Below are 71581 nucleotides of genomic sequence, written 5' to 3'. Positions count from 1 at the left end.
TTAGTGTCTGCCTCCCCCTCTAGACTGTAAGCTCTCTGTGGGCAGGGAGTTTATCAACCCGGTGATATTGTACAAGTGCTTAGTAAAGTGCTCTGCACAGAGTGTGTGCTCAGTACATATGATTGATAAATTACAGGTACGGGAGAGCAACAGAGTTTAGAGAGATGTATATAACTGCTGGAAGGTGGGATGAGTACCCAAGTGCTCAGTCCAAACAGAAGTCATGAAGGAGCAAGAGGAGGTAAATAAGGTGGGCAGAAGAGAGATTAATCTAGCTTTGCAGATACCAGGAACTGAAGCTGCCATATTCTTTTATGTGGATTCACCAGATGTTACCAAAGCATAAATATGTCATATAATCAATCAGTGGTATTTGAGCACTTACTGTGTGCAGAGCGCTGTACTAAGCTCTTGGGAAGCACAGTATAATAAGGCACAAATGTCTTGGATCAAGGATTAATGCCACAAGAATAAACAATTGAAGAGCCTCAAGTTAATAAGAAATACATTGGAAAAATGATCAGAAATCTTTAATAATAATGTTTGCTAAATATTTATTTTGCACTAAGCACTGGGGTAGAAACAAGATAATCAGTTCGAACGGTCTCTGCCCTACATTGGGTTCATAGTCTAAGTAGGAGGCAAAACAGATACAGATGACTATAAAAGCATATGGACTCGTTGAGCTAGTATTTCTAATGTCTGACTGGGACCTAGGCTTGGCCAGCCTTTTTTTCTTCCATGTGCCAGCCTGCTCTCTGAATGCCTGTCAACTCAACTCACAGGGAAATTTTTCCTATTGTCCTAAATTCAGCATTTCTAAGACAGCATTACAGAAGGATGTCTCCCAGTTTCCTTGGTATCATCCTAACAGGGTAAACCGTGCCTCTACTATAGTTCCAACAGAACCACCAAGCCTGTGGGGCAGAATTGACAGGACCAGAGCCAAACCCAGTCCGATTAAAGAGGGCTCAGACAGAGGACTCCCCTCCATTTTACAGTCTGCGCCCAACAGCAAACTGCACAGAGAGGAGATGGAAAATTCCTAAATAGCCATTTAAAATATTCTCCTTCGTGTGGATGAACAATTAACTCTGCATTTTTCTAACTTCCAAGTGCTTTTTTTTTTCTTTTTTTTTTCTGGGGCTATCACTGCTGGAACCAAGATTACAGTTCTTGCATTCCTCACAGAGATGGAAAGTGGCCAGAGTCTTTAACATAGGAAGTCTTTAACATGTTTAACCCTTTAACATAGGAAGTATCATGGCCTAGTGGAAGGAATCAGAAGGACCTGGGTTCTATTCCCAGCTCCACCACTTGTCTGCTATGGGACCTTGGACAAGTCACTTTACTTCTCTGTGCCTCAGTTACCTGTAAATCATCTGTAATATGGAGATTAAGATAGTGAGCCCCATGTGGGACAGGGACTTTGTCCAACCTGATTATCTTGTGTCTACCCTAGTGCTTACAACAGTGCCTGGAACAAAGTAAGCACTTAACAAATACCATTAAAAAAAAAAAGAGCATGGACCGAGGAGTCCCAGCTATGCCACTTGCCACTTGGGCAAGTTACAACTTATCTGGGCCTCAGTTTCCTCAGCTCTAAAATGGGAATCCAATACCTGTTCTTCCTCCTACTTAGACTATGAGCCCCATATGTCCCACCTGATTCACTATCTTCCCCAGCACTTAGAACAGTTCTTAATAAATGCCATAATTAATTAATGTCTGTCCTCTGCCAGCAAATGTTAAAAAGAATCAGGGTTCTGTGCAACCGTTTCCTCAGCCCAGGTTAAACCCTGAAAATCCAGCCTGTGCAGATCACTGGCCCGAACAACTAAAGATTTTACTGCAAATTTACATCTCAGTTGATTCCAGAAAAACCCTAATCCAAGTTGCCTGTTTCTGAGTTTCCCAAAGGAATAAAAAGTCACCAGAAAGTATGGATGTTGGCAAAAATAGTGAGATTTAGTACCTTTACTGACTTGACATCTCTGATTTTTAAGAACAAAGTAGTTTGAAGTTATGTGTTCTTTCCTCAGCCCAGTCATTTGTGACCTAAATAGGATTCATATTGGAAAAATGTAGGCAGAGTTATTCTTTGTCCAGTATAGGTTCAGCAAACCCTTTCAAACCATGGGTTTAAAACAACAAAAACAGAACATATTCCCCTTTGATTTGAGGTGGGGACTGGCGAGGAAAGAAAAGGTAAAGAGCCTTTTTGGTTCAGTTCTCTCCCTGAAAAAATAAAATCAAACTGTAGATAAGGATGAAAAGCTGTAAATATTGAACATGTAAATCCAAATGTGGGAGAAAATTAATGATGAAAAATGATTTAATCTTCCCATCTGCTCCATACTGATAGATGATGTTAGGTAACCACCATGCTTATGGAGTCCCATACTTAGTCCTGATGGGGACCCTGATGGTGTGATATATTTTTTATATTAATATCTGTCTCCCCTTCTAGACTCTTAGCTCATTATCAGCAGGGAAAGTGTCTACCAACTCTGATATACTCTCCCAAGTACTTAGCACAATGCTCTGCACACAGTAAGTGCTCAATAAATATGATTGATTGATTGATTAACTATGATTGATTGCTCTATACACCTTAAGTGCTTAATAAATGCAATTGATTGTAAGGTCTTTATGGGCTGGAAATTTGTCTGCTAATTCTGTTGTATTGTACTCTCCCAAGTGCTTTGTACAGTGCTCTGCACATAGTAAGCACTCAAAAATGCAATTAATAATAATTATGGTATTAGTTAAGCATTTACTATGTGCCAGACACTGAACTAAGCACTGGGGTGGAAACAAGCAAATTGGATTGGACAGAGTCTCCTTCCCATATGAGGCTCCCAGTCTCAATCCCCATTTTACAGATGAGATCACTGAGGCACAGAGCAGTAAAGTGACTTGCCCAAGGCCACGCAGCAAACAAGTGTCAGAGCCTGGATTAGAACCCATGACCTTCTGACTCCCAGGTCTGTGCTCTGTTGGACTGTGACACCACTTGCCTTCCCTGATGTCTCCACGAAAAATATATTTAAAAATCTCTTTTATGTTTGTATCTGTGACATTAAGTGTTTTCTGGGTGCTAATCCTTTATTAAGCCCTGGGATAAATACAAGATAATCAATTAAGACACTCTCCCTGGCCCACAAAGGGAGTGGGAGAAGACAATCATGTGGAACACATAAGAATAAATTACTAAAAGTAATGTTACAAGCAGTAATAAGAACCAATTAAAAGATTAAACAATACCAGTTAAAAACATTAAAGCGGTAGTTTATTATTATCCTTAAAAGAGTACTCAGGATCCGCTCCACCCCAGCAGTGGCCCTTGGATCCAAACCCCTGCACCCTTCATTCATTCATTCACTCAGTCATATTTATTGAGCACTTACCTTGTGCAAAGCACTGTACTAAGCACTCCGGAGAGGACAATATAACAATAAACAGATGCATTCCCTCCCCACTACGAGCTTAGTTCCCAACGCTGTAGATATCAGGACGGCTGGCTTCACTCCCCCTGTGTCCGGCAGGGAGAGGAAGGCTGCCCTGACTATCAGGTGGGGACTGTGGAACTCCTCAATCAATCAATCAAGAATAATAATAATAATAATAATAATGTTGGTATTTGTTAAGCGCTTACTATGTGCAGAGCACTGTTCTAAGCGCTGGGGTAGATACAGGGTAATCAGGTTGTCCCATGTGGGGCTCACAGTCTTCATCCCCATTTTACAGATGAGATAACTGAGGCCCAGAGAAGTTAAATAACTTGCCCACAGTCACTCAACTGACCAGTGGCAGAGTCGGGATTTGAACCCAGGACCTCTGACTCCCCAGCCAGGGCTCTTTCCACTGAGCCACACTAGTATCAATAGTAGTTATTGAGCACATCAGTGCTCTGCACATAGTAAGTGCTCAATAAATACTATTGAATGAATACTGTGTGCAGAGCACTGCACTAAACCGCTTGGGAGAGACAATAAAAAAGAGTTGGTAGACCCACTCCCTGCATATAATAAGCTTACAGTCTTGAGGGAAGGCAGACATTAATATAAATAAATATAGTCCCCTGATATTGTGGAGAATTGTTTGTTCTAGTAGGTATTGGACTAATCTATAATTTACTTTTTTTTTGCCATCAGGATAGATCTAGAAGGAGAAAATACATACCCATCGATATGTTTTAGCGTTCCGGGTTTTAAAAGGATTGACTATTCTCATTCACTTCTAAGAGGCTTTAGAAGAAAATGTCTGGGAAAGTATTATTAGTTAAATAATGATCTGCCCTTGTAGTTCATAAACTGGAATGTAATAGATCAAATGATTCTGTAGTATCATTGAATGTGTTCTTTTACCATTGCAAGATAATGCTAATAAAATATTTCCATTTTAATGCATGGTGAAACATACTAACTGTGAGGCTTCTGTCAGAAACAGGCATTTCATGGGATTCTTTTCATACTCCTTTTAAAAATTACATTTTGAATGAGTACCCATCTGCCAATATCTCTCCAACCCTCCTCTTTCTTCTTTTCCCTCTCCCCCTCTCCCACAGCACACGCAGAATTCTGTGTAGTGTGGTTGTTTTGAAATATGAATTATTGAACTGTCAGGGCACAGATGCTTCATTGCAACTGTGTGAGGGCTTTCTATGTATTTTGGACAATTATTCCAAAACAATCACAGATTTAGTAAATAACACGGGCTAATAATGAATAAATAAATTATGTCGCTGTAATTTAGAAAAGCAAAGTCCTTTCCCAGTGCATCTTCCAAATAGAAGGGACTTACTCGGCTGAGCCTTTGGCCTCCCGATAGATGTTTTGTTTAGTTATTCACCCAAGGACAGTGTCTATTCCTTCTGAAAAGACGATCTCTTGGGTTAGAGGATCTCCAACTTTGACTTAAAGAACGAAACAGCCCTGGCATAGACCTCGAAGAGTGTTCTTACTCTTGCCCATCCAAACTCTCTTACTGTGATTTAATCCTTTAGAATCTTATGTCCCTTCAATATAGAAAATACTTTAAATAAAATAGGCATTTTATTTATTTATGTGTGACCAGATGACAATACTTTAAGCCTGTCTAGAATTTTCACCTTTTTTAGGAAATGTACCTTTGAAATATCCAGACTTGCTCTTCTCCCCCACTATTTACCTAATAATAATAACTGTGGTATTTGTTAAATGCTTACTATGTGCCAGGCACTGTACTAAGCGTTGGGGTGGATACAAGCTAATCAGGTTGAACACAGTGTGTGTCTCACATGGGCCTCACGGTCTCAATCTCCATTTTACAGATGAGGTAACTGAGGCACAGAGAAGTGAAGTGACTTGCCTATGGTCACACAGCAGACAGGTGGTGGAGTCAGGATTAGAACCCATGACCTTCTCACTCCCAGACCCATATTCTATCCACTGGGCCATGCTGTTTCATATATGCCTCTCATGCAGAAGCAACAAGAACAGGCCCCAAAAGGAAACACCTCCTGAATGTACTAAGTGCCCTTCAAACAGGTCTCTCATTATCAGTCACTCTGCCCTTTGTTTTCAGGTATTCATAAAGCAAAAGACCTTTTGTTGTTACTGGAAATCCTCCATTTCACTTCATTTTGAGTATGACTCTCCTTGGAAAAAGGGTTACTGTCACATAAGAGAGGCTCTCATCTTATTCGTGGACTTTAAACGGTGTTTGAAGAAGCTTCTTGGATACATGAAATTCCTAAGACACCCCAGTAGGAGCAAAGTCCCTTTGTCAAAATGATTCCTTAGTCTGCCCACCCTCTGCATTTTTACAGCCTGTAAAACTGATTGACCTAACATTATTGCCAACAGTCTCCAGCTGAATAGGCAGCTCCCACTTAAAACTTCGCATGGGTCTGTCTGCCTTATTTTGGAATTCCCGGTTGGGGAATGGTGGTTTAAAATTAATATAATTGAAATGAATTATTAAGCCCTCTTCCTACTTAAATGGAAGTTGGCTGAACATTTTATCACATTAAGTATGATAGAATTTGAAGTGGTTTTTGGTTTAGCAGGTTTTAAAAATTTGACAGTGAAGGAAAGTGAAAATGAGGTACTTTTTCATTTTCAATTGTTTATACTTAAGAGATAAATGTCTACTCTCCCACCTGATACTGTCATTTCAATTATGACACTGCAACTCAGTGCTGCTCTTTTAAATCATTTGGTACTCCATCCCCACCCACTCATCTATTTCTAGGCTTAATTTAAAAATGTGTTTGTTTAAAATAACCTTTTCCTCCCTTTTTTAATTCCAGAATATAGGGAGAAAATAGACAAGGCTTAGTTTTTCTCAAATTTGTCATGGGCAAGTCCTGACATCTTTCTCTGCTTTTTATTTGGGTTAATAACACAGTAGCCATGCTCAACCAAGGCTAGTCAATTTTTGAAACAAATACCATAATAATAATAATAATAATTGAAAAGTTAATTTATAAAAATCCCTCTTGGGCTCTAATCTGCTCAGGGCTAGCCTAATCTTATGTGCCAACCCAACATTAATGTGGACACAAAGATCATGCTTTCCAAAGCAGCAAGCCACAAATTCCATCACTAAACTCCCTCCAGGGACCCTTTTTTTTATGTTATCTGTTAAGCACTTACTATGTGCCAGGCACTGTACTAAGTGCTGATTAGGTAGGGTACAATCCCTGTCCCACATGGGGCTCACAGTCTTACTGCCCATTTTACAGATGAGGTAACTGAGGCACAGACAAGTTAAGGGACTTGCAGATAAATGGCAGATCTAGGATTAGAACCCAAGTCCATTTGACTCCTAGGCCCATTCTCTATCCGTTAGGCCATTTTGCTTCTCAATAGTTGGCATATACTCATGACTGCTTGTTTTGTTTTGTTCTGTTTTGCTTTGCTGTCTGTCTCCCCGATTTAGACTGTGAGCCCGTTACTGGGCAGGGATTGTCTCTGTTGCCAAATTGTACACTCCAAGCGCTTAGTACAGTGCTCTGCACATAGTAAGTGCTCAGTAAATACTAATGAATGAATTTTTAGTGCCATTAAGTATAACCTTTAATTGGGTTTGCCTAATAGGAGCATGCTTGCTCAGAGAGATCATATACCTTCAGTCTGACTCACTATGCTTATCTTAAAAAGGATTTTCCCTGAACATAGCTAGCCTGAAACCCATTCAGTGGAATCCACTTATATCTGGATGAGTAGAAACAAGTGCATTCAATAATCCAGATGCCCATGTACTGGGGATTTAGTAATGAGATGCTGTCCCATCACCCTTCTCCTTTCTCCATTAGTTCCCAAGTGTCTTCACCAAATAAATGCTCAGAATTGCAAGTGATTCCAAACTGGAAATATTCAGTCACCCATGTACTTCTTTTAAGAGACAGGACTTCATATTTCTAGGTTTGTGCTTTACAGGGGCAAACACTGAAATTAGGAGGATAAATGGATGGCACGGGGATTTATTTATTGTCTACTGAGAACCCATGTGATCACCAAACAGATTCTGGCCTTGTCCACCAGGACAAAGAGAGTCTTAATAGCAGAAGCACAATAGTAAGATATAAAAGATCGAGTATGAAGTCTTGCATACATTTCCTGGATTCTGTTTTGTGGCAAATTCATGAACTTTCAGGCTTTTTTGACATAGAAACTTTGAGGTAGAAAAGACCTAATTCTGCTGTATGTATCTGATTTATGTGACTTTGATTACTTTTCTTATGAAGCAATTATAGAACCTTGTAGATGCTAGTCTCACTGTAGAGATGTTGCTTTACACCTGGAGATAGAAGGAACCAGAACATAAATAGGCTAGGGGGATCCAGGCGGACTAGGGCTGTGATCCCTAAAAACATAAAAATATAAAGAGAATATAAGAGAAGCAGTGTGGCTCAGTGGAAGGAGTAGGCGCTTGGGAGTCAGAGTTCATGGGTTCTAATCCCGGCTCCGCCACTTATCAGCTGTGTGACTTTGGGCAAGTCACTTAATTTCTCTGTGCCTCAGTTACCTCATCTGGAAAATGGGGATTAAGACTGTGAGCCCTAATAATAATAATAATAATGTTGGTATTTGTTAAGCGCTTACTATGTGCCGAGCACTGTTCTAAGTGCTGGGGTAGACATAGGGGAATCAGGTTGTCCCACGTGGGGCTCACAGTCTTAATCCCCATTTTACAGATGAGGGAACTGAGACGCAGAGAAGTGAAGTAACTCGCCCACAGTCACACAGCTGACAAGTGGCAGAGCTGGGATTCGAACTCATGAGCCCTGACTCCAAAGCCCGTGCTCTTTCCACTGAGCCACGCTGCTTGTCCCTACGTGGGACAACCTGTTCTACCCAGTGGTTAGAATAATAATAATAATGTTGGTATTTGTTAAGCGCTTACTATGTGCAGAGCACTGTTCTAAGCGCTGGCGTAGATACAGGGTAATCAGGTTGTCCCACATGAGGCTCACAGTTAATCCCCATTTTACAGATGAGGTAACTGAGGCACCGGGAAGTGAAGTGACTTGCCCACCATCACACAGCTGACAAGTGGCAGAGAAATTCAAATCCATGACCTCTGACTCCAAAGCCCAGGGTCTTTCCACTAAGCCACGCTGCTTCTCTAGAACAGTACTTGGCACATAGTAAACCCTTAAAAAATACCAAAATTAAATTAATATAAAAATGTCATTCTTGGAAAGACCCAAGACATCTCAGAAAGACATCTTGGCCTGCGTTCTCGTTCTGCCAGAGGCAACAGAATACTTGAAAGAACCAGCATGGAAAAATGTTGCCTAGTGGAAAGATCACAGGTCTGGGTGTCAGAGGACCTGGGTTCTAATTTGGCTCCGCCTCTTGTCTGCTGTGTGAGAGTGGACAAATCACTTAACTTCTCTATGCCTCAGTTCCCTCGTCTATAAAATGGGTTTGAGAGTGTGAGCCCCATGTGGGACATGGAATGTGTCCAACCTGATTTAGCTTGTATCTAATCCAGGGCTTAGTACAGTACCTGGCACACGGTAAGCACTTAACAAAAAACCTTTTTTAAAAAATGGGATAACTGCCCTCCTGGATATTGATGTTTACACTGTGTGTTTATATATATAAATGTCAATGTTTATGTGTTAACATTTAAGTATGTTTACTCAGGCACTTAGTACAGTGCCAAGTGCTTAGTACAGTGCTCTGCACATAGTAAGCGCTCAATAAATACTATTGAATGAATAAATGTAGTTTTAACTTGTACAATTATAGGAAGCTTTGGGCTCATTTAAATCTGATAGGGTAGTAACAACCAACTAACAGAAAGCTTCCTATAATTGTGTAACAGGATAATTAAAATTAACAAAAATTGTGGGTTTTATTAAGCGCAGTGTACCAGACACTATACCAAGCACTGGGATAGAAACTAGCAAATTGGTTTGTCCCACATAGGGCTCACAGTTTTAATCCCCATTTTGCAGATGGGGCACAGAGAAGTTAAATGACTTGCCCAAGGTCACACAGCAGACAAGTGGCAGAGCTGAAATTAGAACCCAGGACCTTCTGACTCCCAGGCCCATGCTCTATCCATTAGACCATGCTGCTAAACCTCCATTTAATAACAATACCAAATCCATTCTTCTACCCAAGATTTTTAAAAATCCTAATTTTTGCAATCTCTCATCTCATGAATTTGCTGCCACTTTCAATCATCTCCCTGACCTTCACGTGACCTATCTCCCATACTTGCATTACAATTTTTGTACAAAACTGGAAAAATACTAAGCATCACTGTAAGCTACCTTGTTTGAAATAATTTTAGAATATGGTTTTCCTTCTAATACCTTATTTTTGATAAGATAATCATATTCAATACAGTATCTGCTTTAAGGTCACTGTCCACTGAGAAGACCCCTTTGAGTCATTCTTAGATTCTCTTCAATACTCTTCCTTTTATCTGATCCAAAGTTTCAACAGAATACTGTTTTTGTTGTTGAACATATTTCCCATTAAGAGTGCACCAATTTCAGAGTGCCTCACAAGGTCATCTAGGCTTCTTCAAAATTATTATTTTTTTTTCAGATCCTGCCAAACTTGACAAATAGGTGCATGCGTATTTTGTTGTTGTTTTTCATAAAATCTGCAACTTTCATAAATAAAAGTGAGTTACCTCCTTAGCTCTAACTTCACTGTGCTGAAGAGTTGACCTCTGGACATTCTGATGTTACTGACATTCTGAAATTTCAGCCCACGTCAAGCCTTGCTTTACAGAGAATGAATTCAATCTGCCTTTAGCAGACAGATGGTACTTTTACATGATAGCATCTAGTCTATATTCATTGAAGTATCTGATAAGATAGATCCTTCTTCTGTTGTCTTAAAAGTATTCAAAAATATGCAAGCTAAATTGCGGGATTACTCAAGAAGATCTGATGAATCATGTTTGATCTTAACAGTTTTATTAATCAACACTAATCATTTCAAAAGACAAGCTCAATTAGCCAAATTATATTTGTTCAAATAACTTAAATCAAATAAGTCATAGAAATTAGAAATACCTCGCAGCAGAAACACTCTCAAGCATTCTTCTTCCCCTCCCCCCCCCGCATATTTCCACTGATGCAAGATAGTTTACATTGCTATTTGTAAGTATGTTTCAGGATGTCTTGCTGGGTCTCAGGACACACTGAGCCTCCTATCACTGCCATTTTTCTGGGGGCAACTCAATTTTCTTCTCAAATCAATGACTCTGTTATTCATTCATTCATTCAATCGTATTTATTGAGCGCTTACTATGTACAGAGCACTGTGCTAAGCACCTGGAATGTACAATTTGGCAACAGATAGAGACAATCCTTGCCCAATAATGGGCTCACAGTCTATCTCACTACTGTAGTCTGTAAAGACACTTACAGCCCTATTATTCCACAGATATCTGATCAATCAATCCTATTTATTGAGCAGTCACTAAGACCAGAGCACTGTACTAAGGGCTACGGAGAGTAATCGATCACATTTATTAAGCACTTACTGTGTGCAGAGCACTATACTAACTGCTTGGGAGAATACAATATAACAATATAATAGACACATTCCCTCCTACAATGAGTCTAGAGTGGGAGACAGACATCAATATAAATTAAGAATATGTACGTAAGTGCTGTGGGGCTGGGTGTGGGGGAGGTGAATAAAGGGAGCAAGACAAGGCGATGCAGAAGGGAGTGAGAGAGGAGGAAAGGAGGGCTTAGTCAGGGAAGGCCTCTTGGAGGAGATGCACCTTCAGTAAGGCTTTGAAGATGGGGAAGAGTCATTGTCAGTAGGATTTGAGGAGAGAGGGAGTGCCAGGCCAGAGGCAGGATGTGGGCGAGAGGTCGGTTGCAAGATAGACAAGATCGAGGCACAGTGAGTTAGGTTGGCATTTAGAGAAGAGTACAATACAACAGTGAGCTTATAATCTAGAGGAAAAGGCAGACATTAAATAATTTATACTATATAATGTACAAAAGAACTGTAGGGTTGAAAGTGGGGCAAATAGATGCCCAAAGGTCACAGATTAAAGTATATCAAGGACACAAAGGAGAATGACCCAGAGAGAAGAGGGCTTAATGCAGGAAGGGCTTTGGGAGAAGATGAGAGCTTAATAATACTTTGAGGGTGGGGAATATATGGAAGGGGGTTCGTTCCAGGCTAAAGGGAGGATGTGAGAAAGGGGTTGGCAGCAAGATAGGGGTCAGGGCACGATGAGTAAACTGGTGCTAGAGAAGTATAATGTGCAGACTGGGCTGTAGTAGAAGATAGGTAAGATGAGGTAGGAAGGGATGAGCTGATTGAGTGCTTTAAAGCCAATGATCAGGAGGTGCATCTGTTTGAGGCACACACCTGCTCTCAATCCCAATTTTTCTTTCTTTTTCAGCACTGTGCCGGGTTGAGTAAGGGCCAGGTGTCAGCAAGCTGAGTAGAAGAGAACGGCAAGATGTCGGGCCGAAGTGGGAAGAAGAAAATGTCCAAGCTGTCCCGCTCTGCCCGGGCAGGAGTCATCTTTCCAGTGGGGAGAATGATGCGCTACCTGAAGAAAGGAACGTTCAAGTACCGGATAAGTGTTGGAGCCCCGGTCTATATGGCAGCTGTCATCGAATATTTAGCAGGTAAGGCAAAAATGGAAGGGAAAATAAAAATGTGGTGCCTTGAGTTGATTTGATTTCTTCATCTTTGAACTGCCATAGGCTCAAATCAGTTTGTATCACTCCTAATAGAAAGAGAGAGGACCTGGTTCTAATCCTGGCTCTGCTTGTCTACTGTGTGATGTTGGGCAAGTCATTTCACTTTTCTGTGACTTGATTCCTTCATCTGTAAAACAGGGATTTAATCCTTCTCTCTCTGACTTAGACTATGAGCTTCATGTGGCATAGGGACTGTGTCTAACCTGATCATATTGTATCTACCTTGGTACTTAGAGCAGTGCTTAGCCCATAAGGATTTAAATACTATAATCAAAACCCCTCTGGCTAATTAAGGGATAGTGTCAATAGACCTAAAAGATATAATTTCTGCCACTTTTTTCATAACTAAAGACATTTTTGTGGCTTGAATAAAGGGTAGAGAAGAGGATTAAGATGCATCTAGAATAAAGAGAAGCATAGGCCTGGGAGTCAGAGAATGTGGGTTCTAATCCCAGCCCCACCACATGTGTGCTCAACCTTGGGCAAGTCACTTAACTTCTCTGTGCCTCAATTATCTCATAAAATGAGCCCCATGTGGGGCAGGGAGTATGTCCAATCTGATTACCTCGTATCTCCCCCAGCACTTAGAACAGTGCTTGGCACATAATGTTTAACAAATACCATTATTATTAAAGTGTACATTCTCATCATTAAGTATTTGTGTTCCAACTTGGGTTTAAAAGGAGTTTGAGATTACCTACATCAGTACCAATCTATAGTGAAAGCTGGTGCTTTCCTCTGATGCTCAGGATTTAATTCTCCTCCACCACCACCACCAACAAAAAAAATAGATTAGCATTGTATATTTGGCCCTTTCTTTTTTCTTCCTTTTGGTCAAGGTAGATAATTGGTGTAGGGAAACTGAAAACTCAAGGATGCATTTTTGTCATCTGGATAACTCATTAAAGATCCTACCTCCTGCAGGTTGTTTTTCTTTATTCAACGGCAAATCAAAAGGCCCTGGCCCTATTAAAGAGTTAATTATTTTGTTCAGAAGGCTGGAGAGAGAAGAGTGCTTGAGGGTGCTTAACTGAGTTAATTATCAAATGCCGTCTCGTCGTTTCCGACCCAAGTCTACTTCATGGTCATGTCTTCACCAGAACTTCCCATCTTCATCTGTAGTTGTTTGGGTATACAATTCATAGATTTTTCTTAGTTAAAAAATAAGTGGTTTTAACAGTGCCTTTTTCCGCACAGTAAAAAATTTGAGTCTCTGCAGCTGTCTTTGATCAACATTTTGATCACTTGATCGTCCACCTTCGCCACTTTCCCAGCACAGGTGAATCAACTTTGATGCTTCTGCTTAGACCTTTCCATTATGGGTAACCCTGACGAGAGAATCTCTCTCACTTGCCTAGCTCTAAGCTTCATCAATGTATGCAAACTCTCCTACCACGATAAAGCTGTTGATTTGTAGGAGAGAACTGGGTTAATTAGGCTTAAAAGCAGACTAGAAAGGGAGTAAGCACTTAAATACCAGAAAAAAAGTAAAAGCAAAAAATAAATGTCCAGAGTATACCAGCTAGCCTAACTTCGATTGGGCCCGGATCCTCTGCAGGAAGGGAAACTTCTTTTTTGTGGTTTTGTTTTCTAGTAGCAAGAAGGCTGCATGTTCAGGAAAAAAAGTGAAGGTGTTCCCTTTCTCACCGGGGGTTAAACTTTAGGCTCTATTCAGGTTACTTAACTGGGGCAAAATTTTTTTTTCCCCTTGCTATTGAGCATTTACTGAGTGCATAATAGCACTGCATTAAACACTTGGGAGAATGCAATACAACAAACATATTCCTTGCCCGCAGTGAACTTAATCTAGAGGGGAAGGCAGATATTAATATTAATATAAATATAAGTTGTGGGGCTGGAAGGGGGGAATGCATGAAGGGAGGATGTCTGGGTGAAGCATAAGGGAGTGGGAGAAGAGGTAAGGAAGGTTTAGTCAGGGAAGGCTTCTTGGAGGTGATGTCTTGAATAAGAGTTTGAAGCGATGGAAAGTCATTGTTTGTCAAATATGATGAGGGAGGGCATTCCAGGCCAGAGACAGGCTTCCAGGCCAGAGACAGGATGTAGAACTGCACTAGGCATTTGGGATATAGAAAAGTGATATTTTTCCTGCCTGTAACAAGCTTACTCTCTAATTCCTAGACTGTAAAATCACTGTGGCAGGGAATGTGTCTGTTCATTGTTATATTCTTCCAAACCCTTGATATAGTGCTCTGCACACAGTGCAGAAATACAATTGAGTGGTAAGGGGGAAACAGACAAAAGTATTTAACGCTGTCAAAATAAATGAATTGAGCAGACATATAAGCTCACCGTGGTCAGGGAACGTGTCAAACCCTTGGGACTGCATGGGGAAGGAATCGCCAACCCACCACACCTCCGTTCACCCCCAAAGTAATAATAATATTGGTATTTAAGCGCTTAATAAGTGCCAAGCACTGTTCTAAGCACTGAGGGAGATACAAGCTCATCAGCTTGTCCCACTTAGGGCTCACAGTCTTCATCCCTATTTTACAGATGAGGTAAGTGAGGCACAGAGAAGTTAAGTGACTTGTCCAAGGTCACATCTATTTATTGTGATAATGTTGTCTTGTTTTTGTTTTGTTCTGCCATCTGTCTCCCCCGATTAGACTGTGCGCCCGTCATTGGGCAGGGATTGTCTCTATCTGTTGCTGAATTGTACATACCAAGCGCGTAGTACAGTGCTGGACACATAGTATTCATTCAATAGTATTTATTGAGCACTTACTATGTGCAGAGCACTGTACTAAGCGCTCAAATACGATTGAATGAATGAACAAGCGGCGGATTTGGGATTCGAACCCATGACCTCTCACTCCCAAGCCTGGGCTCTTTCCACTTAGCCATGATGCTTAGCAGGACAACGACTCGGCAAGGAGTTAACAATGTTTAAACAAGCAGCCATCAACAACTAAGGATTAGCGCTTGCCCATTTAACTCCAGAAAGATGTTTAATGATGCACTAATTGCAGTTCACAACTTGTGGATTCCCCCAGCTGGGAGCTGTTGAGTCGCCACCTACTAGAGGCACCTGCCCCAGGCCACTGGTTCTACAGATCAGCGGCTGCAGGTCTGGACTTTCTCTTTTTATGCCCTATGTCTACCATAATAATTATAGTATTTGTTAAGCGCTTACTATGTGCCAGGCACAGTACTAAGCTCTGGGGTGGATGTAAGCAAGTCAGATTGGACACAGTGCCTTATCCCACGTGGAACTCGGACTCAAACCCATTTTACAGATGAGGTAAGTGAGGCACAGTTAAGTGACTTGCCCAAAGTCACACAGGAGGCAGAGTGGAATTAGAACCCATAACCTTCTCACTCCTAGGCCCGTGCTGTATCCACTGCATTATGCTTGTACTCCATGTACTTCCAGTCCCCTCCCCACCCCATTCTCCATCCATCCCTGTCATCCTGTCCCAGTTTTCCCCCTCCCCAAGGCCTCAGCCTCTTGTGACCTGTGGAACCCCCACTCCCTCATGGGGAAGTTTCCCTTCATTATTGACCTGATCCAGTCACTGCTTCTCCTCGCCATCGCTAAAACCTGGCTTTCCCCAGTGACACAGTCACCCTTGCTGCTCTCTCCAGAATGGGGGCCTCTTCTTCTCCCACTCCCCCAGACTCACTGGGAAACGGGGAGGAGATGGCCCCATCCCATCTTCCCCCATCCCCCTCTTTCACTTCCTTTGCTCATATCATCTGCCTTTACTTCCCACTCCAAATACTAGTCACGGTCATCTACCACTCCCCAGGCCCCACCTCCAACTTTCTCAACTACTTTGATCCCTTTCTCACATACCTTCTCTCATTCCCAATTCCTCCACTGCTCCTTGGGGACTTCAGTATTCGTGTGGATGGCCCCAGGGATCCTGCCATTGTCCGCTTCCTCTCAACTCCTTTACTCCAATGAACTGGGGCTCCAATCCATCTCATACACCCACCAATTTGGGCACACACTTGGATTTTATCATCTTCAGTAACTGTTCAATTTCTACCCTCACCAGTTCTGAAATTCCTCTATCTGACCACAGTCTCTTCATCTGCTTTCTTTCCCCTACACCCACCCCCTGCAAATCTTGCCTTTTTCTCCAGAGACCTTCCATTCTTTTGATGCCCCCCTCCAGTATTCTACAGCCATATTCTACCCCATTTAGTCTCCATAACTAAACTAACTTCTGATGCACAAATTGACCCATTCATCACCATCTTCTCCACTGAGCTACCCTGTCCCTTCGCCAGTCTCGTACCACTAACCAGCAACCCTGAGTCACCTCCCCAGTAGGCTTCCTCCGCATCTATGCTCGAGCTGCAGATCGTTGCTGGAGGAAATCCAGAAATCTCTGACCTTGTCCACCTTTAAATTCATCCTATCTGCTTCGATTCAGTCCTCTAAGCTGCCCAAGAACAATACTTCTCCTTCCTAATTCACTCCCGTACCCCCACCAGTTGTTCCAAGCCCTTAACTCCCTTCTCAACCTCCTGTCCCCCCCATCTCCACCATCAATTTCCCCTAGACCTGACTACCTACTTCGTCAACAAAATTGAAACCATCACGTGTTACCTCCCTAGAATCTCTCCTGCTCCTCTTCAGTCCACCCTCGTTGACTCTCTCTATGTTCCCTGCAGTAACTCAAGATGAGATCTCTCACTTCCTCTGTAAATCTTCCACCTCCACCTGTGCTTCTGCCCTCATCCCTTTTACACTGTTTTAAAACACTTGCCCTGTCTCTTCTCCCTCCTTGACTGCTATCTTCAACTGTTCTCTTTTTAACGGCTTCTTCCTCACACTTTCAAACATGCCTACGTATCCCCTAACCTAAAAAAAAAAACCCACACACCCTCCCTTGACCCCAGGGTTCCCTCCAGTTTATCGCCTCATCTCCCTCCTAGCATTTCTCTGCAAACTTCTTGAGACAGCTGTTTACTCCCACTGTCTCCACTTCCTATTTTGCAATTCTCTCCTAGTTCCCCTCCAATCTTCACTCCACAGAGACAGCCCTCTAAAGTAACCTATGACCACCTTCTGGGCAAATCTGAAGCGTTTGGGAAGGTGTGATGTAGAGATAGTAGATGTGAGCCTTGTCCACAAGGAGCTTACAGTCTGCAAGGGGAGATAGACAAAAAAAAAATATAGTTTGGGGAAGTAGTAGTTATAAGGATAATTTACAGAGGTGTTGTGGGGCAGGAGTGAGTGGCAAACAAATTAACATTAACAAATATAATAATTCTACTAAAGACAACTCAGTACTTTGATATGAGAGGATTTCTTAGAGCCTTATGTGATACCAGGGTAGACAAATCATGTTTTGTAAGAATAATAGCTTGACTTTGTATTCATGCTTAGTTTTCCAAAGAACACTCATATCCATTATCTCATTTTATCCTCCCACTAACTCTTTAAGGTAGGGAGGAGCGCATCTTTATAGATGAAGAAGCTGAAGCACAGAGAGGTGAAGTAATTTGCTTGCGGCTAAACAGCAGACCGGTGGCAAGTCCAGGACTAGAACCCAAGTCTCTGGATTCTTGGGCCTGTGCTTTTTTTCCCATTACTCCATCCTGCATCTCAGAACTTGCAGTGTGGTGACCCGGCCCTCATCCTCCATCCCACACTACCTCAGCAAGGGAAAGGTGGTATATGTCAATTATTTGTTCCCACAGATGCCCCGGCAAGGTGAAAGAACTGTCTACTAACTCTCTTTATATTGCACTCTCCCTGAATATGGTGGTGAGGCAGCAGTGGGGGAAAGGGTCCATGTTGAGGAGATGGTTAACTACTGCATGCCTTTCTTCTCCATCACAGAGTGGAAATGGCCTCAGTTCTAGCATCTCCTAAAATTAAATGGGGCTGAGACATGACCCTGGGGCCTACTTGGAGAGAATTGTTTTCCCTCTTCCCTGTTCTTTATTATCCAGTAATTAGACTGTGAGCCCCATTTAGGACAGGGACTGTATCTGACTTAACTTGCACCTACTCCAGCGCTTAGAACAGTGTTTGACACATAATAAGCACTTAAATATCATAAAATAACCTGCCAGGAATACTTGACCGGCGAGGATGGAAAAAAAAGTTTTGAACCGGGACAAAGTGGGGAGAATTAACTCTTATGGGCTACCTAGTGAGTTTATATTGGATTTAGGTGCAGTGAGACACTGCAGCCAAATGCCAGCAACTGCATGTGTGGTAATCTCTATAATTCTTCCAAACTAAAGGGAATGTGATCTACTGTAGTGGTAATGGACAGTGCCAGTGGGCAAGAAGGTAAATAAAAGAATGAGAACTATTAAAAATATAAATTCTATAAAGAAAAGACACAACAAATACCATTCAAATCTTTTAGACTGAATCACAGCAGGGCTGAGTGAAGAGCACGGGCCTGAGAGAGAACCTGGGTTCTAATCCTGTCTCTACCAATTGCTTGCTGAATGACCTTGGACAAGTCACTAAACTTCTTTGTGCCTCAGTTTCTTTGACTGTAAATGGGATTAAACTGTGTTCTCCCTCCTAAGAATGTAAACCCCAAATCAGACAGGGACTCTGTCCAACCCTATTAACTTGTATCTAACCCACTGCTTAGAACAATGCTTGACACAAAATAAGAGCTCAACAAATATCATAATTCTACGCAAGACTAAAGCAATAGCTCACACAAGTTCTGTAGTTAAAGCCTCACATTATTCTACTGACAATGAAACAATAATCATTCATCTTCTTAAAGTCTCCTAATAAAAGAAGCACACCAAAAGCCTGGCCAGGTCTATCAGCTTTGCTCAGGTGACATTGGCAATCTTTCTCATCTTGAGTGTTTTAGGATTTTATTCCAATAGGGGTTCCCTGTCTTAGTTCTGCACCCTGAAAGATGCTCAGATCATCCATGTAGCCATTCTTGCATAACAAAAATTCAAGTTTCTTATGTCATTTGCCAAATATATGTAAGCTCAATATGGGCAAGGAACTTGTCTACCACCTCTGTTATTTTGTACCTTCCCAAGCACTTAGTACAGTGTACTGTGTATAATATGACCTCAAATTTGATAAAATTTTATATTGTCATTCCCCAATTATTGCTACATTCCCGGAGATTAGTCATATCAGAAGAATTGCTACCTGGAGGAGGTGGGATTTCAGAAGAACTTCGAAGATGGGAAAAGGTTGGGTCTGGGGAATTTGAAGTGGGAAGAAGCTCCAGTCCTCAAGAAGAAGAGCAGGAGCAAAGGGTTGGCATCGTTTTTCTATGACCTTGCAGATGTCTGTGCTTTCATAGATGTGTTCTGTTCTTAGGTTTAGAGCTTAAAATTTGACCTCCTCTATTCAATCGCTTCTGTAGCACCAGAGTGAGCACAACATTATTTTGTCTAAAGTTATATAAAGTAGTCCTTTGTTCTATTCTCAGTTGAGATGTTGGGGGTGCTGAGAGGTTGGGGGTGGAGGGGGTTCTTCCTCTTCTGTTAAAGAAAGTCTTCGAGCTAATCCAATAAGGATTTTTGGTGATTATCTATTTAAAACTAATAATAGTAATTGTGGCATTTAAGCACATTAGGTGTCAGGCACTATACTAAGCGCTGGGGCAGTTACAAGCCAATTGGGTTGGACATAATTCCTGTCCCATGTGGGGCTCACAGTCTCAATCCCCATTTTACATATGAGGTTACTGAGGCACAGAGAAGTGAAGCAACTTGCCCAAGGTCACACAGCAGAAAAGTGGCAGAACAGGGATTAGAACCCATGATCTTCTGACTCCCAGGTGGGGGTTCCATTAACTACACCATGCTGCTTAATCAGAAGGTCATGAGTTCTAATCCCGGCTCTACCACCTCTCTGCTGTGTGACATTGGGCAAATCGCTTCACTTCTCTGTGCCACAGTGATGTCATCTGTTTGTACATTCTGAGCGCTTAGTACAGTGCTCTGCACATAGTAAGTGCTCAATAAATACTAATGAATGAATGAAAATGGGGATTAAAGCTGTAAGCCCCCCAAAGGACAACCTGATTACTTTGTATCCACCCCAGCACATAGAACAGTGCTTAGCACATGGTACGTACGTAAATGCTGTTATTATGTTTACTGTTATTACTAAGCGCTTAATACCACAATTATTCTCCTGAAACAAAGGGTTACAGGAAAATGTCTGAGAGAAATGGGCCCATGACAGTGTGAAAGGGCCTAGTGACAGGTTTCTGTCCATTTCTCCCTTGATTAGACCGTAAGCCCGTCAAAGGGCAGGGACTGTCTCTATCTGTTACCGATTTGTATATTCCAAGCGCTCAGTACAGCGCTCTGCACATGGTAAGCGCTCAATAAATACTACTGAATGAACTTCTCCCTCCACTGATGTTCTTGGAACAGTGGGGGAAGCAGGAGAAGTCAGCTCAGGGTTTGTCTCCGTCCCAGAGTTTTTGGCAGGTCATGAAGAATAAGGTAGTGGCTTTTCCCAGAGGGACAGCTCCCCTCCAGGCTCTCCTCCTCTCAGCCTCCCCCTCCTCCCAACACCTTCTCTTCCCAGTCCCCTCCTTCACCCCTAAATCTCAGGAAGCCGCAATCCCCATTCCAACTTCTGTTACTGTGGCTGAGGTTGTAAGGCAGCTTGTCAGAGATGTTTCTGCCAGGGAATCTGCCTTCAAGAGGCATAAACCAGCCCCGCGGAATGCGGGCTGATAATGTGGGAAAACTAACAATTTTAGAAGCCCGTGAATAGTTTCCCATCGTTCCCAACCTTGCCAGTATTGTATTGTCAGTGCAGTGTATGACAAGAAGTATGTGAACACTCAGGTCTTTCATAATGTGTGCTTTCACATGTAGAGAAGCAGCGTGGCTCAGTGGAAGGAGCCTGGGCTTGGGAGTCAGAGGTCATGGGTTTGAATCCCAGCTCTGCCACTTGTCAGCTGTGTGACTGTGGGCAAGTCACTTCACTTCTCTGTGCCTGTTACCTCATCTGTAAAATGGGGATGAAGACTGTGAGCCTCACGTGCCATTGTTCTTGTCTGTCCCTCTCCCCCGATTAGACTGTAAGCCCATCAAACGGCAGGGACTGTCTCTATCTGTTGCCGACCTGTTCATCCCAAGCGCTTAGTACAGTGCTCTGCACATAGTAAGCGCTCAATAAATACTATTGAATGAATGAATGAACGTGGGACAACCTGATTACCCTGTATCTACCCCAGTGCGTAGAACAGTGCTCAGCATATAGTAAACGCTTAACAAATACATTATTATTATGTTTGGAGAACACCTTTGGGATTAGAGAACATTCTTCTGATGATGTGTGTCAATCTTGGTGCGATGTGATGCTGTTGGAAGAAAAGGTTGGGCATGGTAGAAAAGCAGGGTGACCTAGTGGAAAGAGCATGGGCCTGGGAGTCAGGGTACCTGGGCTCTAATCCCACCTCCTTCACTTATCTGCTGTGTGACCTTGGACAAGTCACTTTGCTTCTCTGTGCTTCAGTTACCTCATCTGTGAAATGGGGATTAAGATTTTAAGCCCCATATGTGACAGGGACTGTGTCCAACCTGATTGTCTTATATCTACCCCAGTGCTTAGTGGAGTGCCTGGCACATAGTAAGCACTTAACAGACACCATTATTTTAAAAAAGGGCAAGCGTTCCATATTGTGAGTTTTCCTTAATGTGGGGTTTAAGAATGTAGCTCCCATTTTAATCAGAGAATTGAGGGTAAGTACAGTGTCATTTCAACAATGTACATATCAGTAAATTATTACTTGTCTCCAGATCCTCTGGATCTTTGGCTTAAACAGATTTGAATGAAAATCTGATTATGGCCTCAGGCCCCCAAAAGAAAGCTTGACAGGAAAGGAATACTGGCACTGGTGGTTCTTCGGCACAGTCATTCAGTCGTATTTATTGAGTGCATATTGTGTGCAGAGCAGTGTACTATGATACAGTGCATTGTATTGTATTGAGAGTACAATATAATAATAAACAGACACATTCCTGTCCACAAGGAGTTTGCAGTCTAGAGGGGGACTGTAAGGGCACCTATCAGCCCTTGTAGCTTAGCGGAAAGAGCACGGGCTTGGGAGTCTGGCTCTGCCACTTGTCTATGTGACCTTGGGCCAGCCACTTAACATCTCTATGCCTCAGTTACTTCATCTGTAAAATGGGGATGAAGACTGTGAGCCCCACATGGGACAACCTGATTACCTTGTATCTATCCCAGCACTTAGAACAGTGCTGGGCACATAGTAAGTGCTTAACAAATACCAACATTATTATTATTATCTGCCATTTAGCAGCCCTTAGATACCAAGTTGCTTCCTCCTCCTTATCACTTATTGTAATGTCTGCCTTTCCCACCAGATTGTAAGCCCCTCGAGGACAGGATTCATGTCTCGCAGCTCTGTTGTCCCAAGTGATTAAGTTCAGTGCTCTGCACAAACTGTGTGCTCAATAATATTGATTGATTGCAAGCTTGGCCTTTTCACTGATGCTTCTTGTTTTGTGCCATTGTATTTACAGCTGAAATTCTAGAACTGGCTGGGAATGCAGCAAGGGACAACAAAAAGGCAAGAATTGCTCCCAGACACATCCTCCTGGCAGTCGCTAATGATGAGGAACTGAACCAGGTATGCCCAGAGCGTTCAAACTTATGGGGAACGGGGCAGTTTTATTGGACTGATCCACGCTGCTTGTTCTATTCTCTGATCCTCCATGGTCTCTTTGGATAAAAGGAAACTCTGCTAATGTCATAGGAATGGGCTAACGTATCCTAGCTCCACAACGATTCAGGTATAAAAATAAAATATCATTTTTTCAAGGACCGATGGCACGCACACCTTGTTTTCCCATCTCTGAAACCTTGTTATTCATCTGGAGTCTAACAGGTGTTATCAGGTGAGAGTGAAAACCCATTATTAAGGGCACTTAGAAAGCCAATCTTAAGACTAATTTGGGCAAGAGAATTTTTAAGACAAATCCAAGCAGACTCTACCAAATCTATGGCAGTGTATTCTAGTGTATTGTATGCTTAGTACATTGCTCTGCACACAGGAGAGTGCTTAATAAATTTACCTGGGACAATTCAGATCTTTTCCACATGAATCTGTACCCTTTAAGCACTTAATATAATATTATCCACCCCACCCTCAACCCCAGAGCACTTATGTACATATCTGAAATTTATTTACTCAAATTAATGTCTGCCTCCCCCTCTAGACTGAAAGCTCCTTGTGGGCAGGGAACATGCCTACTAACTCTGTGGTGTTGTACTCTCCCAAGTGCTTACCACTGTGCCCCTCATAGTGTAGATGCTCAATAAATATGATTGATTTAACCCAGAGCTAAATTTGGCTGTTCCTAGTCGGGCACTTCCAGCCTTTGAGGTCATATCGAATTGAAAGAAGTAAAATTACATAATCTTTTAGTCACTGCACCTCCTTTGGTGCCGTTTAAACTCTGGGTTCACTATAACTAAAGTTCTCTGAAATCCACATGGGTATTCATTTCATTGCAATGCACTGCCACTAATCAGTTTTGGGAATCTACTTTTATGGTTTTTCGCTGTGGATTTAGGGACAAAGTTCTCAACCTTCTGTCACATCTGTCGTTCTACAGCCCGAGTCGTCATTTTTAGTTTCATTCTTTTCAACCTCATTGTTTAGCCTTGGATTAAGGCTTTCAAAATATCTTGAAGCCTGCATGAAAACTTTCTGTAAAAGTCGAAGAGGAAAAAAATGCATGTAAAGCGCACATTGTTGATGTGTGCAATTAAAGCTCCTGGGTAAAGCAAAGAAATCGCTTGGGAGCATTGTTTTTGGCTATGAATTCACATTCTTTTGAGAAAACTGGGGTTGGAGAAGTCTCAATCGATCAAGCATATTTATTGAGCATTTACTGTGTGCAGAGCACTGTACTAAGTGGAAGAGTTCAAAGTGGGTAGACACATCTCCTGCCACAGGGAGCTTGCAGTCTAGTGGGGAGACAGACATTAATATAAATAAATGTTACAGATAGGTACATAAATGCTGTGGTGCAGAGGGTGAAGTGAATTAAGCGTGCAAATCCAAGTGCAAGGATGATGGAGGGAGTGGAGAAGGAGGAGATGAAGACTCAACTGGGGAAGGAGGAGATGTGATCTTCATATGGCTTTGTAGGCGGGGAGAGCGACGGTCAGTCGGATATGAAGAGGGAGGGGATTTTAGGCCAAAGGAAGGGCATGGGCTTGGGGTCAGCGACGAAATAAATAAAATCGAGGTCCAGCGAGTAGGTTGACATTAGAGGACCGAAGTGTAGGAGGAGAGCGGCGAGGTAAGATTGCAAGGGGGAAGTCTCAGTCTCTCTCGCTTTGTCCCATCAGCTGCTAAAAGGAGTGACCATAGCAAGCGGAGGCGTCCTGCCCAGAATTCACCCCGAACTGCTGGCTAAAAAACGAGGTGCCAAAGGCAAGTCTGAAACTATCCTTTCCCCTCCCCCAGAGAAAAGAGGGAGGAAATCTATGTCAAGCAAAAAGGGTGGAAAGAAAGGAAAGGCTGCCAAACCCCGGACATCCAAAAAGGTAAGTGGACTCCGAACTTTGTCAGTGGAGGCAACTAGTAGAATTCATGGAAAATATTAGGAGGAACAAAAGGTGAAAACCTTGCCAACTTTTCTGAAAGATGGATGAACAGCCAGGAATGGGAAGAAAGTGACAAAGATTAGTAAGTAGGGAAACGCAGCGTGGCTCAGTGGAAAGAGCACGGGCTTCGGAGTCAGAGGTCATGGGTTTGAATCCCGGCTCAGCCGCTAATCAGCTGCGTGACTTTGGGCAAGTCACTTAACTTCTCGGTGCCTCAGTTCCCTCATCTGTAAAATGGGGATGAAGACTGTGAGCCCCACGTGGGACAACCTGATTCCCCTGTGTCTACCCCAGCGCTTAGAACAGTGCTCGGCACATAGTAAGCGCTTAACAAATACCAACATTATTAAACGCGTGATGAGTCACAATCCATCACAGAGAAACTGTTGAACCCCAAACATTGACCGTCATCAAGGTTTCCATATTCCCCTCCAAACATTAAAGTACAGTAGAAGTGCCAGGATTTATCGAGCACCCACGTGGTGCAGTGTCTTTTAATAGGTCCTCAGGATAACCAAGTGACACATTCTGTGCCTTAAAGGAGCTTACTCTTTAATGACTATATCCTAGACCCAAACTCTCCCTTGCCCTCTCTTTTCCAAAGGTTTAAGTTTCCCACAGAAAACCATAATAGAACAGATGGTATGGCACTTAAAATACCTCCTTAGGCACTAGGGGCAAAGAGAAATCCTGGCAGGGGAACGGCCGAGTTCTCCCTGCCCTGACGCTGATTTTGTGAGATTATCTCCATTCCCAGGAGACAACCTGAAACTGAGCTTTGAACAGTGGCAGGTCAGTTAGCCCCTAGGAGCTAGATCATATTGTAATAACTAATAATGATGATGTTTAAGTGCTTACTATGCGCCAGGCACTGTTCTAAGTGCTGGGGTGGTTACAAGCAGATCGGGTTGAACAAAGTCCCTGTCCCACATGGGGTTCACAGTCTTAATCCCCATTTTAGATGAGGGAACTGAGGCACAGAGAAATTAAGTGACTTGCCCAGGGTTGCACAGCAGGCAAGTGGTGGAGCCGAGATTAGAACCCAGGTCCTTCCGACTCCCAGGCCCGGATTCTATCCACTAGGCCACGTGGCTTTTTTCCGTCAAACCTAAGCAGATCCCAGGTGTCACACACCTTCTCCACCCAGCTTTAAGACTTAGTCCCAGGGCTCATAGCACAACGGGGAGGGTTCCTCCTTGCCTGAGAATGGTGACTTGGTCCATGCCCACTTGTAATAATAATTATAATAGTATAATTATATTATAATTATGCTGTTTGTTAAGCGCTTTCTATGTGCCAAGCACTCTAGTAAGCACTAGGGTGCATACAAGCAAATCAGGTTGGACGGTTCCTGTCCAACGTGGGGCTCCCAATCTCAATCGCCATTTTCAGATGAGGTAACTGAGGCCCAGAGAAGTGAAGTGACTTGTCCAAGGTCACACGGCAGACAATTGGCGGAGCTGGGATTAGAACCCATGACTTTCTGACTCCCAGGTCCATGCTCTATCCTTGTACTTCCCCTTGTACCAAAGCAATGCTGGAACTTGAAATCCCAGCAGCCCCTGAGACAACTGTGTGTGCTCAGCAGGGCTCCTTTCCCTCACTTCCTGGAAGCAAAACCTGAGCTTCTTGCCATCCCAACTGGACCTGTACACGAGAGTCCCTAGACTTGTCCCGTGCGGGGCTCTAAAATGAAGGTGTAAGGGGGATAGAAGACCTTGGAAAGCCAGATTTCAGAAACTTTCTGATGAAACTCCTTGACGTGGTTCTGCTCAGTGATAGGAATCATTCATTCATTCAATAGTATTTCTTGAGCGCTTACTCTATGCAGAGCACTGTACTAAGCGCTTGGAATGGACAAATCGGTAACAGATACAGTCCCTGACCTTTGATGGGCTTACAGTCTAATCGGAGGAGAGAGACAGACAAGAACGATGGCAATAAATAGAATCAAGAGGAATCATCTGTTTGCTCCTCTCCAAAAAGTAACATCCTAGCATAAGTCTCCCTTACATACCCAACTATTCTTCATTTTATTTAATAATAATTGTGGCGTTTGTTACGTGTTTACTATGAGTCAGCACTGATCTAAGTACTAGGGTGGATACAAGTTAATTTGTAATGGATCTAATCAATCAACCAGGGTTACTCTTTGCAGAGCACTTGTCTAAGCGCTTGGGAGAGTACACTACAGCCCTACCTTTCCAGACACACTACCCTCCTCATCCCGTGTGGCCAGCTGTACTACTATTGCTTGTTTAAATTAAAGTAAAACTCAGGAGCATACACCAAATTGTAAAGTATAATAATAATGATGTTGATTAAGCACTTACTATGTGCCAAGTACTGTTCTAAACACTGAGGTAGATAATGTTGGTATTTGTTAAGCACTTACTATGTGCAGAGCACCGTTCTAAGCGCTGGGGGAGATACAGGGTCATCAGGTCGTCCCCCGTGAGGCTCACAGTTAATCCCCATTTTACAGATGAGGTCACTGAGGAACAGAGAAGTTAAGTGACTAGCCCACAGTCACACAGCTGACAAGTGGCAGAGCTGGAATTCGAACCCATGACCTCTGACTCCCAAGCCTGGGCTCTTTCCACTGAGCCACACTGCTCCCTGATTAGATACAAGCTAATCAGGCTGGACACAGTCCCTGTCCCACATGGGGCTCTCAGTCTTAATCCCCGTTTTATAGATGAGGTAATTGAGGCACAGACATGTTAAGTAACTTGCCCGAGGTCACACAGCAACATGGCATAGTGGATAGCACACTATGGGCACCAAGGCATGGGTTCTAATCCCGGGTCTCTTACTTGTCTGGAGTGTGACCTTAGGCAACTCACTTCACTTCTCTGGGCCTCAGTGAACTCATCTGTAAAATGGGGATTAAGACTGTGAGCTCCATGCGGGACAGAGACTGTGTCCACCCCGATTTGCCTGTATCTACCCCAGCGCTTAGTACAGTGCCTTACACAGAGTGAGTGCTATACAAATACTACAATTTTTACGTCGTGGAGCCAGGATCGGAACCCAGATCCTTCCAATTCCCAGGCCTCTGCTCTGTCCATTAGGCCATGCTGCTTGGAGTGTAGAGTAGGGATCCAGGGCTTAGAACATAGTAAGCACTTAAATACCATCATTATTATCCACATATTCTGCACTTAGGCAGGCTTCACTGTAGTTGTAGTGGTATTTATGATGCACCCACTAGGTGCGATGCACTGTATTAAGCTGTTTGGGAAGAATAAACAAGTTCGATTAAAATAAAATAAGTTCGATTAGACTGTAAGCCCGTCAAACGGCAGGGACCGTCTCTATCTGTTGCCGACTTGTTCATCCCAAGCGCTTAGTACAGTGCTCGGCACATAGTAAGCGCTCAATAAATACTATTGAATGAATAAAACAAATAAATGACACAGCCCCTACCCACAAGGAGATTACACCTAAAGGGGATAGACAGATAAGAAGATATTTACAAGTAGAATAATGAAAGTGATTGGATTTACAACTGAGTAGCATATTTACAGGGCATGGGCCTGAGAGTCAGAGGACCTGGGTTCTAACCCCAGTTCTGTCACTTGTCTGCCGAGTGACCTTGGGCAAGTCACTTAACTTCTCTAGGCCTCAGTTCCCTCATCTGCAAAATGGGGATTCAATACCGTTCTCCCTTCTACTTAAACTGGGAGACCTGATGTGGGACCTGATTATTTTGCGTCTACCCCTGCGTTTAGTCCAGTGTTTGACAGATAGTAAGTGCTCTATCAAACGCCACAGCCGTCATTATTAATAAAGGTGTGAAAGAGGGGCAGAAATAAGTACTGAAGTGCTGAAGTAAGTCTGTAGGACTCAGCTAGTTCCACAGGGCATCCTGGCTGGGCATCCCTCACTTCCTTTCCAGTGTCCCCAACTGCATTCTTACCGAGAGAAGACAAGGGAGACAACCCCCAGTCCAGAGCCCATTCTTCCAGACGGGGCCATAACACCTTCCCTCTTAATAATCATGCGGAGAGAGGACGGGTCCAGACCCGTTCTAGAAATGGGGTCAACAGATGGCACATACCCCTGTCTCTCCCCCAGCCAGACCTGGGAGCAGCAGAGGGCAAGTGAGTCAATTGTATTTATTGAGCGTTACTGTGTGCTAAGCGCTTGGGAGAGTGCAATGCAACAATAAACAGACACATTCCCCGCTCACATTATGGTTAGAGGGCAGAGAGTGCAGCAAGAGGAGTGCAACAGGAAAGCCGGAGCCCAAGCTGGGGGCTAGTGGTCTTCTGTGATGATACCTCAGCCCAATCGGGCAGACACACAATTATTCTTCCCTCTAGACTGGAAGCTCACTGTGGGCAGGGAATGTGTCTGTTTATTGTTGCATTCTCCCAAGCGACTGGTACAATGACCCCCCTCCCCACAGTAAGCGCTCAGTAAATACGATTAAATGAATGAACATGGATCAAAGCATTAAATTATTTTCCTATAGATGGGCAAGGCTGGAAATAGTTTCCTTGCTTGCCCCTCTCTAGTCCCACAAATTGGTAGGAATTGTCAGCTGTTGATGATGGTAAAAATTTTTATTACTTGTGAAGCACTCTGTCTTCTAAAAGAAAAGCTTTCCGAGTTTCCTTTTGCGGATCATTTCTAGCTTGTCTCTTTCCTTTGTGTCAACAGTCCAAGCCAAAGGATAATGATAAAGAAGGAACCTCAAATTCTACATCTGAAGATGGGCCCGGGGATGGATTCACCATCTTATCTTCCAAGAGCTTAGTTCTGGGGCAGAAGGTAACAAAGTCGTCATAGTATGCTGCAGTAAAATCCAATTATATCAACCTGTCTTTCTAGACCTGTAATCTCTTAACTTTTTTTTTCAAAGAGCTTCACATTATAATCTCTAAAATCTAGAAGTAATTGGATGTTCATTCCAATAAGTAGAAACCATTAAGACGTAAGAAGTGAATAAATGTAGTGAGTTTTCAATTTACCACCCATTTCCTCATCCTACCCTCTCCCTGCCCCCGAGTATCAGGGAAAATCAAGTCCAAGGAACTACAAAATAATAATTATTCATGTCAGACATAGTCCCTATCCCACATGGGACTCACGGTCCAAGTAGGAGGAACAATGGCTATTTGGTCCTCATTTTACAGATGAGGAAACTGAGCCACAGAGACAGTAAGAGACTTGACCAAGGTCACACAGTAGGCAAGGGGCAGAGCCAGGATTAGAACCTAGCTCCTCTGGCTCCCAGGCCTGTGCTTTTTCCACTGGGCCATACTTCTTTCCATTAAGAAGTCAAAATTGGATTCTGGTGCTCAACATCCACCCTTGGCATTTTTGCTTTTAAATTTCCATTGTGAAAAGGGTTGAAGTAATTCATGATGTGTTCATTTGGATTGAATCTTTTTTCTTATTTTCCACCGTGCAGCTGTCCTTAACCCAGAGTGACATCAGCCATATTGGCTCCATGAGAGTAGAAGGTATCGTCCACCCGACCACAGCAGAAATCGACCTCAAAGAAGACATAGGTAAGACTCTGGAAGGAGAAACCGGGGGTGGGGGTGAGGGGAAGGATCGTCCTGGGACCATTTGGGGAATGAGGGAAATTTCGATCTCCTTCCATGGAGCTCTTTGAAGATAGCAAAGGCAGAAATCTGTCTAGGATGCTGAAGGGCAGTGCTGCTCAGGAGAGGGAGAAGGAGGGAGAAGAGCCACACCAGACTTACCACTCCAGGTTCTTGGAATGCTGTGGCCAGTGAACTATTTACAGACTCTTCCCCCAAATATACAGGAACAGGGCTAAGACCCCCGTTCACTGCCAGTTGGCACTGCCAGCGTGGAGAGAGGGTGCAGAGTTGGTGGGGGGCAAACACATTGTTGTCCAAATAGACTAAGTGTGGAGACTTTTTTGTTTTTGATTTTTCCTGGTGGGGACCTACATTTGGCTCTTCTGGGATAATATAGGACTAAAAAAGGAGAGTAAATAATTTAGACGATTTTCTGGCCATGCTTGTGGGAGATGTAGAAGCAGCATGGCCTAGGAGTTAAAAGGATCTGAGCTCTAATCCTGGCTCCACTGCTTGTCTGCTGTGTGACTTTGGGCAAGTCACTTCCCTTCTCTGTGCCTCAGTTACCTCTTCTGTAAAATGGGGATTAAGACTGTGAGCCCCATGTGGGACATAGACTGTGTCCAATCTGACACAGTCTTTACCCCACCATTTAGTACAGTGCCTAGCACATAGTGTTTAATAAATATCATTTAAAAAAAAAAAGGTAATCTCTGCAGACTACTTCCCATTCTTGTGGCAGTGATAATAATAACTATAGTAATTATGGTATTTAAGCGCTTACTATGTGCCAAGCATTGTTCTAAGTGCTGGGGTAGATATAAAGCAATCAGGCTGTCCCATGTGAGGCTGTGATGCACGGTAGTACTTTGTGTTTCTGCACTGGATATGTTGCTGGTGATTTTTATGGAATTTTTAATTTCACCTATCTCATATTTAACAATATGGTATTTAATTGCTTACTATATGTCAAGAACTGTACTAAGCTCTGGGGTAGAGTCAAGATAATTGGATGCAGTCCCCTATCCCCCATGGGACTCGCAGTCTACGTAGAAGGGAGTAGGATTTAATCCCCATTTTACAGATGATAAAATTGAGGCACAGAGAAACTAAGTGAACTTCCTAAAGTGGTACAGTGGGCAAAATGGCAGGGGCATGTTTAAAGTCCAGGTCCTCTGACTGCTGACCCATGGTCTTTCCCCATCTATGGAATATCGGAATATTTAATCTATGGAAACTTTTGGTTGACTCAACCTGCTTTTAGAATATTCCTGTTTACCAAAGATCAATTCAGAATATGATTCTAAATTCTCTGGTAGCAAGTTTTGAAGAGTATAAAAGTATAAGAGAGTTAAGAACCTCCTCCCACAACATTTGTTTCCAAATAGCTTGTTGTTGGCAGGGAATGTGTCTGTTTATTGTTCTATTGTATTCTCCTAAGTGCTTAATAGAAGAGAAGCAGCGAGGTCTAGTGGACTCCCCGGGAGGGGAGTCGGAAGGTCCGGCTTCTAATCCTGACTCCAGAATTTATCTGCTGTGTGGCCTTGGGCATCCCACTTGGCTTCTCTGTGCTTCAGTTACCTCATCTGTAAAATGGGGATTAAGACTGTGAGCCCCACGCAGGACTGGGACTGCGTCCAGCCCGATTTGCTTGTATTCACCCCAGGGCTTAGTACAGTGCCTCGCATATAGTGTTTAGTAAGTGCTTAAATACCATAATTATTACTATTAGTAGGAGTACAGTGCTTTACACATAGTAAATAAATAGGATTGAATGAAAGAATGGATGACATCAGAACAGTAAAAAAATCTTACAGTAAAAACAGTGTGACAACAGGCCGACTTTTTTTTGGTGTTTGTTAAGCGCTTACTATGTGCAGAGCACTGTTCTAAGCGCTGGGGTAGACATGGGAATCAGGTTGTCCCACGTGGGGCTCACAGTCTTAATCCCCATTTTACAGATGAGGTAACTGAGGCACAGAGAAGTTAAGTGACTCGCCCACAGTCACACTGCTGACAAGTGGCAGAGCCGGGATTCGAACCCATGACCTCTGACTCCAAAGCCCGTGCTCTTTCCACTGAGCCACGCTGACTTCATTCTCCTCCAGGTTCTCAGGACCAAGCTGAACCTGGAGAAATAATCCCCTGGATCGTCCAGATCTTTGGCACCCCAAAGAGACCCAAGGAGTCACACTGCCAACGCTGGCATCTATGAGTGCCCCTCCCTGCCTATGCCACCTCAACCAGAGGCATGGGCCGTGAGCCTCCCACACTGTCCCCCAGATCCATGGAGATGTCTCTGGCTGAGGAGAGTTGGGGTTAGGAGGAATGGTGTGGAATCCTGCAGATCCATGTGGTCGGGGCTCTGACACGTGCAGATTTGTTGTAACCTTTCTCTGTGGGCAAGGAGTTTACTTTGTCCTTCTCTTTTTCATTGAGAAAAATACAACTAGGTTTTCTGTGAATGAATAAAATGAGCAATTCCTTTTTTCCTTCTGCAGGTAAAGCCCTGGAAAAGGCAGGTGGGAGAGAGTTCCTGGACACGGTGAAGGAACTCCGTAAATCTCAAGGACCCTTGGAAGTTGCTGAAGGTAAAAGGAGGGAGATGGGTGGAATGAGCAATATTTCCAGTTATTGCATTCAAGGGTTCAAGATGTCCCTCTCTCCCAGCAACCCAAATTTGGGGTCTGATTTCCCCTTTAGGACACTGTTCCACCTGCAAACATTAATAAAAGGAAGCTCCCCCTGGGCAGAGAACACGTCTGCCGACTTATATTGCACTCTCCCAAGTGCTTAGTAAAGTGATCTGCGTTCAGTAAGCGTTCAATAAATACCACTGATCGATTGAAGGTAATCAGGGGACTGTTCATCTAGAATCTGTACTTTCCCTTGAGACTGTAAGCTCTTCTATTTGACTGTCCTCTCCTTGAGAGCAAGCACGACCTAGTGGAAAGAACAGGGACCTGAGAGTCAGAGGACCTAGGTTCTAATCCTGGCTCTGCCACTTATCTGTTGCATAACCTTGGGTGAGTCACTTAATGCCTCTGTGCCTCAGTTCTCTCATTTGTAAAATGGAGATTAAGACTTCAAGCGCCATGTCAGACAGGAACTGTGTCCAATCATCTTGTATCTATCCATAGTACAGTGCCTAGCAAGTAATAAGTGCTTAACAAATACCATGAAAAAACACTTAATACAGCCATTTGCACACAACTGCTCCGTAAATACCACTGATTGATTTGACTATGGATGATTCCACTGGAAAGAGATGCAAAAATTCCATGGAGACCTGCTTTCAGAGCTGAAAAATCCCACATCCGTGGGACCTCATATTGCTAGGTGGATCCAAATCCATCTGTGTGTCCAAAACAATGTGAGGTCTTTCAAGTATAAATTTGAAAAGTTGCTACTGCATGAAGTTTTTCTTTTCGGGTAAATATGGATCTGAAGGGTGAGGTTTGCTAATATAGATACAACTCAGAGCTGTGGATGAGGGTATGGTCGAGAGAAATGTTTTTCCATTAGAATAATTCTAGACATGAATAATTTAACTATTTGCACTTATATACCTTTTGGGTCGCTTAATGACTCCCCTCGAAGTTGTGAAGGACAAGTGACCAAGATCTCGCAATTCTGCAACCAAAATTTTCTTAATTGTAACCTCCATAGAGTTAGAGTGCACTTCTTTAGACCTCCGATTTTCCTAGGAGGATGTGGCTTTATAAAAAGCTGAGACTCAAGCTCTCGGGACCCATTCCAATAAAGTGAAATGAAAGCAAGCATTTGATGTTGTGTTGCAAGTTTCTTGATCCTTAGGCTGTTACTTGCAACTTTAATGCATGTACATTTGGAATTCTGTCTACCCAACTATATTATACTGTACTCTCCCAAGTGCTTAGCCCAGTGCCCTGTACGCAGTAAGTGCTCAATAAATACGACTGATTGATTGTCCCGTTCCCAGATCCATGGCGTGACCCTCCCCTCCCCCAACCAAGCACTTTATTCATTTCCAAGGAGATAACTCAGCTTAGGGGAGACCTTCTGTTAAGGTTATAATTTAGGAATAAAATGTTTCAGCCCCAGAGGGCAGCTGGATAGCACAGAATGCAAATTACTGTGGGCAGGGAACATGTCTACCAACTCTGTTATATAGTACTCTCCCAGGTGCTTAATGTAGTGCTCTGCACACAGTAAGTGCTCAATAAATATGATTGTATATTACTAAAAAAAGCAAAGTATTTTGAGTGGGTAAAAACTAATGATTATGAGGAAGAGGCAAGGATGAGCTCTGTGTCTGCATGAGCAATAGAAAATTGAAGCATTTATTATGAGTCCATCTACAAGAATATTGCTCATTCATTCATCGTCCTATTTACTAAGCGCTTACTGCGTGCAGAGCACTGTACTAAGTGCTTGAAAGAATTCAATATAACAATAAGTAGACACAGTCCCTTTTCACAGTGAACTTACAGCTTAGAGGGAGCGTCACAGTGCTACAGAGGGAGTTAGACCCAGTCCCAGGGGCTTGGGAGCTTCCAATCTAAACAGTGATACCACTGTGGAGAAACAAATTAAGGACCCTCAGATACTTGGTTATGTGAACCTCCAAACTTCATTTGACACACAGAGGGCCTTCCATCATGTGGGCCTGAAGAAACAGCATGGCCTAGTGGATAGAGCACGGGCCTGGGAGTTAGATGGACCCAGCTCCATCACTTGTCTGCTCTGTGACTTTGAGCAAGTCATAAACTTCCTGTGCCTCAGTTACCTCATCTGTAAAATAGGGATTAATACTGCAAGGTGTCCAACCCGAGTAGCTTGTATCTATCACAACACTTAATACAGTGCCTGACACAGTAAGCACTTAAATATTAAAAGAGAAATGAACCAAGTCCTGAGGTTGCTAGAAAATAGGTTCGGATAACCCCGGATGGGAAGAGTTTAGCTAGAGGGGAATAAATGAAAGGGTCCGGGCAAATACATAGCGCTAACCACTGCCGCCTTCTCTGTCTCAGCCGCTATCAGCCAGTCCAGTGGGCTAGCAGCCAAGTTTGTCATCCACTGTCACATCCCTCAGTGGGGTTCAGACAAGTGTGAAGAACAACTTGAAGAGACCATCAAGAACTGCTTATCAGCCGCAGAAGATAAGAAACTGAAGTCTGTGGCTTTCCCACCTTTCCCCAGTGGCAGGTAAGTCAGCCGGCCAAGTTGCTTAATATGACATCTTTGTCCACTTTTCAACCCCCGTCGGATGCTGTTCCTAACAGGGCCTATTTGCAAGAGAACTTCAGATAACTCAGTTCTCTTCCTGTACCATCTACAGAGAGAAAATGACTCCTCTCCTTAAAAATTGGGCCCTGGTGGAAGGAGCCCAGGCCTAGGGGTCAGAGGACCTGGATTCTAATCACACCTCTACCGTATGCCCGCTGTGTGACCTTGGGCAAGTCACATAACTTCCATGTGCCTCAGTTAGCTTGCCTGTAAAATGAGGATTAAGACCTTGAGCCTTATGTGGGACAGGTACTGTGTCCAATCTGATTAGCTTTTATCTACCCCAGTGCTTAGTACAGTGCCTGGCACATAGTGCTTAAACACCATCAAAAAAAAAAAATTAGGACCAAGTCTTTCATTCTAAGAGGATAAAAATCTCTGCCCTTTCTTAGCCCAGGAATCCTGGCATTGTTGAACAGTTCACCTTCCCCCTAAATGGTTTTAGGGCCAGGAGGGACTAAGATGGAGATTCTGTCACAGTTCTTGGTGTCAGAAGTCTGTAAGTATCGGGGTGGTAATAATAATGATGATGATGGTATTTGGTAGTCCTTGGTTCTGTGAAATAAGGATGGCACGGAGAGTCGGGAGGACCAGGTTCTAGCCCTAGCTCTGCCATTTTCCTGCTGTGTGAACTTGGGGAAGCCACTTAACTTCTGTGCCTCAGTTTCTTTTAACTGTAAGATATCTTCTTCTTACTCTGGGAACCCTTTGTGGGACCAGGACTGTGTCCAATCTGATTATCTTGTATAATGATAAATGTGGTATTTAAGTGTTTACTATGTGCCAGGCACTAAGCACTGGGTAGATACAAGCAAATCAGGCTAGACACCCAAAGGTTTAGCTTAGGCCACCTAAAAACGCTCAATGCGTTTTTAATAATAAGATTTTAATAATAAGAATCCACCAGTACTTGGGTATGGGAGAGAGTTTGCAGGTCAAACCACTTTCAGGTGTGATTGTTAATCAAACGTTTTTGAAATCAATTTTTTCTTTTAAATCATCAACACCAACCAACCTCATCCAGGCTGACCCCTCTCTCCTGTCTTAGTCAATGATCCAGGATGAATAAGTAGAGGAGCAGCATGGCCCGGTGGAAAGAGTGAGGGTTTGAGAGTCAGAGGATCTGGGTTCTAATCCTAGCGCCACAGGTGTCTGCTGTGTATCTTTGGGCGAGTCGCTTAACTTCTCTGAGCCTGTTACCTCGTCTATAAATAGGGATTCAATACCTGTTCTCCTTCCTACTTAAACTGTGAGCCCCGTGTGGGGCAGGGACTGTGTCCGGCCTGATTATCCTGTATCTTCGCCAATGCTTAGAAAAGTGTTTGACACATAGTAAGTGCTTAACAAATATTATTATTATTATTTTATTACGATTATCAGCCAGTGGGTCTCTCTGACCTGCTCTGTCTCTTTATAAGGGAAAATCTGGGAACTGGGAGACGAGGTCTTCCCTGGGGTTGGAACCCTGACTCTCCCTTCCCAGACCAACACAGCTGAGACTGTCCCCACAAAGTCAAAGCAGAGGCTGCAAAGGAGCCTGGTTCCCTTCCCTAGAATCCCCTGCAGCCCACTGGGCTCCTATTCAGGTGGAGGGGCCCAGACTCTTCATGCTCTCTCCCTGAAGTGGTGTTGAATTGGAGAGAGGAAAGGGAAAAGGTCAGGATGGGAGGGAAATCTAGAGACAAATGAGATGCACAAGGAGGAAGAGGAGGCCAAAATGAAACAAGCACTGGTGAGAGACCAAAAAGGAGAATAATTCAGGATAAGAAACACCCAGGAGAACCAGCCATAGAGAAAAATAAAAGGATGCAAAGGAGAGTGCAGCAACTGGTAAAGAAAAGAGGATGGAGGAGTGGGGAGACAGTAAGTAGGATTGGGTTGGGTAGAGAGTGTAAAGGTGGGTTTTTCTGAATTTTAGAATCATTTCTTGATCCTCAATATATATAAACATATGTACCTTAGTGGAGGCAGCATGGGCTAATCCAAGAGCAAGGGTCTGGAAGTTGAGAGCCCTGGGTTTTAATCCTAGGCTTGCTTTTGTCTTACTGGGTGGTCACTTAAGCTCTCTGCGCCGTTCTTCTCATTTGTAAAATAGGCTTAATAGCTGCCTCTCCCTGCCTCACAAGGATGTGAGGATAAAGTGATATCATGGGAAGGTGCTTTGGGAAAATTAAAGTGTCTTTTGGAGTCAAGGTGTTATTAATCTCCCTACCTTGAAGGCAGACCCTCACTAGCCCCACTCTCTGGTAGCCTCAAGACCACCAAAAGCAATGTGACCTAGTGGATAGAGCACAGCCCTTGAAGTCAGAAGTACCTGGCTTCTAATCCTGACTCTGCCACTTGTCTGCTATATGATCCTGGGCAAGTCGCTTAACTTCTCTGTGCCTCAGTTACCTCATCTGTAAAATGAGGATCAAAACTGTGAGCCCCAAGTGGGACAGGGACTCTTCAACTCAATTTGCTTCTATCCACCCCAGTACTTAGTACAGTGCCTGCCACACAGTAAGCGCTTAAAGCCACAGTTATTACTATTATTATTACCTGATTTACAATCCCTGAATTTTGCCCAAAGAAAAGCACTTATGCCAGATAACGGCATGGTCATTGGGAAGTTAAGAACGAGGGGAAGGAGGGTCTTGTAAGGAAACCAGGAGCACGAAGAAGCAACGATCTGCTAATGCGTCTATTATATTGTGCTGAACTCTCCCAAGCGCCTAGTACAGTGCCCTGCACTTGTAAGTGCTCCAATATGATTGATTGTTACCTGGGTTTACAAGCAGAACTAATTTAACGCTGAAGGGCTGGTAAACCAACACAGCCTCAAGTCTTTCCTTTTCACTGTAATGCCTGAGTCACCCGATTCGATATGGCAGTGGCAACTTTCTCTTTTTCTTTTTGCCCAGGAACTGCTTTCCCAAACAGACGGCAGCCCAGGTGACACTCAAAGCCATCTCGGCCCACTTCGACGACTCCAGCTCTTCGTCGCTGAAGAATGTTTACTTCTTGCTCTTTGACAGCGAGAGCATTGGCATCTACGTGCAAGAAATGGCCAAGCTTGACACCAAGTAGACCAAGCAGCCAAATCAGCTTTATTTTTCAACCAGAGTTTGAAAAGGATTGACAATAGAGCGAGAGTAGGTTTTATTTTTGGAAGGCGCGAGCACTAAAGCGGTCCGATTTAGTGGAGCGAAGAGAGGTAGGGCTGAGGCTGTGAAAAATGTCCACCTTTGTGAAAGGCGCCCTCTCCCTTTTATACCACCTTAAGAAGTAATTAGCCAGCTCCCTGCAAGAATTTGTTTTAAACGTGTTTCCTTCTTGCTATTTTAGAACTTTTGAAAGGACAAACCTCATTTTAGATTTGTAGCATTGACCTTTTGCACAAAAAAAAATTTCAAAATTCTTAAATCCTTTGTTCCTCTTTCTTTTCCGAGAGGGGAGGGCGTAGCGTGATTTTGGTTGGCTTGTTCGTTGTCTAGTCTGTGTCGGAGGAAGACTCAAAGACATTTCACTTGGTGCTTTTCTCAAATATGTTTACCCCGTAATAATCTCTGTAACTTCTGAAAGTGTTTCTCTTTGGGTTTGTTTGTTTTTTAAGGAAAAAGAAAAAGGAAAAAAAAGTTCAGCGTACTTCTTACCTCAAACTCAACTTTATTGCAACACCCATCTTCCACTGTGGGCAGACATGGTTCTGCGGTGGGATGAGAAGGTACGGCCGTAGCCCGGCCCCGGGGGAGGAGGGAGAATGGTGGGCCCACAGGGGTGCTTCAGGGTAGGTGGGCCTCTGGGCTGGGCACCTTAGGGAAGTAGGTCCGTTTAGGGATACGGGCTTGTCTTTCCCTTTACTAAACCTCAAGTGAAGTAACAGGAGTGGGTTGGGTACAGGGGGAAGAGAGAAGGAGAAGACACAGAGAGAGAGAGACAAAGAGGTGAGCGAGTAAGAAAGAGGGGAGAGACACAGAGAGAGTGGGGAGAGAAAGGGGGGAGAGAGAGACAGAGGGAGGAGAGAAAGATAGGGAGCAAGATGGGGGAGAGAGAAAGAGAGAGAATGGGAGGGAGGGGAGAGAGAGGGAGAGAGAGAATGAACCTGCAAAGTGTCTGGCCCTCATCTACATGTGGCAAAGTTACAGGGGTCACGTCTTTAGGGCTTTGATGAGAGTTCAAATAAGTTTCGTGGAGTGGAGTGACGCAGGGCAAGATTGCCTTACAGCACTTTAAGGGACTGCCATACCGCCCTCCATTTTGTTTTTTCCCACTTCCTGGTTTGTCCCTGGCCCTCACTCTTCTGCCCAGAGGAGGAGAGATGGCAGGGAAGACCCAGGAAGGCAGAGCGGGCAGCCACCTATACTCCAAGAGGAGAAACTGGTGTGGGCGGGGCGACTGCCTATCCGCAGTGGAGGCCTGCACCTTACCTAACCCAGCGGTAAGTGGATTTTCTCTGCAGTCAAGAAGTGGGTAAGGTTGATGGGGGGGAAATCTGAGACGCTAAGAGATAATCCTCAAGCAGATCTCTGCTCTGAGAGTGCTCCTCCTTTACAGAGCTGGGCGGTAGAGAGCCAGGTTGAGCATCTCTCTCCACGGTCAATCCAGATCCGCAGCCCTAAGCCAAGCAAGAGGGCGGGAAGCAATATGTGGATGTAGGCATACGCAGCAGTCTGGGCCTGAATTTCAGGTAAAGGTCTTGGGTGTCCTGCAGCTAGGTAACCCTTACCTAGAGTGGATCAACACTATCACAGTTTGGATGGATAATGGATAATAGTTTCAAACTTAAGAAGCAGCGTGGCCCAGTGGAAAGAGCAGGAGGCTGGAAGTAAAAAGGAGTTTGGTTCTCATTGCAACTAGGTCACTTGTCTGCTGTGTGACTTTGGGCAGTTCACTTAACTTCTTTGTGACTCAGCTACACCTCATCTATAAAATGGGGATTTAGACTCTGAGCCCTATGTGGAATGAGGTCTGTAGCCAACTTGATTGTCTTATACCTACCGCAGCACTTAGAGTGCCTGGCACCTAGTAAGTGCTTAAATATTTACCATAAAAAATAACCTTTCTTCAAACAAAGTACCTGATGAAGGAAGTCATAAATACAGTACTGAATCAAGTAGATTTGTAATTTACAATAAGTTGGACTATGGGTCCTGCCAAAGAAAAATGACAATTGCTAAAGTTGTACTGATCATACTAAAGCTAAAAATTACAGTCATGGATATAGTACAGGTCAGCATTGAATTGTGACTAGTAAATTTCCCCAGCCTAAGCAGGCTTTAGGTAAGAAAAACCTCTGTCCCTCTAACTGCTCAAGGGAATCGCTCTAGTGCTGGATCATGTCCCAGGGGAATGAACAGTATAGTTCGATTAGCAGCTCCGGAGCTGATCACCGGGGAATTTAGAGAGAGCCGTATCTGAAGACACTAGTATAAAAGGGTTTGCTAGTAACTACTTCAGCTGGTTAATAATAATCATAATTTTGGTTTTTGGTAAATGCTGTGTGCCAAGCACTACACTAAGTACTGGGGTAGATAAGATAATCAGGCCTCACATGGGGCTCACAGTCTAAGTAGGAGGAAGAACAGGTATTGAATCCCCATTTGGCAGATGAGGGAACTGAGGCCCAGAGAAGTTAAGTTCTTCTCTAAGTTAAGTTCTTCTCTAAGTTAAGTTCTAAGAAGTTTGGCCCACAGAAGGCCAAGTGGCAGAGCTGGGATTAGAACCCAAGTTCTCTGACTCCCAGGCCTGGGTTCTTTCCACTAGACCTAACTGCTTCTCAGTAGGCCACAAAAGTTAAAGGGTTTTGTGAACAGCTTGGGTTCAGCTTCCATTCTAGCGTATGGAAAGAAGCACAGGGTTCTGCTCTAGCTCATCCCCAAGAGGATAATTACCGATTCTGTCTCTAGGTTTAAGATTCTAAGCTTATTAGCGGGAAGGGGCGGGGAGAGGTTTGTTCCTGAGAGGTTCATACACATCCAACAGGAAACAAATTGCTGCCATTGCCCTCCAGCATAATGTCCTTTCCTGGTAGACTCGGAGCAGACACTGTCCCATTCTGCTCCAAACAGCCCGCTTGGGATTGACAGGACCTCTTTCCCAGGTGGGTGAAGTGGAAAAAGGAAGAAGGGGGTGGCCTAGAACTACTGAGGTTGTTAAACAATCACTCCACTCTCCTTTCACTTCCTCCTCTTTTCCTCATTCCTCCCACCCTCCCAAACTTTAGAGAGACAGGACTGCCCCAAAGGTGACTAGGGTCAAGAGAGAATCTTCCGCTCCCACAGCTTCAAGACTGACTTTACCTTGGGATTAATCTAGTGAGTATTTTTTGTTCCATCTTCATCCATTTTCACAGTTGGTTCTGGATAAATGGGATCAGCTGGTGGCTGTTCTAGCTGCACCCTGGACTCACTGGCCCTGGCAGCTTTCCTATGGATGGAAGTGTTCCCTTATGGTATTTTATCCATCAGAGAAGCAGCAAGGTCTAGTGGGTAGAGCACGGGCCAGGGAGTTGGAAGGTCAGGGGTTCTAATCCCTGCTCTGCCACTTGTCTGCTGTATGACTTTAGGCAAGTCACTTCACTTCTCTTTGCCTCAGTTCCCTCATCTGTAAAATGGGGACAGGAACTGTGCCCAACCTAATTACCTTGTATCTACCCCAGCACTTAGAACAGTGCCTGGCACATAATAAGCATTTAACAAATACCATATTATTATTATTATTATTATATTCTTGCCCACCTCTTGACAATCCAGTGCTCGATTTCTTTTGTCATTTTTTCTTCTGCCCCTCTTCATTAGGGCGGAGTCTGCCCCATAGTTTTCCAGCTTGTAGAAATGAACAGGTCACGGCTTTTGGCCAACCTAACCATAAGTCGCCCGACATAGAACCCACTGATCTGGCCCACGCCATCATTTCTACCCATGGACAGGAGGAAGGTCAGTGCTCCTAGAAGAGGGAGACAGACACACCGATTATTGATTAGCATGCTTGGGCACCCAAAAAAGTAAATCTCTTCTCTGTGCTTGTTCCTTACAGTGACAGAGCTGTATACAAGCACTCTTCATTCCCTCACCCCCTGCCTCAAATCATTGTGTTGTCAGTCCAAGGGAATGGGAGAACCATCCACTACCTTAAAATGTTCCCTTCCCTTCTCTCAGCTGACCTTCAAACTCATCACCTCTACAATCAGAAAATTAGGATGTTTGCAGTTTGGGAAGTGAAAGAGTCTGACCCTCTGAAGATTCAGTGAACTCTAATCTCTTCATGGGCTTGTATCTTGGTAGGGTCAGCACTACAAGAGGGAAAGAGGTCATTCTTTCTTCCTAAATAGTAGCTCTGCACCAAAACCCACCTCCTCTACACATCACCGCTGGTTAGGAAGCTGACTTTTTGGAAGTCTGGTTGAAAACTATCAGAGGACAGATTCCGTTTAGGAGTTGGGGCAGCAGTAACAAGTGGAGGAACAGCAGTAAAGAGAAAAGTTGTTCTCGCTGCCGCAAAAGGAGTCGGTGGAGTGTGCGACCCTTTCCAGGGGTCAAAGGAAGCCAACAAGAGGCCTCCTGGCAATAAGAGGCAAGGTCCCTGGGGGTGACTGTCAACCTCAAACTCATCCAGTAGTCATTTCATCCATTCCCTTAGTTCCAGGAAGTGTTCTGGGTGGAGGGTGGGGGTACCGAGAGGAAGAAATCTTGAGGCCTGAGGGCACCGTTTATGAAATGTTAGAAATCATTTGTCTAGCCGAAAGCTAAGAATCATCCCAAAGAGGTATTTCTCAACTGAAGCTTATCGTGAAAGGTCTTTCTTTGAGGGCAATCATTTAGCAAAGCCCAGTTTCTGTCAAGCTTCTATAATTCCTTAGATTCATCACAGATAAATAGGACAACAAGCGTGACATTTACACAGAGTACCGTACCCGCTGGAGCTTTTATGTTAGGTGGGGAGAGGGTCAACTTATCCAAGTCATGGGGAAATCTTGTTGCAACTAAAGGGTTTATTGTGATATTGAATTCCTAGTGCACTGCGCTTTCCCAGTGGTTAAAAAGACTAAAGAGAACCGCAGTTAGCATTTCAATCCCCCAACAAACTTGTCTTTCCGGTAGTTTGTCAAAATTGGACTGAAGGTGTACTAATAAAATGACCCATGGGTAAGATTCCCATGGGTAAAGATTAGTGGATCCTCTAAACAATTCAGGGTAACTACAGTTTGGACCTGAAGAAAAAGAAAAGAAAAATTTGGTATCACTTTGCCAAAGGTAGAGGAGCAGCATGGTCTAGTGGATAATGCACAAACGGAGTCAGAAGGACCTGGGTTCTAAATCCAGCTCTGCCCCTTGTCTACTCTATGACCTTGTGCAATTCACTTAATTTCTCTATGCCTTAGTTACCTCATTTTAAAATGGAGATTAAGACTATGAGCCCTATGTGGGACAGGGACTATATCCAACCAGATTTCCCCAGTGCTTAGAACAGTGCCTGGCACATACTAAGTGCTTAAATACCATTTAAAAAAAAAAGGTATAGGTAGGAGGAGTAAACTTCAGACACAGATGGTTCTAATCTCCCATAGACTTGGAAATGAGACTAGAAATTAGCAGGTCACTTCTTCAGGATAGTTCCATTGTTAGCAAAGGCTCTTGAAGAAGGAAAGTACAGTGCATAGCACTGTACTAAGCACTTGGGGGAGTACAATACAATGGAATTAGAAGAAGTGTTCCCTCCCCATGGTGTGAATCGGTTCCATCCACACAATCCATTTTAACTCATCTGGTGCCTTGGCTCCGGCGCCTTTTCTTACCTGGCCGGTAGCTTTGGAGCGGCTTTTGTTTCATACTGTTGACAATGTTGGCCACCACAACATTGGCATGGAGGCCAGCGTGATAGGCCATCTTGGGTTCCTTTACATCAGCACAGTCACCGATGGCATAGATCTGATCAAACCCTTCCACCTGGAGATGCTCATTGACCCTCAAGGCCCCATTAGTCGCCAGTTTGTCAGCTGTTGGACAAAAATAAAAATAAAAAACCTCACAAATCTACTCATTTCCAGACATAACTCAGATTGAACTCACCTAAACTCTGATCAAGAGTACCCCTGTCAACCATTCTCTCCAAAACCATCTGTTTCCCCACTAATTTGATTGCCTTGCCTAAGCGAAAGTGTTGAGCTAAGTATTGAGCCAAGCGAATTGGTTCCCTGAAGGAAAGCTTCGTTGAAAGGAGGCAGTAGATTTAACAAGAATCTGATAGAACTGGCCACTTTTGAAATTTTCTGAAAATGCTGTGTTAAGAAAAGGCCTGCCCACAATAGTTACTTAACTTCTCTATGCCTCAGTTCCCTCATCTGTAAAACGGAGATTAAAGACTCTGAGCCCCATGTGGGACAACCTGATTACCCTGTATCTACCCCAGTGCTTAGAAGCATGCTTGGCACATAGTAAGCACTTAACAAATACCATCATTATGCATCGGGTTCATGAATTAGAATCATTAGGAGTCATTTGGACCAACTCTGAGTTAATGCACCAATCATATCGTTATACTGTACTCTCCTAAGCGCTGCACACAGTAAGCATTCAATAAATACAACTGAATTAATAGTTACTGAGCACTTCTGTGAGCAGATCACTATACCAAGCCCTTGGGAGAGTAAAATGGTCTAGTTCTCCTTCTTCCTGCAGTATTCCTATCTGCAACCCAAATCTTTAAGTGAGAAGCTGATGCTATGTTCCTTTTAGGTCTGGATTTGTCTTCCCCAGTAGAAAGGCCAAGAAACCTATTTGAGAGATTCATTTTAGGGGGATGTTTGTCTAGAACATTCCACCCTAGTCCAGCCCAACCACAATTTCCAGTGCCAGATGGCCCCTTAGGGTAGCTGATGCCAGAAGGGCCTAAATTTTCTAGCAGCAGCAAGGGGGAAGAAAGAGGCTTATTCTCTTCCTTCTAACGGACCACCAGAAGGCCAGCTATTTCTTTAAAAAGCCCGTGGGGTCAAGCTAACTGGTCTGGACAAGCTGTTCTCTTCTGCCACCACAGCTTGAAAACAACTCTTGTTTAATTTGGGACCCACTAGCTTTTCCTGCTTGCGGTCAGCTTCGTCCAACCCTGGGGTTTGAACTTACCAAACGCACTGCTGTAGGCAGAGGAGTTGATCTTTATCCCCGTGCAGAGGATCACCAGGTTTGTGTCCACCTCCGTCCCTTTGTCAGTCTTCACTAGGATGTGCTCCTGGGATTCATTCAGAGGCAGCTGGTCCAGGTTACTGACTCGTTCGCCTGATCAAAAAAGCAGGAGACAGGCCTCAGGGAGGTTCTTACCCTCTCCAGATCAAATCTATCGATAGCATTTACTGAACACCTACTGTGAGCAAAGATCAAAACCAAGAGAATTAGTGGACATGATCCCTGCCCTCCTAGTGGGAGGAAAATACCACCATCATCATCAGTATTTACCAAGCACTCACTGTGTGCAGAGCGCTAAACCAAATGCTTGAGTAAGTGCAACAGAGTTAGTAGACACTTTCCCTGCCCACTACAAGGTTACAGTCTAGAGGGGGTTGGGGGATTTGCAGAATCAACTGGGAATTAATTCACTCATTGGTTACCTTGTCGTGTCTTAAACTATCGAGTCATCTCCCACCTATAAGGACTTCATGGAAGCAGCGTGGCTCAGTGGAAAGAGCCCGGGCTTGAGAGTCAGAGGTCATGGGTTCGAATCCCGGCTCTGCCATTTGGCAGTTGTGTGACTGTGGGCCAGTCACTTCTCCGTGCCTCAGTTACCTCATCTGTAAAACGGGGATTAACTGTGAGCCTCACGTGGGACAACGTGATCACCCTGTCTCTACCCTAGCGCTTAGAACAGTGCTCTGCACATAGTAAGCGCTTAACAAATACCAACATTATTATTATTATCTCTCCCAGAACACCCCACCTCCATCTGCAATCCTTCCGGTGGTATATCCAAAGAGTTTTCTTGGTAAAAATACAGAAGTGGTTTATCATCGCCTTCTTCCGTGACATAAACTTAAGTCTCCGCCCTCCACTCTCTCCCTTACCACTGCTGCCCGGCACAGGTGAGTTTTGACTTGTAGCAGATTGCCTTCCCTTCGCTAGCTACTGCCCGAGCTAGGAATGCAACGGGTATGCCTCTCTCCCATAGCTGAGACTGGTAGAGTACTGGAAACTCCCCGAGTGCGGTCCTCGGAGGGGTGATTCAGCCACAGTAATCTGGCCTGTGCCCATTGCCCTCCGGCTAAGGGGAAACTAAGCTGGGCCTAATTGCCCAGAGGGCAGGGGAGAATGGAAGACACGCCCTTCTAGACTCTGATCTTGGTAAGCCGTACTCCTCGCCATTGGAGGCTACACCATTGCTCTACTGGCTCAGGCAGCAAGGAGCAGGGATTAAAACCAGCAGACGGAACGATTCACAGGCTGCAAGGTGGGAGCTGATGAGGCCCTAAATGAGCAGCTTCAATTTGTTCTATTTCTAAACCCCCGAATCCTGCTCTTGCCCCACAGTCTGAGATACCAATAGCGGCAAGGTTAGAAACGGGTCTCTCATCCACTTTGGTTGAGAAATTCCACAAGCCGCTTTGGAACACCGGAATGCACCATGCAGTATTCCTGCTCAGATTATATGACTGCAAGGGGTGGACCTCCTTACCAGGAATTGATTACACAAATATAAACCCAGGAAAGCCACAACTTTAATTCTCAAATGAAATATCTTGGCGGGTTCCTTGATCCGTGTAATAATAATAATAATGACGATGATAATATCTGTTGAGGACTTACTATGTGCCAAGCACTGTTCCAGGCACTGGAGTAGTTACAGGATAATAATGTTGGTATTTGTTAAGCGCTTACTATGTGCAGAGCACTGTTCTAAGCGCTGGGGTAGATACAGGGTAATCGGGTTGTCCCACGTGAGGCTCACAGTCTTAATCCCCATTTTCCAGATGAGGGAACTGAGGCCCAGAGAAGTTTAGTGACTTGCCCACAGTCAAACAGCTGCCAAGTGGCAGAGCCGGGATTCAAACCTATGACCTCTGACTCCCAAGCCCGGGCTCTTTCCACTGTTGTACCAGGTGGGACTCACAGTATCAATCCCAGTTTTCCAGATGAGGTAACTGAGGCACAGAGAAGTTAAGTGATTTACCCAAAGTCCCCAAACTGACAAGTGGCAGAGCTGGGATTAGAACCCACGACCTCTGACTCCCAAGCCCGGGCTCTTTCCACTAAACCACACTGCTTCTCCTAAATATAGCATTTAGGGATTAGACAACCTACCACACTGGCTCACGGCTCTTACCCTCCGAGCTTTTTAAATCCAGCTCTGTGTCCTAAGCTCCAAAAAAAGGAGCAAGCCTAGAGAGTCCATCCTAAACTAAAAGTGGTGGACCACTGGTGGGATCTTCTTAAACAAAACTCTAAGGACAGAGTTCCCAAAAGGCATAGGATGGGAGAAAAGTAGCCTAGTGGAAAGAACACAGGCCTAGGAGTCAGAGGATTTGGGTTCTAATCCCAGCTCTGCCACGTATCTGCTGTGTGACCTTGGGCAAGTCACTTCACTTCTCTGCACCTCATCTATTAAATGGGGATTAAGACTGTGAACCCCATGTGGGACAAGGACTATGTTCGACATGATCACTTGTCAACACCTCAGCGCTTAGAACAGTGCTTGACACATAGAGTTTACCAAATACCACAATTATTATTATTATAAGAAAACTGACAGAGACCTCTTCCCCCATAACTCTTACGAGTTAATCATATTTATCGAGAGCTTACTGTGTGCTGAGCACTATACTAAGCATTGGGAGAGTATAGTATAACAGAGTTGGTAGACACACAGAGGGGGGGTCTAGAGAGGGAGGCAGACGGATAAGTTACGGATATGTACATAAGAGCTCCCCTCTCAGGGTCGCATCTGGAGAGTTTCCAGTACTCTACCGGTCTCGACTGTGGGTGGGAGAGTCAAGCAGAGGCATATCCAGTTCATTCCTAGCTTGAGCAGTGGCTAGCGAGTAGAAGGCAATCGGCTACATGTCAAAACTCACCCGTGCTAGAAAGCAGCGACATGGGAGAGAGTCGAGGACAGACTTAAGCTTACTGTGCGGAAGGAGGCAATGGTAAAGCGTGGCTCAGTGGAAAAAGCATGGGATTAGCAGTCAGAGGTCATGGGTTCTAATCCTGGCTCCGCCACCTGTCAGCTGTGTGACTTTGGGCAAGTCACTTCACTTCTCTGTGCCTCAGATACCTCATCTGTAAAATGGGGATGAAGACTGTGAGCCCCACGTGGGACAACCTGATTGTCTTGTATCTCCCCCAGTGCTTAGAACAATGTACGTAGTAAAAAACAAAGAACAAAGTAAAAAGTAAAGAACAAAGCACATAGTAAGCGCTTAACAAATACCAACATTATTATTATTATTATTATTATTATTAAACCGCTTCTGGATTTTACCAAGAAAACTCTCTGGATCCACTACCAGAATGACTGCAGGTGGAGGTGAGGCTTTCTGGGAGAGATGTGCCCATGGGGTCATTCGGCAACAACTGTTGCCAAATTGTACATTCAAGCGCTTAGTACAGTGCTCTGGACATAGTAAGCGCTCAATAAATACTATTGAGTGGGGTCGCTATGGGTCGGAAACGACTCGACGGCATAAGACAAGACATAAGTGCTTTGGGACTCAGTACGGGGTGAATAAAGGGTACAAATCCATGCGCAAGGGCAACTCAGAAGGGTGTAGGAGAAGAAGCAATGAGGGCCTAATTGGGGTAGGCCTCTTCATCACCGCCATCATCAAGGGTATTTATTAAGCACTTGCTGTGTGCAGAGCACTGTAGTAAGTGCTAGGGAGAGTACAACAGAGCTGGCAGACGTTCCCTGCCCACAGTGAGCTTGCAGTCTAGACGGAGCTTGAGGAGATGTGATTTTAATAAGGCTTTCAAGGTAGAGAGAGTGACCGTCTGTCAGATATGAAGGGGGCGGGAGTTCCATTAACCTCCTTCTGTCTATAATTCTAATGTTACCCCCCCGTTAAACTGTACGCTCCTTGAGGGCAGGGATCAGGGTTACTAATTTTACCATACTCTTCCAAGTTCTCAGTACAGAGCTCTGCACACAGGTGACGTTCAATAAATACCACAGAGGAAGTGGAGAGTTCAGGCCTCTGGCACGGAGGAACAGGAAGGACATACTCAGCACAAGCTTCACGCCCTTGCGGAGCAGGATCTCTTTCACCTCCTGCCGGACACAAGGGAGGAGCTCCACGTCGGCCAGTGCGACTTGAGAATGAATGAGGATGACCTGTAAACAGAAAAAAGGGGTTTACTGTTGAGGAAAGGGGAGGAACATCCACAAACACGTTCCCATGAAGGGGGAACCCCTCATCTCTTTAGACTCTAGACCCTCTAGACCATAAACTCCATGTGGGCAAAAAACACATCTAGCAACTCTGTTGAACTGTACTCTCCCAAGCGCTCTGTACACAGTAAGTGCTCAATAAATGCGATTGATCTCTACCCTCCCCATCTCCTCCCATGACTTAGATACAAGTGAACAGGCTCCTTTTCTGCCACTGAAATCAAGGTAGGCGTCTCTCAAGTTTTTGATTTGCCAGTTGGCGTTTGCTAGAAATTGAAATTATACCGGCAGGGCCATTAACCACGGATGACGTGCCAAGGAGAGCGAATGTTAATTGCATTTACTTTACAGTCTGTAAAAGAGTGTGAAAAATAGACTGGGGAAAGGAGAATATTAAATACTTTCTGGTCTTTAAATTGCTTTATTTCCTTAGAAAGCTGATTTATACTAGAACTTGGGAGGCAGAGAAAGACTGACTGAGGAGTATTTCTGGGAGAGGCCAATTTAGCTGGGAACAGCCTTGCTTCCCCCAAGGAGGAGGAAGGGATGTGGTAGAACAGTCTAGCTGGCATCCGGCACAGAGAGGATGCGTCTGGAGAAGCTTGGAGGACAAAGATCAAGAAGAACAGATCGTTAACCCCAACAGAGCCAGAGATGGAAGCTGTAGGCTGAGAAGCAGCATGGCGTAATGGATAGAGCACGGTCCTGGGCGTCAGAAGGTCATGGGTTCTAATCCCCACTCTGCCACTTGTCTTTTGTGTGACCTTGGGCAACTTACTTCACTTCTCTGGGCCTCAGTTACCTCATCTGTAAAATGGGGATTGAGATTGCGAGCCCCACATGGAACAGGGACCGTGTCCAACCCAATTTGCTTGTATTCACCCCAGCGCTTAATACGGTGCCTGGTACATAGCAAGCACCTAATAAATACCGTTATTATTGTTATTACTAGTAGCAGTATTATTATTAGCCTGCTCCCTCCTCTCTCTCAGGCCTGCCAGACTCCCCTTGTTATAACACGATGGGTTCTAGGTCAGACCAGCCCCCTACAAGGAAACTGATCATCCATTTTACTCAGGACACCTGTCTACACCGTAGGATTCTTGGACTAACAGCTCTCCATAAGGACTCACATATACCAGCATTTGCTGACAATTTCTACTACCCCAGTCTTCTAAATTTTTACAGTCTAATATTTTTTTAACTGGCTCAAATTTCCCTACTGACTCACACCTCCAGGAACACAAATTAGATCACCCTTTTTGTTGTGTTGACTCCATTGCATAATTGTGCCACCTCCATTTTTGAGAAGGAAATAGGTGGTTATTTTTTGGTACCTTGGAACCGTACGTAGAGATAAATCTGGGCCCAAGAAGTAGCAGAAGGGTAAGAACAGGTATCATGGTGGAGGGGGATAGTGAGGTAGGAAGAGTTAAATCATTGAGTGCCTATTATATGCAGCACTCCGAGGACTGCAGGAGAAGTAAGAGACAGTCTTGAGTGTCATCTTACCTTTCTCCTCACTTTACTGCTAGATTTAACTCTTATAATCCAAGGAATAGCCTCACCCTGCTTTTAATGTTACAAAATTATGTGAAGTGTTTGACGGTGACGCAATGAAATGCAGATAGGCAAGTGAAATGAAAGACTAAAGGATGCCCCGCATTCCCCCACACCGGTCCCCATTCACACCTAACAATTTTGTCTGGGTCTTCCTGTTAACATCTGTGGTGGATGCCCAACTCAGATAAAGGCACAAGGTCTCATTCAATCCTAACCTCCCGATTTCACTCTAATTTGTCTGGCTACATGACTTCCCTGAAAGACACCCTCGCTGTAGTTGTTTGTCATTCTTCAGCTCTACCCACTCCTGCCTTGGCAAGTCATTTAACTTCCCTGTGCCTCAGTTACATCATCTGTGAAATGGGGATTAAGACAGCGAGCTCCAAGGGAGACATGGACTGAGTCCCACCTGACCAGCTTGTACTTACCCCAGCACTCAGTACAGTGCCTGGCACATAGTAAGCACTTAATACCATTAAGAAGGAAAAAAATGTGCAACCGCTCCCATCGCTACCACAGACTATTTTTGGCATCTCCCTCCCGTTTAGCAATGTTAATAGGTGGGAATCTTAAGAAAACGCCCCCTCCCCTCGTAATTCAAGCAAGATCTGAATCTCATACCTCTTTCTCAGGATAATCTGTTTTAATCTCTGCCGCCATCTCGACTCCAGCTGAGCCTCCTCCCACCACCACAATGTGCTGAGACTTTTGGACCTAGAAGAGAAACGGACCCGTTTCCGAACAAGTCTACCGCAGAGAAGGCCTTCTGAGGCCCAGCTTCTCCTAACTTCTCTCCTCCTAAACTCCCAGCTCAGGCTGGAGAAGAAAACGGGCCTCACTGACCTACAGCGGCCATGAAAGGGTCAGTGTGGTGCAACAGTCCTTTTGCCTAGAGTGCAGGAAGTCGGATTGTCGTCCACACCCCTTGGCTTCTGTCCCGTTCCACCCCAGGCCTGCTTTAAGCAGCTCGTGGCTTGGGAAACCCTCAGACGGAGCACCATTCTCCTGATGAGCTCTGCTCATGCTTAGGGGAAGAAATGAAGGCAGGCAGACTTTTCCACTGTCAGTGAAAACTCTGGAGAATCGGGACTGAAGTTCTTTACTCAGATGGGCCATCAACCGTGGGGAAAGTCTTCTGGAGTGTGGCTCTGATCCACCTCCCTCTTCCTCCAACCACTCTGCCCAGACCTTCCCAGCCCTTCTTCCTGCCCAGATTTTGTCAAGACTGGATCTCTGATCTCTTCTCTTGCCGGCCCCTTCCCACTCTTTCTGTCCTTCCCCGCTGGGAGGGTTCTTTTACAGGGTGAGGTCAGTCTCTCACCTGCTTCACCATCACTTCGTAACTCTGGATGGCCGTTTCCATGTTGGACAGCTGGTTGAACTTCCCTGGGAAGGGGCCATCGCTGCCAGTGGCCAGGATGAGATGAGAGAAGGAGAGGGCCTAAGGGGAGGACAGAGGAGAAAAGGCTGGGTTCCATCAGTCATAGTACAGAGCACTATACTAAGCTCTTGAGAGAGCAGAATATAGCAGAGTTGGAAGACATATTCCCTGCCTACAAGGAGCTTACAGTGTAAAGGAAGTTGTTCCATTCTGGGGCAACTTTGCCCCTCTTACACTGAAACCCAGGATCTTCCCAGTTCTCCCATTATCCTTCCTGCCCTTTGGCTTGGCCATTCAATAGAAGGGCCCACTGGCCTAAGAGCAGCGGATTCCTGACATCCCTCTGGTTCTGGCAGGGTCAGGGAGGAGGAGGAAGAAGAAGAGTGGTCAGAACCCAGGGACTCTCCCACAGACGTGGATCCGCTCTTTGGACCTACCTCACCATCTTGGAGCAGGACTCTCTGCTTCTGCAGGTCGATCCCCACCACCAGGCCTTGACGGAAATTGTCCTTGAAGGTCACAGTGTAAGAAATGAAAGTTTTCTTGGCAAAGCCTGTGGGACCAAACACTAGGTTAATGATGTGGCTGGAGTACCTGAGGGAGATTGTTTTTTTGACAGCATATATGCATCTTGAGGGTGGGGATTTCACCTTTGAGCTTTCAGTTTATTGTCTAACCTGCATGGTTTCCACACAGAACTATGGTTTCCATTCTGCCCAGAAGGAGAAGCAGAGAGACTGGGTCCAGAGAGGGGTTTCTTGCCCTAATAGTTATCTCCTGCCTGATTCCTTGGCCAGAAAAGGAAGAATTCAGGGCCAGGATCTTTTCTAGTTCACGACTTCGGTGGCTCATGTCACGCCGAAAAGCAGCACGGCCTAGTGAATAGAGCACGGGCCTGAGAGTCAGAGGGACCTAGGTTCTAATCCTGGCTCTGGCATCGGTCTGCTGTGTGACCTTAGGCAAGTCACAACTTCCCTGTGCCTCAGTTCCCTCAACTGTATAATGGAGATTAAGACTGTGAGCCCCATGTGGGACAGGGACTCTGTCCAACCCGATTTGCTTGTATCCACCCCAGTGCTTAGCACAGTGCCTGGCAAATAGTAAGCCCTTAATTACCACAACAATAATAATAGCAATTATCATTATTATTATTGCCAGGGCCTGCCCATGGGAGGGCAGAGCAGAACAGAAGCATCCTCTGCTGGGTTGCCAGCTGCTTATGCCTGAGGAGGTGCCAGCCTCCCCCCCTGGGGGAGCAGGGGCCAGGCCAGGGAATTACCTTTCTCTACGGAGGCACGCAGGGCCGCAACGTTGTGGTGGAAGGCGTCTCGCATGTCCACCAGAGTGAAGGGGATACCCCAGGACTTCAGCTGGCTGGCCGCCGCGATCCCACCAAAACCACCTCCAACGATCACCACCTGCACAGAGTTGTCCACCGAGAGCTGGGACCCCATCTTGATCCTGGCGCTCCTGCGAGGAGGGGAGAGAAAGCTGGAGAATCTGGCCTCGAGTTCTTTACTCAGATGGGCCATCAACCGTGGGGAAAGTCTTCTGGCGGGTGTGGCTCTCACCTAGCTCCCTCTTCCTCCATCCATTCTGCCCAGACCTGCCCAGCCCTCCTTCCTGCCCAGATCCTGTCAAGACCGGATCTCTGATCTCCTCTCTTGGGCACTGCCAGCCCCGTCCCAGTCTTCGATGGGGAGAGGGGAGAAAGACAGACAGCCAGAAGGACAGAAGATAAGCTGCTGGTCTGGGCCACTCCACCTCTCCCTGCGGTCTGCGAAGACCCCCTGTGGAAGTAGATTTCAACTCTTTTGTTTGATCAAGAAGCCAGTAAAGGGAAGCAGCATGGACTAGAGAAGCAGGGTGGCGCAGTGGAAAGAGCACGGGCTTTGGAGTCAGGGCTCATGAGTTCGAATCCCAGCTCTACCACTTGTCAGCTGTGTGACTGTGGGCAAGTCACTTCACTTCTCTGGGCCTCAGTTCCCTCATCTGTAAAATGGGGATTAAGACTGTGAGCCCCACGTGGGACAACCTGATTCCCCTGTGTTTACCCCAGCGCTTAGAACAGTGCTCTGCACATAGTAAGCGCTTAACAAATACCAACATTATTATTATTATTATTACTAGTGGCTAGAGCATGGGCCTAGGAGTCAGAAGGACCTGGGTTCTAATCCCAGCTCCGCCACTTCTCTGCCTTGTGACCTTGGGCAAGTCACATCACTCCTCTGCGCCTCAGTTACCTCATCTGTAAAATGGGGATTAAGAGGGTGAGCCCCACGTGGGACAACGAGTGTGCCCGACCTGATTAACTTGTCTACCCCAGTGTTTAGAACAGTGCTTGGCAAATAGTAAATGCTTAACAAGTACCATTTTTATTATTACTATTATCCTGGACGGAACCCAACGGCTATCCCGCCGGGTAGTGGAGAGGCTGTGCCGGAAACGAGGGGAGCAGGGGGCAAGAGTAGTGGTGGCCAGTCTGATCGACATCCAACCACAGCAGGTCTCAAGGCATCATCATCATCACTGTGGTATCTGTTAAGCGCTTACTGAGTTCCAGGCACTGTTCTAAGCCCTGAGGTGGATACAAGCAAATCAGGATGGATGCAATCCCCGTCTCACGTAGGGCTCACAGTCCTAATCCCCATTTTACAGATTAGATAACTGAGACACTGAGAAGTGACTTGACTTGCCCGAAGTCTCACAGCAGACAAGTGGCAGAGACGGGCAAGTCACTGAACTTCTCTGTGACTCGGTTTCTTCATCAGTAAGGGGATTCAAAACCTTTTCTCCCTTCCCTTTAGACTGGGAGTCCCCTATGGGACAGGGACCGTCTGACCTGACAAAGTACACACTCCAGTGCTTAGCACAATGTTTGGCACATAGTAAATGCCTAGAGAAGCAGCGTGGCCTAGTGGAAGGAGATGGGCCAAGTAGTCAGAAGACCTGGGTTCTAATCCTGCTCCACCATTATTTTGATGGGTTTTTTTTTTTGGTAATTGTTAAGCACTTACTCTGTGCCAGGCACTGTACTTGCCTGCTGTGTGACCTTGGGCAAGTCACTGAACTTCTCTGTGCCTCAGTTCCCTCATCTGCAAAATGGGGATTCAACACCTGTTCCCTCTCCTACTTAGACTGTGAGTCCCAAGTGGGATCCGATGATCTTGTATTTACTTTAGTGCTTGGCACATAATAAGGACTTAACAAAAACCACAGTTATTATTTATTATTACCAAATCCCCAAATTACTATTATCATGATTTATGTGGGTGAAAGTCCTTCTTTAGCCAGCCCGGTCTCTTTCTGGCCCAGCCCAGCAGGTATCACAGCATGTCCCACGATTGAGAAGCCTCGGGACGCTTTCGTCTTGGTTTCACTCTGCCTCCTCCACCCAGGCCCCGCGGTCCGATGGGTCCAAGCTGGCCGCTCACCAACCAGAACGCCCAGCTCCCCACGGGACCCACAAACCAAGCCCGAGCCGGCCCGGGTACCCGCTATCGCTCAGCTGACCAGACCTCCCAGCTAGGACACAGGATAAATGTTCAGAATTTCCAACAGCCGCCGGGTACCAAGAACACACCGTGTAAGCAGCCTGACGGAGACGGAGCAGCAAAACCGTGCCCGGAGAGGACACTACCGGAGATTAGGGACCAAAGAGAAAGAGAGAGGTTCCTGCCTGACTGAGCCAATAAGAATCAATCATATGTATTGGGTGCAAAGAACTATACTAAGTAAGCATCTGTCTTATGCTGTCGAGTTGTCCGCGACCCATAGCGACTCCACCGATACATCTCTCCCAGAACGCTCCGTCTCCATCAGCAATCGTTCTGGTAGTGGATCCATAGAGTCTTCTTGGTAAAAATATGGAAGTGGTTTACGACTGCCTTCCTCTGTAAACTTGGGTCTCTGCCCTCGATTCTCTCCCGTGCCGCTGCTGCCCAGCACAGGTGAGTTTTGACTTGTGGCAGGTTGCCTTCCACTCGCTAGCCGCTGACCAAGCTAGGAATGGAATGGGTAGGCCTCTGCTTCACTCTCCCTCCCTTAGCCAAGACGGGGAGAGTACTGGTGTGATGCTGAGAGGGCAAAGTAGCATCTGGGAGAGTACAATATTACAAAATTGGTAGACACATTCCCTGCCCACACAAGCTTTCAGTTTAGAGGGGGAGACAGACATTAACGTAAATACAGATATGTACATAAATGCTGTATACGCACATAAGTGCCGTGGACGTACATACGAAGATGTAGGTCCTGGTTATTAATCTGGCCCTGACTTTCCAGGGGGCCTGACCCTCCCTCAGAAGCTGCAAAACCTCTGGCCCAAGGCGCAACAGCGTGGCCTAGTGAGTCAGTAGGACCTGAGTTCTAATTCCAGCTCCGCCACTGGTCTACTGTGAGACCTTGGGCAAGTCACTTCACTTCTCTGGGCTTCAGTTACCTCATCTATAACACGGGGATGAAAACTGTGAGCCCCATGTGAGAGCTGAACTGTGTCCAAGCTGATTTGCTGGTATCTACCCCAACGCTTCGTACAGTGCACGGTACATAATAAGCACTTAACAAATACCATAAAAAGAAAAAGACAGGAAGGAGGAGAGGCTGGCGGGAGCTGCGTGGCTGATGTACTCACTGACTTCCCCTGATGGTAAAGCATCGACCCTCCACCCGCTAGGTCCTCAGGCCTGCCCTGGGCTTTGCAGACAACACTTATGTCACGATTCCCAGTGAACACAGTTGGCTGCATCAGCGGGTTGAGAAAAGCACTTTAGCCCAGATTTGGCTCCACTTCCTTCACTACACGAGCGATGTTTGATCTTCTGGGGTCCTTGGGAAGGTGTTCCTTCTGGGTGCTGGGGCAGGGCTCCTGGCCTTAACCGCTCTCGTCCTCCTCCACATCCCCTGGATCCTCCTGGCTCCTCTCGAGCACGGCTCAGGGCAGTGCCCAGCTGGCTGGCAAAGCCCCCACGGTCCGCACTCCAGGCCCAGGCCTGAGTCGAGCCAGCCAGGACTGATTGTCTGCCTCCCCAACTAAGGGGTGAACTCCCTGTGAACAGCAAACCTGGCTACCTCCTGTACTGCACTCTTCCAAGCGCTCAGTGGAGTGCTCTGCACATAGTAAGCACGCGATAATTATCATCGACTGACTGAATGAACCAGGACCATCCGCTCCTCGGTCTGATCCCATTCTAACCTCCATTTGACCTAGGCAGGCCTCAGCAGGGCCATCCAAATCCTCAACTCTCCCCGGATGGCAGCTCTTTATGGGGGGGCTAATCTGTTCATTATTCTATCGTACTCTCCCAAGTGCTTAGCACAGTGCTCCGCACACAGTAAGCACTCGATAAATTCAATCGAATGAATGAATGAATCCAATAATGGGGGAGGTGGGGAAGGGAGAGGTCACTGAGCCAGGGAAGAGGCCTAGCTGTGGAACCTTAATTCAGTCAGCCTCTCTCTGAGCCAGAGACCTCCATAAGATATCTGCCACTTGTCAGCTGTGTGACTGTGGGCAAGTCACTTCACTTCTCTGGGCCTCAGTTCCCTCATCTGTAAAATGGGGATTAACTGTGAGCCTCACGTGGGACAACCTGATTACCCTGTATCTACCCCATCGCTTAGAACGGTGCTCTGCACATAGTAAGCGCTTAATAAATACCAACATTATCATCATATCACTCAACGGTGTTTATTGGGCATTTGCTTTGTGCAGAGCACTGTACTAAGTGCTTGGGAGAGTACAACATAATATAACAGAGTTGATAGACATGTTCCAACCCACAACAAGCTCACAGTCTAGAGGGGGAAACAGACATTAATATAAACAATGGGTATGCACATAAGTGCAGTGGGACAGAGGAAGGGGTGAATAAAGGAGGTAATTCCAAATATAGGGGTGACGCAGAGGGAGTGGGCGAAGAGGAAATGAAGGCTTAGTCAGGGAAGGTTTCTTGGAGGAAATGTGCCTTCATTAAGGCTTTGAAGATGGGGAGAGTGATCCATCGTCAGCAATGGAGAGGGCATTCCGGGTCAGAGGCAGGATGTAGGCGAGAGGTCGGCAACGAGATGGGCGAGATGGAGGTATAGGAAGCAGCGTGGCTCAGTGGAAAGAGCCCGGGCTTGGGAGTCAGAGGTCGTGGGTTCGAATCCCGGCTCTGCCACCTGTAAGCTGTGTGACTGTGGGCAAGTCACTTCGCTTCTCTGGGCCTCAGTTACCTCATCTGTAAAATGGGGATGAAGACTGTGAGCCTCACATGGGACAACCTGATTACTCTGTATCCACCCAGAGCTTAGAACAGTGCTCTGCACATAGTAAGCGCTTAACGAATCCCAACATTATTATTATTAAGTAGGTTAGCACTAGAGGAGCGCACTGCGCAGGCAGGGGTTGTAGTAAAAGAGCAACTAAGTAGGTTAAAAACTCCTCACTCTTGGCTTCCAAGCTGTCCATCCCCTTGCCCCCTCCTACCTCACCTCCCTTCTCTCCTCCAGCGCAGCCACACACTCCACTCCTCTGCCACCGCTCACCTCCTCACGGTCCCTCGTTCTCACCTGTCCCTCCAGCGACCCCTGGCCCACGCCCTACCTCTGGCCTGGAACGCCCTCCCTCCTCACCTCCGCCAAACTAACTCTCTTCTCCTCTGCAAAACCCTACTGAGAGCTCACCTCCTCCAGGAGGCCTTCCCAGACTAAGCCCTCCCTTTCCTCTGCTCCTCCTCCCCTCCCCATCACCCCGACTCCCTCCCTCTGCTCTATCCCCCTCCCCGCCCCACAGCACTTGTGTATATATGTATATATTTATTATTCTACTTATTTTATTAATGATGTGAATATGTCTATAATTCTATTTATTTATACTGATGCTATTGATGCCTGTTTACTTGTTTTGATGTCTGTCTCCCCCCTTCTAGACTGTGAGCGTTTTGGGTAGGGATTGTCTCTATTTGTTGCTGAACCGTACTTTCCAGCACTTAGTACAGTGCTCTACACGCAGTAAGCGCTCAATAAATATGATTGAAGGAATAAATGAATGAAAAGGTAGGAGGGGGCAAGGTGATTGAGCCTTTTAAAGACTCCATCGATTGATAATGGAGTCTTGGTGTGATCTAATGGAAGAGGGTCCAGGTCTATATGTTGGGACAACTGGGGTTCTAGTTCCAGCTCTGCCCAGCCTGTTGCGTGACCTCAAGCAGGCTGCTTAACCTCTCTGGGCCTCAGCTTCCTCATCTGTAAAATGGGCATAATAATATCACCTCTCCCTACCTCAGAGGGACGATGTGAGGATAAAACAAACTAATGGGTGTTAAGGCGGTTTAAAAAAAAAAAAAGTAGCGTTAGAGGAAGCATGCTTTGCCACGGGAACATTTCTATATTGCTTACTTTAAAAAATTCAAAAATCCACCTATTTCTAGACCATTGCTGTTAATGGACGATACCCCTAAAAGCCTCCAGGCTATCTGGAGATACCACTTGAAGGTCAGAGATTATTTTTATGCCTATTTTACAGGAATAATAGCCTCTTTATTGACGGATTTCACTTTATATCCCACACCCATCCCCTCGGCCCCTTCATCCAAAATGTAATGATTTCTTTTAACATGGAAAATTATTATTATTATTATTATCATTGTACTTATTAAGCGTTTACTATGTGCCAAGTACAGTTCTAAGTGCTGCAGTAGATACAAGTCAACCAGTTTGGACACAGTCCCTGTCCCACCTGGGGTTCACACTCTTATCCCTATTTTACAGACGAGGTCTCTGAGGCACAGAGAAATGAAGTGACTTGCTCGAGGTCACAGAGCAGACACGTGGCAGACCCGGGGCTAGAACCCAGGTCCTTCTGACTTCCAGGCCTGTGCTCTATCCACTAAGCCACGCCGCTTCTCGGTGGCATTTGTGCCAAGTGGCATTTGTGCTTATTTCAACACCAATGTTTCAACAGCTGCTTTTCCACATACTGGAATGTGCACACACACACGTATGCACTCCAGACCTTTAGAGCAGAGGGCATACTGGAGGCATAGCTGAATGATCACATTTCCAATTTAGCAACATTATCTCTAAAGACTAACAAGACGGCAGGTTAGGACTGAGATCACCTTTTTTAAATACATGGGATGAAAAAACACATCTTAATTTCGTCCAACTGCAATTCTCCTCGCTCTCCGCACAGCCAAGGCTCAACAGCAACCAGAATCGATCGTACTTAATGAGCACTTACTGTGTGCGGGACACTGTACTAAGTGCTCGGGAGAGTACGGCAATATAACAGACATTCCCCACCCACAACAAGCTTACGGTCTAGAGGGAGAGGCAGACATTAATATATATTTGGTCTAGAGGGAGAGGCAGACATTAATATATATACGGTCTAGAGGGAGAGTCAGACATTAATATATATATATATAAATTATGGATACGTACATAAGTGCTATGGGGGTAGGGTGTGAATAAAGGGAGTGACTCAGGGCGATGCAGAAGGAGTGGGAGAAAAGAAAATAAGGGCATAGAAAAATTTAGACCAACCCCTGGATAAGAGGCAGGGCCTTGCCATAATAATTGTGGTATTTATTAGTAGTAGTAGTAATAATAATAATAATGATGATGGCATTTGTTAAGCACTCACTATGTGCAAGGCACTGCACTAATCCCTGGGATGAATACAAGCAATTTGGGTTGAACACAATCCCTGTCCCACATGGGGCTCACAGTCTCAAAGCACAGTAGTTAGCGCTGAGGTAGATAATCAGGTCAGACCTGACCTGACCTGACCTGAGATAATCAGGTCAGACACCACCCCGCTCTCATCGTCTCTAGAAGAGAGAACAAGTATTTAATCCCCACTTTCCAGATGTGGAACTGAGGCCCAGAGAAGTTAAGTGTCTTGCCCAAGGTCAGATGGCAGGCAAAGTTGTGGAGCTGGTAGCAGAACTCAGATCTTCTGACTACCAGGCCTGGGCTGTTTCCACTAAGCCTCGCTGTTTTCTGATCCCAGGTAATAACCGTGCCAGGCTATAGACCGTGAGCCCGTTGTTGGGCAGGGATCGTCTCTATCTGTTGCCGAATTGTACATTCCAAGCGCTTAGTCCAGTGCTCTGCACACAGTAAGCGCTCAATAAATACGATTGAATGAACGAATGAATATTCAGTCTTGGAAACAGACCCCACCCTTACCTCCCCAGGATGGGGGACATGTTAATGCCAGGCAAACGGCAAAAGTTTGGCTTTCCTTCCGTTTGTCTGAAGACCTACAAAGGAGAGAGACCTCAACCTCATCTATCTCATCTATCTCGCCCGCGCCCTGCCTCTGGCCTGGAATGCCCCCCTCTTCATATCAATCATATTTAACTGAGTGCTTATGTGCAGACCACCGCACTAAGCCCTTGGGAGAGTACAACAGAATTAGCAATTATGTTCGCTGCCCATAACGAGCTTACAGTCTAGAGGAGGAGACAGACATTAACATGAATAAATCATTTATATCCTATAATTTAAAGATATGGATATAAGTGCTCTGGAGTTGGGGGTAGAGCAAATATCAAATATCACATCCGACAGTCCATCACACTCCGCACCATCGAAGCCTTGTTGAAGGCATACCTCCTCCACCAGGCTTTCCCTAAGCCCCTCCTTTTCTCTCCTCCCACTCCTTTCTGCATCACCTTGTTTTACTCCCTTTATTCATCCCTCCCTCAGCCCCACAGCACTAATGTACATACCTGTGATTTATCTACATTAATGTCTATCTCCTCCACTAAACTCGTAGCGGGCAGGGAACGCTCCTACCGACTCTGTTACACTGTACTCTCCCAAGCGTTTAGTATTGCACTAAGTGCTCAAAAGATGCGATTGATCGAGAGTATTCTGATCCTTATTTACAAGCCTGAGTTATAAAACTAGGCTCAGGAGAGAAGGGGCAGAGGACAGCTGTTCTGAAAACAGGCCTGTGTGTCCATTACCCAGCCTGTGACACCAAAGCCCTATAGCACAGTGACCCTGGGCTTCTTGCAGAAGCAGCCAGGGTGTAGGAGGCAGAATATTTTATTCCCCGTGACACGTCATCCTTATTTTCTTAGGCTTCCTCCCTAAGTAAGTCCCACTCTGCCCAATTTTAATGCAACGAGACTCATCGGCTATTTTTAAAATACATGAAAATTCAAAGAAACAGCATTAAACTCACCCAGGACAAGGGTGAGATGAAGTACTAGGAATCAAACCCCCAGATACCAGCCAGGGAAAAACTGGCTAGGCTCAAACCCAGTTGAAATGAGCCCGATGGTCATAGTGGACCACAAGCAAAATAGGTAACCGTGATATAACAGCATTATTAAAGAAGCCACTTTACCCCAGCCCCCAGACTTTATTAAACGCTGAGTTCAGGGCTGGTCTCCATATTTTAAGAAGGATGGAGAGAAACTGGAGTAGGATTAGGGAAGAGGAATGAAATCATTCAAACGGTGGATGAAAAGGCATAGTAGAAAAGCTTCATATTGCTGGAAGGGAGAGAAAGGGAGAGAGTCAAGGGAGTTTCCTGAAGAAGAACAGATGGAGAGCCTACAACTGTCTACTGACCTGCTCTCCTTGGCCACTATAAACAAGAGGCTGAGAGAAAATGGGTTTACAATGGGTTGGACAAAATCGCTGGTGTGCACCTCCCCACGGGAGGGAGGGAGAGTCTGGAGTTTCCATCCCTGGAGCTCTCTGTGGGCAGGGAAGGGTGGGGCGAATCAATCCATCATTCGTATTTATTGTACAATGTGTACACAGCACTGCACTAAAAGCTTGGAAGAGTACAATATAACGGAGCGGGTAGACGCATTCCCTGCCCAGAGTGAGTTTACAGTCTAGAGAGGGAGGCAGCTGTTATCGTAAATTAAATTACATGTATGTACACAGGTGCCAAAAAAAAATCTATTGCAAATGATTTTAGTCACTCACATTCCTGGGGACAGGGGGATGGACCAGATGGGCACTTGAGGCCTCTCAGCTCCATTCTAAGATTTTATCTGAACAGAATAATCCAGTGCAAAGGTTAAGGACACAAAACAAAACCTTCAATCACCAACAAATGCCCTTTTGTGAGGAGCTAAACTGTCACAGGCCCATGAATATCATTTCTATTAATCATTAGCTTCTAGAATAGAGGGAAGTTAAATTCACCACTTCATTATCCAGAGGTGACAAATCAGTTTGGGGATTTTCCAAACTTTTATCACTCCTCCTCCTCTTCCTCCTCCTCCCTGACATCGGAACCCCATCCACTGGTGCTGCTTCAAGGGGTGATGATGAGATAAACCCTCTGTACAGCCTTTTTTTTTTTAACGGCATTCGTTAAGCGCTTACTACATGTCCAGCACTTTTCTAGTCACTGGTATAGATACAAATTAATCAGGTCAGACACAATTTGGGCCCCACATGGGGCCCACAGTCTAAGTAGGAAGGAGAACAGGATTTGAATCCCCATTTTACATTTGAGCAGATACAGAGAGGTTCAGTGGCTTGCCCAAGGTCACACAGCAAGCCAGTGGCGGGGTTGGGATCAGTACTCTGGTCCTCTGACTTCCAGGCCCGTGGCTCTTTCCACTAGGCCATGCTGCTTCCTGCATCCTTCACCCCTTCCAGTCTTAACTCCTAGCTGGGCCACACTCTCTTCTCACCCACCTCCGACTCCTCACTCCTACTGATTCCCCCACATGGAATTCCCTCCCGCTGGAAAATCGGCCAGGCCACAGTACTCCCCATCTTCAAAACCCTCAATATCCCCACAAGTCCCCGAATGTCTTCCCCAATTCATTTCCAACACCCCAAATCAGCAGCTTGGCTCAGCGGAAAGAGCATGGGCTTGGGAGTCAGCGGTCATGGGTCCTAATCCCGGCTCTGCCACTTGGCAGCTGTGTGACCGTGAACAAGTCACTTCACTTCTCTGGGCCTCAGTGACCTCATCTGTAAAATGGGGATGAAGACTGGGAGCCTCACGTGGGCCAACCTGATGAACCTGTATCTACCCCAGCGCTTAGAACAGTGCTCTGCACATAGTAAGCGCTTAACAAATACCAACATCATTATTTCAGCAACCAACGGTCACCCTTAGCACTTTCATACTCAAACCTGCCCTAAGCACACATTGCTTTCTCTAATACATATATGTACGCATATGTGAGTGTGTGTGTGTATATATATATACACACCGATCAATGGTACTTATTGATCACTATGTGCAGAGCACTGTACTAAGCGCTTGGGAGGGTACAACAGAATTAGCAGACATCCCCTGTCCATAACGAGCTTATTCTAATATTTCTTCCCACTATCTATTGATATCCTTGTTCTTCTGAGCAGAGAACCTGCCACTTTTTTCTTTCCTGAACCGCTCAAGCACCTTGAACAGTGCCGACATACCAAGTGGGCGCTCAGTAGATGCCGATTCGATGACTGTTCCCAGGATTTGTAAATCGTTTTCGTCTGCCCTTCCCCACTTGGATGGTAAACTACTCAGGGGTAGGGATCCTGTGCTTTGTTTCTGGGGTAAAATATTTTGTCTTCCGAGATGCTCATTAAATACCGTTGATAAATACCGTTGACGGAGCAGGGCCTGGGGCAAGGGCTTTAATCCCTGCCTGGCGACCCTGTGGCAGACTCACGCAGAAGTGACAATGTTTACTGAGCACTTAGTATAGCATCTAAATAATACATAATATCTCGCCTTCAGTAAGTACAACAGAAACCCAAAACATGTCCCCTATCCACAAGAAGCTTACCATTTAGCGGAGGCGGCAGACCTATTTTTTTTCATTTACACTAGAGAGAGCGGGGGGAATAAACACAGACCAAATGGGGGCTTAACAAATACACCAAGAATCCAGCATCGCACGTACACATAGGCTGAAGAAGCATTTGAGAAGCAGCGTGGCTCGGCGGAAAGAGCCCGGGCTTGGGAGTCGGAGGTCATGGGTTCCAATTCCGGCTCTGCCACTTGGCAGCTGGGTGACTGTGGGCAAGTCACTGCTCTGTGCCTCAGTTCCCTCATCTGCAAAATGGGGATGAAGACTGTGAGCCTCACGTGGGACAACCTGATGACCCTGTCTCTCCCCCAGCCCTTAGAACAGTGCACATAGTAAGTGCTTAAATACCAACATTATTATTATTACACCCTCAATTCAGCCCTCCTTCAGCCCCAGGCGTACAGATGTACACATCTGTTATTTATTATATAATATTATGGCTCTCTCCCCCTCTAGACTGTAAGCTGCTGACAGCGGTAGGCAGCTGTCGAGCTTGGTTTGCGCTTAGGACTAGCGTTACGCTGCTGGCAGAGCGACGACCTGACCGCCGCGGCCTCCCGGCACTGGTTACGACGCCCCCGTCGTGCTAACCTACTCCGGGGGGACCGACATACACCACCCCATCTCTTCATTTATCCATCTGTCCATTGATTCGTCTTCCATTCACCTCTCTCTCCCCCTCTAGACTGTAAGCTCCTTGTGGCCAGGGAATGGGCCCTGTTTATTGTGATTCTGAACTCTCCTGAGCGCTCAGTACAGTGCTCTGCAGGCAGTAAGCGCTCAATAAATACGATTAAATGGAGATGGCGTGGTCCGCCCTGCGGGGAGCTTACAGTCCAGCCCTCTAGAATGGAAACTCGTTGTGGTTGTACTTTCGCAGCGCTTGGTACAGTGCTCTGCACACAGTAAGCGCTCAATAAATACGATTGAATGAATGTGTCTTTGTTGTTATAGTGTACTTTCCCAAGGGCTTAAAACAGTGCTCTGCATAAAGTAAGTGCTCAATAAATACAAATGAATACCAAATGCTATATTGCACTCATCCAAGCGCTTAGTACAGTGCTCTGCAAAAAGTAAGCACTCAAATACGCTTGAATGAATGTCTTAGTTGTTATAGTGTATTTTCCCAAGCGCTTAGTACGGTGGTCTGCACACCGCAAGCGCTCAATAAATATGATTAAATGAATGAATGTCTTTGTTATAGTGTACTTTCCCAAGCGCTTAGTACAGTGCTCTGCACAAAGTAAGCACTCAATAAATACAAATGAATACCAACTGTTATATTGCACTCATCCAAGCGCTTAGTACAGTGCTCTGCACAAAGTAAGCACTCAATAAATACAAATGAATACCAACTGTTATATTGCACGCACCCAAGCGCTTAGTACAGTGCTCTGCACAAAGCGCTCAATAAATACAAACGAATGAATACCAACTGCTATATTGCACTCATCCAAGTGCTTAGTACAGTGCTCTGCACAAAGTAGGCACTCAATAAATACAAATGAATACCAACTGTTATATTGCACTCATCCAGGCGCTTAGTACAGTGCTCCACACAAAACGATCAATAAATACAAATGAATGAATACCAAATGCTATATTGCACTCATCCAAGCGCTTAGTACAGTGCTCTGCACAAAGTAGGCACTCGATAAATACAAATGAATACCAACTCTTATATTGCACTCATCCATGCTCTTAGTACAGTGCTCCACACAAAGCGATCAATAAATACAAACGAATGAATACCAAATGCTATATTGCACCCATCTCTATTGCACCCATCCAAGCGCTCAGTACAGTGCTCTGCACAAAGTAAGCACTCAATAAATACAAATGAATACCAACCGTTATATTGCACTCACCCAAACGCTTAGTACGGTGCTCTGCACAAAGTAAGCGCCCAGTACAAATGAATGAATACCAAATGCTATAGTGCACCCATCCAAGCGCTTAGTACAGTGCTCTGTACACAGTAAGCGCTCAATAAATACGATTAAATGAATGAATGTCTCTGTTGTTATAGTGGACTCTCCCCAGCGTTGAGTCCAGCGCTCCGCACACAGTCAGCAATCAATAAATACAAATGAATAAATGCGAATAAACACCAACCGTTACACTGCACTCATCCAAGCGCTCAGGACAGAGTTCTACCTACAGGGCTCTACGGAAAGTGTTCAATCAATACCATTGATTGATTGATTGGAGGCAGCTTTGCTAGGACTCAAGGGGGGGGATCCTGGGAAGGCTTGCTGGAGGAGGAGGGAGGCTTTGGAAAATGCATCCAGCTGAGGCCTGGTGGATCTGGGGAGGGGAAGCTATCGACCCCCTGCTCATTCTTTCATTGAGCCATATGTACTGAGTGCTTCCTCTGCGCAGAACACTGCGCGAAGCGCTTGGAATGCCAATTATTCCTCTTTGCAATTAGTTTCCTTTCCTAATACTGTGAACCCTTCACTGGGCAGGGATGGTCTCTAGCTGTTGCCGAGTTGGCCATTCCAATGCTCTGCACATAGCGCTCAATAAATAATAATAACAGCAATGTTGGTATTTGTTAAGCGCTTACTATGGGCCAAGCACTGTTCTAAGCGCTGGGGGAGATACAAGATCATCAGGTTGTCCCACGTGGGGCTCCCAGTCTTCATCCCCATTTTCCAGATGAGGGAACTGAGGCCCGGGGAAGGGCCTTGCCTAAAGTCACACAACTGATAAGGGGCAGAGCCGGGATTGGAACCCACGACCTCTGACTCCCCAGCCCGGGCTCTTTCTAATAAATACGATTGAATGAAAAATCATGTTGGTATTTGTTAGCACATAGTAAGCGCTTAACAAATACCAACATTATTAGTAGTATTATTAAGCGCTTACTATGTGCCGAGCACTGTTTTAAGCGCTGGGGGAGATCCAGGATCATCAGATTGTCCCACGTGGGGCTCCCAGTCTTCATCCCCATTTTAGTAAGAATAATAATAATAATGTTGGTATTTGTTAAGCGCTTACTATGTGCAGAGCACTGTTCTAAGCGCTGGGGGAGAGACAGGGTCATCGGGTTGTCCCATATGAGGCTCCCAGTCTTCATCCCCATTTTAATAATAATACTAATAATGTTGGCATTCGTTAAGCGCTTGCTACGTGCAGAGCACTGTTCTAAGCGCTGGGGGAGATCCGGGGTCATCGGATTGTTCATTCAATAGTATTTATTGAGCGCTTACTATGTCTTACTATGTCTTCATCCCCATTTTCCAGATGAGGGAACTGAGGCCCAGGGCAGGGACTTGCCTAAAGTCACACAGCTGATAAGGGGCAGAGCCGGAATTAGAACCCACGACCTCTGACTCCCCAGCCCGGGCTCTTTCTAATAAATACGATTGAATGAAAAATCATGTTGGTATTTGTTGGCGCTTAGAACAGTGCTCGGCACATAGGAAGCGCTTAACAAATACCAACATTATTATTATTATTATTAAGCGCTTCCTATGTGCCGAGCACTGTTCTAGGCACTGATCTATCGGTTCCCAGTCTTCCCTTTTCCCGATGAGAGAACCGAGAAGTGAAGCGACTCTGGCCCCCAATCACCCAGCTGCCCAGCGGCGGGGCGGGGATTCGAACCCGTGACCTCGGGGTAACAGCTCTTTTCGCTGGCGGCTCCGGACTGGGGTTAGGGGAAGGCCCCCCGCCCCCGACTCACCTGCAGCCTCCAGGAGGGGATGGCGATGAGACTGTCAACGGGCAGGGACTGTCTCTATCTGTATTGAATGAATGATTTGGCCATTCCAAGCGCTTAGCACAGTGCTCTGCACCTAGGAAGCGCTCAGTAAACACGATCGAAGGAATGAACGGCGGCCAGTCCCCAGGTCCGGCCCCCAGAGGGGTGGGCTGGAGGGTGGAGGGACCGGACCCACCCCCTGGGCGTGGAGAGGGGAGGCCCCAGCCCTGCCCTCCTCCCCTGCCCGCCCCAGGGCTGCCAACACCCCCACGGGGCACATTCACTAGTAGTTTTCATTCATTCAGTAGTATTTATTAATAATAATAATAATAATGTTGGTATTTGTTAATTTGGGTATCGTTGGTATTGTTAATTTGTTGGTATTCCCCTGTGTCTACCCCAGCGCTTAGAACGGTGCTCTGCACAGAGGAAGCGCTTAACAAATACCAACATTGTTCTTATTAAGCGCTTCCTCTGTGCAGAGCACCGTTCTAAGCGCTGGGGGAGATCCAGGGTCATCAGTCTTCATCCCCCTTTGACAGATGAGGGAAGTGAGGCCCAGAGAAGTGAAGCGACTTGCCCACGGTCACCCAGCTGACCAGTGGCGGAGCCGGGATTCGAACCCGTGACCTCTGACTCCCAAGCCCGGGCTCTTGCCACCGAGCCACGCTGCTGAGGTCACCGAGGCCCAGAGAGGTGAAGTGACTTGCCCACAGTCACACAGCTGACAAGGGGCAGAGACGGGAGTCGAACCCATGATCTCTGACTCCCAAGCCCGGGCTCTTGCCACTGAGCCACGCTGTGCTTACTATGTGCAGGGCACTGGACTAAGCGCTTGGAATGGACCGCTTACCTTCGCCCTACGACACTGCCTGCCGTACAGCCCTCCACCACCCCCGCTTATAATAATAATAAGGACAGCGGTATTTGTGAAGCCCTTAGTTACGTCCCCCAGCGCTTAGAACAGTGCTCTGCACAGAGTAAGCGCTGGGGGAGAGGCGGGGGCATCAGGTGGTCCCACCTGAGGCTCCCTGGCTTCAGCCCCATTTTAGAGATGAGGTCACTGAGGCCCAGAGAAGTGAAGGGACGGGCCCACACACAGCTGACAAGGGGCAGAGCCGGGATTATTATTAATAATAATGATAATGTTGGCATTTGTTAAGCGCTTACTATGTTCAGAGCGCTGGGGGAGATACAGGGTCATCAGGTTGGACCACGTGAGGCCCCCCCACTCCTCATCCCCATTTTAATAAGAATAATAATAATGTTGGTATTTGTTAAGCGCTTACTATGGGCGAGCACCGTTCTAAGTGCTGGGGGAGATTCAGGGTGGTGAGGTTGTCCCACGTGAGGCTCACAGTCTTCATCCCCAAAATAGTAAAAATAATGTTGGTATTTGTTAAACGCTTGCTATGTGCCGAGCACTGTTCTAAGCGCTGGGGGAGAGACAGGGTCATCGGGTTGGCCCACGTGAGGCTCCCAATCTTCATCCCCGTTTTGCAGATGAGGTCACTGAGGCCCAGAGAAGTGAAGTGACTCGCCCACAGTCACACAGCTGACAAGTGGCAGAGCCAGATTATTATTAATAATAATAATAATGTTGGTATTTGTTAAGCGCTTACTATGTGCCGAGCACTGTTCTAAGCACTGGGGGAGATACGGTGGCATCAGGTTGTCCCATGTGAGGCTCACAGTCTTCATCCCCATTTTAATAATGATAATGATAAGCGCTTAGTACAGTGCTCTGCATACAGTAAGCACTCAATAAATACTATTGAATGAATAATGTTGGTATTTGTTAAGCACTTACTATGTGCAGAGCACTGTTCTAAGCGCTGGGGGAGATACAGGGTCATCAGGTTGTGCCACGTGAGGCTCACAGTCTTCATCCCCATTTTAATAATAATAATGTTGGTATTGTTAAGCGCTTACTATGTGCCAAGCACCGATCTAAGAGCTGGATAATATTAATAATGATGTGGGTATTTGTTAAGTGCTTACTATGTGCCAAGCAGTGTTCTAAGCGCTGGGTAATAATAACAATAATAATAATAATAAAATGTGGGTATTTGTTAAGCACTTACTATACGCCAAGCACTCTTCTAAGTACTGGGTAATAATAAAAATAATGTTGGTATTTGTTAAGCGCTTACTATGTGCCGAGCACTGTTCTAAGTGCT

At 45.3% G+C, this 71581-nt stretch overlaps 2 protein-coding genes across 3 annotated transcripts; one reads left to right on the top strand and one right to left on the bottom strand.

The window, feature by feature from the left end:
* The first annotated feature begins 11868 nt into the window (after positions 1 to 11868).
* On the top strand, positions 11869 to 39019 carry LOC114810148 (core histone macro-H2A.2). Its single transcript, XM_029060342.2, has 8 exons — positions 11869 to 12121; positions 22688 to 22794; positions 24525 to 24722; positions 29451 to 29561; positions 30205 to 30304; positions 32845 to 32934; positions 35359 to 35533; positions 38518 to 39019. Exons 1-8 carry the CDS (start codon positions 11950 to 11952, stop codon positions 38681 to 38683), a joined length of 1119 nt encoding a protein of 372 aa, XP_028916175.1. The 5' UTR covers positions 11869 to 11949; the 3' UTR covers positions 38684 to 39019.
* On the bottom strand, positions 38681 to 69550 carry AIFM2 (apoptosis inducing factor mitochondria associated 2). Of its 2 annotated transcripts, XR_005659868.1 has the most exons (10): positions 69384 to 69550; positions 54187 to 54377; positions 53345 to 53460; positions 52848 to 52967; positions 52148 to 52240; positions 49798 to 49906; positions 45715 to 45867; positions 44391 to 44591; positions 42334 to 42541; positions 38681 to 39185 (listed from the first exon to the last, which is right to left on the bottom strand). XR_005659868.1 is itself a non-coding variant. In XM_039911519.1 (9 exons), the coding sequence occupies exons 2-9, from the start codon at positions 54359 to 54361 to the stop codon at positions 42390 to 42392; spliced, it is 1119 nt and encodes a 372-aa protein (XP_039767453.1). In that variant the 5' UTR covers positions 54362 to 54377; positions 69384 to 69550; the 3' UTR covers positions 42301 to 42389. The 2 variants fall into 2 exon arrangements, 1 of the variants encoding a protein (XP_039767453.1); XM_039911519.1 differs by lacking the exon at positions 38681 to 39185 and having other exon boundaries at positions 42301 to 42541.
* Between the last annotated feature and the right edge of the window lie 2031 nt (positions 69551 to 71581).

Source organism: Ornithorhynchus anatinus, chromosome 3, assembly GCF_004115215.2.
Source record: "Ornithorhynchus anatinus isolate Pmale09 chromosome 3, mOrnAna1.pri.v4, whole genome shotgun sequence".
NCBI classification, from domain to species: domain Eukaryota; kingdom Metazoa; phylum Chordata; class Mammalia; order Monotremata; family Ornithorhynchidae; genus Ornithorhynchus; species Ornithorhynchus anatinus.
Note: the sequence above shows the minus strand (reverse complement) of the source record. Positions and strands in the feature narration are given on the sequence as shown.

Excerpts from the sequence above, each read along its gene's own strand:
- LOC114810148 (XM_029060342.2), top strand. The coding sequence starts at position 11,950 with ATGTCGGGCCGAAGTGGGAAGAAGAAAATGTCCAAGCTGTCCCGCTCT. Across the intron at positions 22,795-24,524 it reads ATGATGAGGAACTGAACCAG|CTGCTAAAAGGAGTGACCAT; the intron begins GTATGCCCAGAG and ends TTGTCCCATCAG. Across the intron at positions 35,534-38,517 it reads CCACCTTTCCCCAGTGGCAG|GAACTGCTTTCCCAAACAGA; the intron begins GTAAGTCAGCCG and ends CTTTTTGCCCAG.
- AIFM2 (XM_039911519.1), bottom strand. The coding sequence starts at position 54,361 with ATGGGGTCCCAGCTCTCGGTGGACAACTCTGTGCAGGTGGTGATCGTT. Across the intron at positions 52,968-53,344 it reads TCCTGCTCCAAGATGGTGAG|GCCCTCTCCTTCTCTCATCT; the intron begins GTAGGTCCAAAG and ends TCCTCCCCTTAG. Across the intron at positions 52,241-52,847 it reads ACGAAGTGATGGTGAAGCAG|GTCCAAAAGTCTCAGCACAT; the intron begins GTGAGAGACTGA and ends TTTCTCTTCTAG.